Source organism: Henckelia pumila, chromosome 3 (genome assembly GCF_033568475.1).
Source record: "Henckelia pumila isolate YLH828 chromosome 3, ASM3356847v2, whole genome shotgun sequence".
In the NCBI taxonomy this organism is placed as follows: domain Eukaryota; kingdom Viridiplantae; phylum Streptophyta; class Magnoliopsida; order Lamiales; family Gesneriaceae; genus Henckelia; species Henckelia pumila.
Genome location: NC_133122.1, coordinates 56,399,536 through 56,471,195, shown reverse-complemented (window position 1 = coordinate 56,471,195; position 71,660 = coordinate 56,399,536). Strand labels below are relative to the sequence as shown.

General features: G+C 34.5%; 6 protein-coding genes and 2 pseudogenes across 12 annotated transcripts; 4 read left to right on the top strand and 4 right to left on the bottom strand.

The window, feature by feature from the left end:
* Positions 1-22,767: 22,767 nt before the first annotated feature.
* On the bottom strand, positions 22,768-27,748 carry LOC140890941 (uncharacterized). Its single transcript, XM_073299119.1, has 2 exons — positions 26,022-27,748; positions 22,768-25,541 (listed from the first exon to the last, which is right to left on the bottom strand). Exons 1-2 carry the CDS (start codon positions 27,612-27,614, stop codon positions 22,950-22,952), a joined length of 4,185 nt encoding a protein of 1,394 aa, XP_073155220.1. The 5' UTR covers positions 27,615-27,748; the 3' UTR covers positions 22,768-22,949.
* A 6,701-nt stretch (positions 27,749-34,449) lies between these two features.
* Positions 34,450-39,242, top strand: LOC140886887 (ETHYLENE INSENSITIVE 3-like 3 protein). Of its 5 annotated transcripts, none has more exons than XR_012151727.1 (5): positions 34,450-34,686; positions 35,165-37,245; positions 37,349-37,398; positions 38,903-38,967; positions 39,177-39,242. XR_012151727.1 is itself a non-coding variant. In XM_073293794.1 (3 exons), exons 1-2 carry the CDS (start codon positions 34,652-34,654, stop codon positions 37,224-37,226), a joined length of 2,097 nt encoding a protein of 698 aa, XP_073149895.1. In that variant the 5' UTR covers positions 34,450-34,651; the 3' UTR covers positions 37,227-37,245; positions 37,349-37,474. The 5 variants fall into 5 exon arrangements, 2 of the variants coding, with proteins under 2 accessions (XP_073149895.1, XP_073149896.1); XR_012151726.1 differs by having other exon boundaries at positions 37,349-37,437; positions 39,177-39,227; XR_012151725.1 differs by lacking the exon at positions 39,177-39,242 and adding an exon at positions 37,592-37,692 and having other exon boundaries at positions 37,349-37,437; positions 38,903-38,919.
* Positions 39,182-42,678, top strand: LOC140886889 (uncharacterized; annotated as a pseudogene).
* On the bottom strand, positions 40,593-42,883 carry LOC140886888 (IRK-interacting protein-like). Its single transcript, XM_073293797.1, has 2 exons — positions 42,557-42,883; positions 40,593-42,258 (listed from the first exon to the last, which is right to left on the bottom strand). The coding sequence occupies exons 1-2, from the start codon at positions 42,881-42,883 to the stop codon at positions 40,810-40,812; spliced, it is 1,776 nt and encodes a 591-aa protein (XP_073149898.1). The 3' UTR covers positions 40,593-40,809.
* Positions 42,884-44,309: 1,426 nt separating this feature from the next.
* Positions 44,310-52,312, top strand: LOC140886211 (uncharacterized). 3 transcript variants are annotated; one of them, XM_073292719.1, is made up of 18 exons: positions 44,310-44,449; positions 44,511-44,607; positions 44,703-44,756; positions 44,857-44,900; positions 45,181-45,214; positions 46,013-46,085; positions 47,212-47,303; positions 47,726-47,800; positions 48,486-48,577; positions 48,952-49,081; positions 49,193-49,282; positions 49,526-49,591; positions 50,262-50,349; positions 50,582-50,642; positions 50,724-50,790; positions 51,130-51,218; positions 51,561-51,686; positions 52,089-52,312. In XM_073292719.1, exons 1-17 carry the CDS (start codon positions 44,391-44,393, stop codon positions 51,658-51,660), a joined length of 1,311 nt encoding a protein of 436 aa, XP_073148820.1. In that variant the 5' UTR covers positions 44,310-44,390; the 3' UTR covers positions 51,661-51,686; positions 52,089-52,312. The 3 variants fall into 3 exon arrangements, 2 of the variants coding, with proteins under 2 accessions (XP_073148820.1, XP_073148819.1); XM_073292718.1 differs by having other exon boundaries at positions 50,262-50,353; positions 50,577-50,642; XR_012151478.1 differs by lacking the exons at positions 51,561-51,686; positions 52,089-52,312 and having other exon boundaries at positions 50,577-50,642; positions 51,130-51,150.
* A 3,943-nt stretch (positions 52,313-56,255) lies between these two features.
* LOC140886213 (LOB domain-containing protein 4-like) lies at positions 56,256-59,249 on the top strand. The gene is given in 3 exon segments (XM_073292720.1): positions 56,256-56,648; positions 56,650-56,703; positions 58,047-59,249. Coding segments are annotated over 3 exon segments (477 nt in total). The 5' UTR covers positions 56,256-56,522; the 3' UTR covers positions 58,344-59,249.
* On the bottom strand, positions 58,774-61,297 carry LOC140888764 (uncharacterized). Its single transcript, XM_073296459.1, has 4 exons — positions 60,693-61,297; positions 59,812-60,095; positions 59,381-59,608; positions 58,774-59,196 (listed from the first exon to the last, which is right to left on the bottom strand). Exons 1-4 carry the CDS (start codon positions 61,138-61,140, stop codon positions 58,774-58,776), a joined length of 1,383 nt encoding a protein of 460 aa, XP_073152560.1. The 5' UTR covers positions 61,141-61,297.
* An 8,156-nt stretch (positions 61,298-69,453) lies between these two features.
* The window catches only part of LOC140892105 (transcription factor bHLH122-like), a 2,418-nt pseudogene continuing 211 nt past the window's right edge, over positions 69,454-71,660 (bottom strand).

Genomic DNA, 71,660 nt, shown 5'->3' with positions numbered 1-71,660 from the left:
AGTTCCTTCGTCTGCTTTGGCATCGAAGGCTGTCAAATGGTTTTTGCCATTGTTGTGGATAAAGCATTTGCACCCAAAAATTTTGAAATAAGAAATATCAGGTTTTGTGCCATTCCAGATCTCATATGGAGTTTTGTTAAATCGTTTATTAATCATAGATCTGTTTTGAGTATAGCAAGCTGTGTTAACTGCTTCTGCCCAAAGTCTTTGAGAAACATTTGAATCAGCAATCATAGTTCTGGCTGCTTCTTTTAAAGTACGGTTCCTTCTTTCAGCCACCCCATTTTGCTGTGGGGATCTAGCAGCTGACAACTCATGCTTGATTCCCTGATCATCTAGATAAGTCATAAGAGTGGTGTTTAAAAATTCAGTCCCTCTATCACTCCTGATTCTATCTATCACAGTAGATTGTTCATTTTGCAAGCGTTTAAAAAGCTTAATCAGGTGAGGTGCAGTTTGATCTTTTGAAGAGAGAAAGATGACCCAAGTAAATCGAGAAAAGTCATCTATAACAACAAGAGCATATCTCATTCCCCCTATGCTTCTTACTGGTATAGGACCAAATAGGTCCATGTGAAGTAAGTCTAAACATTTGGAAGAAGACATACACCCTTTATTTTTAAAAGTTGCTCTCACCTGCTTTCCTAGTTGACAAGCAGGACAAACTTTGTCTTTTACAAAATCTCCTTCGGGCAGACCAGAAACCAAATCATGCTTCCTCAAGTTAAAAATGGACTTAAAATTTAGATGATTTAACCGCTTATGCCACAACCAATGTTTATCATGATGAGCAGTAAGACAAGTGGGTGAAGAAATATGTGAGCAAGACCAGTTTACCTTGTAGGTGTTTAGGTCTCGTACACCGGTCATAAGAGTCTCACCTTTGTCATTTTTTATGAGGCAAGTGTGTTTGTGAAACTCGACCGAATGATCATTGTCACATAGTTGACTAATACTTATCAAATTATAGCATAGTTTGTCAACAAGTAACACATCTTTAATAATGATGTTACCATGGATGATCTTACCCTTACCCACGGTTTTACCTTTGGAGTTGTCTCCAAAGCTGATCTTTAGTCCTTTGCACAACACCACTTCTGTTAGAAGTTCTGGATTCCCTGTCATGTGTCGTGAGCAACCGCTATCTAAATACCAGGTAGTGTCCTTGATAGAGGTGGTTTTCTCGCCCGTTTGGACTTTTAGTACCTGCAAAGAGTGAAGAACTTTTGGTACCCATATCTAGTAGGGTCCAGGTCGGATTAGCCCTTTCGGGACCCACACCTGGAACACCCTTACAGGTTTGCCCGTGTGTGTGTCCAGAAATCTGTGCGGTCGATAGGCAGTAAATGTGTGTGCTTGTGAGGTTGCTGTGTGCTGCTTGCCTTTTTTATTTTCATCAGTTAGCCTGTACCTCTTTTGAACTGGCCTGCAATTAAAGTACTGGTAAGGCTTCTCCTTTGACCATCTTTTCTTAGAGTAGTTAGACTCATTCCATGGCCTTTTGAAATTAGATTGGTTTCCCTTTCTTCTTTCATTAGGTTTTGGTTTGATCCAAGTTCCTCTTTGATTAGAGGTCTGGGGATCCACATATCCCAGCCCTCTATGCTTAGAGCTTCGTTCGTTCGATACTTTCTGATTTTTGTCAAAGCTGCACTTATCGTGTTCATATATCGTGCTGGACCTGACAAATCTTATTTTGTTAAGATTGCCTTTGTCCAGGCTTGACTGAATACAGGATTCCATAGACTGTTCATTTGTTCCAAACCCTAGACCGGTTTTATCATGTACCGGTCTTTGGATTTCTTGAATCTTGTCAATGGTTACCGAAGATTTATTCCAAGCCTTAATGGTTTCAAGTAGTTTTTTATTTTCAATCAAGGTAGCTTGGAATACTCTTTTCAAGGTGTCGTTCTCAGTAGCCAGCAGACTTAGCTTGACCTTAAGACCATCAAGCTCTTTTTGCTGCATGCAGCTTGATTTGCTTGACTTATCTTTTAGGTCAGCTCTTTCTGCCTTTACTTCCTCGAACTCCTTGGATAATGCTTTGTATTCATTAGCCATTTCGTGTAAAGCAGTAACTAAATCACTGTGAGTAAATTCAGGTGAGCCAAAGTCAAATACCTCCTCAGCTTCTTCTTCGATGTCGGCCATAAGGCATTCCACTTTTTCATCATCGCTGTCATCTGAAGAGCTTCCGGTATTGGAGTTGTCAGAGTCAGACTCAGCCCACTTGCTTTTGCTTTCGTCTGCTACTAGAACCCTTTGGTCTCTTCCTTTTCTAAACGTCCTTTTATCCTCCTTACCCCTTCTTCTTTCGGAGAATTGCTTCTGATCATTGTTCTTAGGCTTGGTGCAGTCTGCAATGAAGTGGCCTGGCTTTCCACAGTTAAAACAAGTAGGACCATCGTTTGTATGGTCCGATTTATGATAATTTTTAAATTTAGAATTGTTTTTACGCATAAATTTACCAAATTTCTTGACAAAGAGTGTCATGGCTTCATTGCTGATTTGCTCAGCTGATCTCTTTGGAGCTTCCTCGACCGGTGGACATATCACGGTTGAGGTTAAGGCCTTGGTTGGTTGAGAAGTAGATGGTTCATCTTCTGTTCTCATGTTGAGCTCGAACTCATAGGCTTTGAGATCTGCAAAGAGATCATGCAGTTCAACCTTGCTCAAGTCTTTTGACTCTCTCATGGCCACTGTCTTGATCTCCCATTCTTTGGGCAGAGCTCTCATAACCTTCACAGCAATTTCACGGTTAGTATAAGTTTTACCTAAAGCAATAAGATCACAGATGATACTACTGAACCGTTCATCAAATTCAGCCATGGTTTCCCCTGGCTTCATTTTGGCGTTGTCATATTTTTGAATGGCCAGAGTGAGCTTGTTTTCCTTTGTCTGGTCATTCCCTTCACACAGCTGAGTGAGCTTCTCCCAAATTTCCTTTGCTGTGGAACATGACTTGATTTTGCTGAACATATTCTTGTCCAGTGTTTTGTATAGGATGTCCCGGGCCACATTGTCAAGATTGGCCTTCTTTTTGTCCTCAGTGGTCCACTCAGCTCTTGGTTTCTCAATCATTTGTCCTGCACCATCGGCTAGAGCTGGGTTGACCTTCATAATTTTGATAGGACCGTCTGTTATGACATATAGCATGTCATCATCCTGTGCTGCAAGATGTGCCTGCATGCGAATTTTCCAATCATCATACTCTTCTTTAGAAAACATAGGAATTCTGTTGAAAGAAGTCATGATTTGAAAACTTCAGATCAGCAGTTGAGAAAGGAACCCGCTCTGATACCACTTGTTGGGATCGGTTCAGAGGGTAGAGGGGGGGTGAATACACTCTGAAACTTTTCTTCTTCTTCTTTAAAATGATCAAGTGAGGTTTAGTTCACTTAATCAGTTTTCTCAACTTCTAAAACGTTTTGAACAACTTAAATAGTGCGGAAATAGTTCAGAGGTTTTAGTGATGCAAAGTTTATAATGCAATGTATGAGCAGGATGTAAGATAAATGGCAGTAAATGCTAAAGCACGATTTTATGGAAGTTCGAAGGCTTAATCCTTCTACGTCTCCCCTTCTTCCACTTAGGAAGGAATTCACTAGAAGACTTTGGTTATTACAACGTCTTGTAATACACCCACTTCAGACTTAGGACTTATCCAATGCCTAATCCGAAACTCCTAGATTTACACAGATAAGATTCTCAGTTCTTATCAGACTGGTGGAAGCTTTCAGAGCAGCTTCAAGTCTCTTCAACACTGAGTATAGTTGAGTTGAGCTTCTCAGACTGCAGAGCGGTCGAGAGGCTTGAAAACCCTAGGATGATCCTTGACGATCAGATATGTGAACTGTAGGCGAGGGTTTATTTGAGCAGCAGATGAATGATCTTGTAAGTGTGCTCAAGTATATCAGATGAGGACTTCTGATATTAGTCAAGTGATTGAAATTTTCTGAGTTGCTTGTCTCTCTTCGTTGTCTCGTATCACTTGTTGTTGTTCTTGTTGTTGTTCTCTTTTTGAGCAATCTTCCCTTATATAGGTCAATCATCAACGTCTTTATTTTGAACGTTCTGATGCTGCATTGAATGCACATTTAATGCTCATAAATGCATTGATGATTCTGCATGAGGATCGTACACTGCAGACAACTTCCAGGGTCCAAAACTGGAATAAACGGTCGAATGCTTTATCTGCAGTCATTCTGTGTTTTTGCCATTTTGGTACAACCTGTTGTCTTGATTTGCAGGAGTCAACAAATCTTCTGAAACGCCGGTTCTGCTTTTAATAAAGGATCCTGCAAAGAACATCTTGTCACAGGTACTTGTCTCGAGATATCTAGATAGGCAGTTGGCATTCTACCGGTAGAGATATTTGTCCTCTGCTGGTTTGAATAACCAGTCGATAAGCTTGTGACTTCAACCGGTCGAGAGATAAAGGCGGTTGACAAGCTTCCGGTAGATAGATTTATCCTCTGCTGGTTTTGATAGCCAGTCGATAGGCTTGTGACTTCAGCCGGTCGAGAGCAAAGGCGGTTGACAAGCTTCCGGTAGATAGATTTATCCTCTGCTGGTTTTGATAGCCAGTCGATAGGCTTGTGACTTCAGCCGGTCGAGAGCAAAGGCGGTTGACAAGCTTCCGGTAGAAGTTGTAGTAGATTCCTGAAATACAATGGTTGGCAGCACATTCCTATACAATGAGTTGTTGTTTGTTATCACCAAAATATCGGATTCAACATATATATATATATAAACAAAAAGTCTCATAAATAGAAATAAAATAATATTTATCGCCCAAAAGACATTTTCAAAAATACTAAAGATATAATAAAATTAAAAAATACAAATAATATATTATTTAATTCAAAATTATAGATAGAGATAATATTGAATATTCAAAAAATAAGATGATATTATAAACGATAAAATATTTGATCTAAAATTTTAAAATAAATAAAAATAATATTTAATTTTTCTCTTTTATCTTTGGTTGTTTTGCCTAATACAACAAAATTTGTAGATCAAATTTTACAAGCCAAAAAATAAATACAAAATTTTAATATATCAAAATATCTTGATAAATTAAATACAAAATATCGCAATAAAATATCAAAATATCAGGAAATTATTGTTGTAGATATCATTGTACGTTGTTGAATCCGACATTTTGGTGATAACAAACAACTCATTGTATAGGAATGTGCTACCAATCTTTTGTATTTCAGGAATCTACTACAACTCCTACCGCAACCGTCTAAACCCTTCAAGTTATCTACCGGAAGCTTGTCAACCGCCTTTGTCTCTCGACCGGTTGCAGTCACAAGCCTATCAACTGGTTATTCAAACCAGCAAAGGATAAATCTATCTACCGGTAGAGTGTCAACTGCTTATCAAGATATCTCAAGACAAGTACTTGTGACAAGACGTTCATTGCAAAATCTTTATCAAAAGCAGAACCGGCGTATCAGAAGATCTGTTGACTCTTGCATCGAGACAACAGGTTGCACTAAAATGGAAAAAACGCAGAATGGCTACAGATAAAGCATTCGACCATTTATACCAGTTTTGGACCCTGGAAGTTGTCTGCATTTAAAGAAGTGTACGATCTTCATGCAGAATCATCAATGCATTTATGAAGCATTAAATGTGCATTCAATGCAGCATCAGAACGTTCAAAATAAAGACGTTGATGATTGACCTATATAAAGGGAAGATTGCTCAAGAAGTGACAAGAAGACAAGAAACACGAAAAATCTCAATCAACTTAATCACTTGAATACTATCAGAAGTCCTCATCTGATATACTGAAGCAATACTTGAGCACACTTACAAGATCATTCACTTGCTGCTCAAATAAACCCTCGCCTATAGTTTACATATCTGATCTTCAAGGATCATCCTAGGGTTTCCAAGCCTCTCGACCGCTCTGCAGTTTGAGAAGCTCAACCGAACTATACTCATTATTGAAGAGACTTGAAGCTACTCTGAAAGCTTCCACCAGTCTGATAAGAACTGAGAATCTTATCTGTGTAAATCTAGGAGTTTCGGATTAGGCATTGGATAAGTCCTAAGTCTGAAGTGGGTGTATTGCAAGACGTTGTAATAACCAAAGTCTTCTAGTGAATTCCTTCCTAAGTGGAAGAAGGGGAGACGTAGAAGGATTAAGCCTTCGAACTTCCAAAAATCGTGCCTTAGTCTTTACTGCTATTTATCTTACATATTGCTCATACATTGTGTTCTAAACTTTGCATCACTAAAACCTCTGAACTATTTCCGCACTATTTAAGTTGTTCAAACCGTTTTAGAAGTTGAGAAAACAGATTAAGTGAACTAAACTTCACTTGATCATTTTGAAAAGAAAGAAGAAAAGTTTCAGAGTGTATTCACCCCCCCCCCTCTACCCTCTGAACCGATCCCAACATACGTTATATTTGTTATACTTTTAGCATTTTTATATATAAAAACATAAAACTCAGCTAAAAATAGTTAACTAAAGTTTTGAAAATATAAATAAAAATATAATTGAATTAAAAACAAAAATCAAAATAATATTTTTACAACACATTTATTTTTTACTTTTTTTATAAAAATAAGATAGAGTTTTTTTTTAAAAAAAATATTCTTCATTATGAAACAAAATTTAATTTAAAGGTGTTTTGTTTCTTATATATATATATATATAACAGTAAATAAATATTTTAAAAAGTAATAATATTATTAGTGATATGCTATTTAATTCAAAAAATTTAAATATATATAAAAATAAGATTGTAAAAAATTTAAATAGTCTTTTTTCATCAAATATGTTTAACATTTACTTTTAATAGGATGATTGGTTTCTCTATATGCATGTATAGATATACGCAACAAATATTCAAAAAACGATGATGTTACGAGCTATATATTATTTAATATAAAAATTTTAGAATGTAGATAAAAATACGATTGAAGTTAAAATATAATAAACAATTATCATTAAATTTAAAAATACAATAATATGCTATCGAATTTAAATTATAAATAGATATACCATTGAATATTCAACAAAAGATAACATTATTTTATCTAAAAATTATATATATATATATATATATATATATATATATTTCAACCGAAAAATAATTTCTGAAAATAGTGAAGATATTATTATCATCAAATTTAAAAATTCAAATAAGATATTATTGAATTCAAAAATATAGATAGAGATAACATAGGATATTCAAGAAAATATAATATATGATTTAAGTGATATAATTGTTGATCTAAATTTTTTTAAAATATAAATAAATATAAAATTTAATTTTTAATTTTTTTTCATAATCATAGTTATAGTTGTTTTTGTTTATTTAATTTTATATACTTTATATATTAATTTTTGTTAGTATAAAGAACATTTTATACAAATTTAACAGAGTTTAATGTAACTTATCTTATTCAAATATTATGTATCTATATTTTATTTTTTCTATTTTGCTATTTCAAATTTAAAATTTTTAAAATTTAAAAAATATATATTTTGTTTTTGTATAGACTACAATATTGCATGCATCAAATTTATAATTGTTCGATAAATAAATTACTTAGGAATTAATAAAATTTTAAATATACAAAGGTAATATGAAGAAGTAAGATATTAAAATAAGACATTTTAAAAAAAAATATGGGTGTAACAACCTTTTTTATATATAAAAACATCTTAAAGGATGTCAAATAACTTATCTCAATGACTCAACTATTTAAAATTATTTTCTAATAGTTTTCCAAATAAATTTATTAAACATATAAACTCCGTCAAACAATGAGTATTAATTAATCTACCTTGAATTAATAAATTGACTAATATATAAAATAAATGCAATAAGTATCAAATAAATTTTATTTTATTTTTAAAAAGTTATCTAAACAATGAAAACACATTTATATTGATAAATTTTAAATCATTTAACCCAATTCAACCTTAATTTATTTCTATTTTAATTATTTATTCAAACAATCATATTTATTAATTTTGCCAAAAATTACATAAAAATAGCACTATGTGCATCGCACAGGTGGAATACTAGTATAAAATAAATGCAAGACTTTAAAAAACCTTGAAAATGACAAAAATATTAATTATTAAATGAAATAAAGAGGAAAAAATTATAAATTTACAATTAAAATCAAATAATTAATGAAATAATGAGGGTATTGAAGGAAATTCACAATTCAAACTTGTATATTTATAGTAATAATAGATAATAGATAATAGATAATAGATAATAGATAATAGTAGTAATAGATAATAGAAAAAATGATATTAATTAAATACTAAAAATTAATATACCTTGAATTAATAAATTGACTAATATATAAAATAAATGCAAGACCTTAAAAAACCTTGAAAATGACAAAAATATTAATTATTAAATGAGGACAAAATTATAAATTTACAATTAAAACCAAATAATTAATGAAATAATGAGGGTATTGAAGAAAATTCACAATTCAAACTTGTATATTTATAGTAGTAATATATAATAGATAATAGATAATAGATAATAGATAATAGTAGTAATAGATAATAGAAAAAATGATATTAATTAAATATTAAAAATTAATCTACCTTGAATTAATAAATTGACTAATATATAAAATAAATGTAAGACCTTAAAAAACCTTAAAAAATGACAAAAATATTAATTATTAAATGAAATAATGAGGACAAAATTATAAATTTACAATTAAAACCAAATAATTAATGAAATAATGAGGGTATTGAAAGAAATTCACAATTCAAACTTGTATATTTATAGTATTGAAGGAAATTCACAATTCAAACTTGAATAATGAGGATAAAATTGTAAATTCATTATCAAAAATGTTAAAATATAGATTTAGGACATGAATTAAATGTTAACAATTAATTTACCTTGGATAAATAAATGGACACAAAAAATGATATTAATTAAATATTAAAAATTAATCTACCTTGAATTAATAAATTGACTAATATATAAAATAAATGCAAGACCTTAAAAAACCTTGAAAATGACAAAAATATTAATTATTAAATGAAATAATGAGGACAAAATTATAAATTTACAATTAAAACCAAATAATTAATTTCATTAAGGGTATTGAAGGAAATTCACAATTCAAACTTGTATATTTATAGTAGTAATAATAATAATAATAGATAATAGTAGTAATAGATAATAGAAAAAATGATATTAATTAAATATTAAAAATTAATCTACCTTGAATTAATAAATGACTAATATATAAAATAAATGTAAGACCTTAAAAAACCTTAAAAATGACAAAAATATTAATTATTAAATGAAATAATGAGGACAAAATTATAAATTTACAATTAAAACTAAATAATTAATGAAATAATGAGGGTATTGAAAGAAATTCACAATTCAAACTTGTATATTTATAGTATTGAAGGAAATTCACAATTCAAACTTGAATAATGAGGATAAAATTGTAAATTCATTATCAAAAATGTTAAAATATAGATTTAGGACATGAATTAAATGTTAACAATTAATTTACCTTGGATAAATAAATGGACACAAAAAATGATATTCATTAAATATTAAAAATTAATCTACCTTTGTTGGGATCGGTTCAGAGGGTAGAGGGGGGGGTGAATACACTCTGAAACTTTTCTTCTACTTCTTTAGAATGATCAAGTGAGGTTTAGTTCACTTAATCAGTTTTCTCAACTTCTAAAACGTTTTGAACAACTTAAATAGTGCGGAAATAGTTCAGAGGTTTTAGTGATGCAAAGTTTATAATGCAATGTATGAGCAGGATGTGAGATAAGTTGCAGTAAATGCTAAAGCACGATTTTATGGAAGTTCGAAGGCTTAATCCTTCTACGTCTCCCCTTCTTCCACTTAGGAAGGAATTCACTAGAAGACTTTGGTTATTACAACGTCTTGTAATACACCCACTTCAGACTTAGGACTTATCCAATGCCTAATCCGAAACTCCTAGATTTACACAGATAAGATTCTCAGTTCTTATCAGACTGGTGGAAGCTTTCAGAGCAGCTTCAAGTCTCTTCAACACTGAGTATAGTTGAGTTGAGCTTCTCAGACTGCAGAGCGGTCGAGAGGCTTGAAAACCCTAGGATGATCCTTGACGATCAGATATGTGAACTGTAGGCGAGGGTTTATTTGAGCAGCAGATGAATGATCTTGTAAGTGTGCTCAAGTATATCAGATGAGGACTTCTGATATTAGTCAAGTGATTGAAATTTTCTGAGTTGCTTGTCTCTCTTCGTTGTCTCGTCTCACTTCTTGTTGTTCTTGTTGTTTGAGCAATCTTCCCTTTATATAGGTCAATCATCAACGTCTTTATTTTGAACGTTCTGATGCTGCATTGAATGCACATTTAATGCTCATAAATGCATTGATGATTCTGCATGAGGATCGTACACTGCAGACAACTTCCAGGATCCAAAACTGGAATAAACGGTCGAATGCTTTATCTGCAGTCATTCTGTGTTTTTGCCATTTTGGTACAACCTGTTGTCTTGATTTGCAGGAGTCAACAAATCTTCTGAAACGCCGGTTCTGCTTTTAATAAAAGATCCTGCAAAGAACATCTTGTCACAGGTACTTGTCTCGAGATATCTAGATAGGCAGTTGGCATTCTACCGGTAAGATATTTGTCCTCTGCTGGTTTGAATAACCAGTCGATAAGCTTGTGACTTCAACCGGTCGAGAGATAAAGGCGGTTGACAAGCTTCCGGTAGATAGATTTATCCTCTGCTGGTTTTGATAGCCAGTTGATAGGCTTGTGACTTCAGCCGGTCGAGAGCAAAGGCGGTTGACAAGCTTTCGGTAGAAGTTGTAGTAGGTTCCTGAAATACAATGGTTGGCAGCACATTCCTATACAATGAGTTGTTGTTTGTTATCACCAAAATATCGGATTCAACAATTTCCCCCTTTTTGGTGATGACAAAACTTAAGTGCTCCAAGAACAATATGAAAGCATTAAAATGAACTTCATTGAGAGAATGAATTTCATTAAGTACAATAAGCATTTTTATTACACCTACAGAAAAAAAATAAGATGCGGCTTGCGATAAGTAAAGAAGAGATAAGTTGTTCATCTTTTGAACCAACTGGCTCCTCCTGACCTATCGCCTTCTCTTCTTCTTCTGTCGGCTTCTTCTTTTCTTCTGGACTCTTCTTCACGTCTTCTTGCCTCTCTGCTGCTCTACGTTGCTCTTCTTCCCCCTTTTTGGCATCACCTTGGTTGAGCCGAAGGATGACCTCAGTGAGTTGAGTGCCAAGGCAGGCTTGCATAGTGTCTATTTTTGCATCGATTTGAGCAAGTAGAGTGGCTTGCATAGTGTCCATCCGATCATTCAACTGCTTATGAAGGCGATTTTCGGATCGGATAACTTGTTCGGAGACGGTAGAGAGCGTGTTGATTTGAGTGCGATGATGATTAGTGATCTCTGTGGACAGACGAGCGAGGTCTCGAGACACGGTCTCGAAATGCCGAATCATCGTCTGGCGTGAATTATCGACCGATAAGGAAGAGTTTGTTATGTCTTGAGAGAAGGACCTAACCGTTTGCATGAGCTCATGAAGCCGATTTATCAAGGTATGATCTAGAGCTGCGGTCATGGCTTCAATTAAAGAATCATCAGTCTGAATCATTTGCCCTTCTGAGTCATTTCTTGGTGAAACAGGGCTAGACTCACGATGATGTGGTGCGGGTGAACTTGCTGGAGAGCTACCCGATGGACCTTCCAATAATGGTACAGTTGGAGATGTAATAGTTTCGACTGCAGCCAATATGGTTGGTGGAGTACCAGGATCAGCACTTGGTTCATCCATAATGAGATCTTCCATAAACTTTTCAGTAGATGGAGACGGTTGAAGTGCTGGATCAGCATCAGTCACTTGCTGTTCTGGAGATGCAGGTGATACAATAGTGCTTGATATCTCCGTTGGGGGCACTGTTGCTTCACTACTGCAAGGAGCCTTTGTCACAGAGGTGACAGGTATCTCTTGTGCAACCACTTCTAAAACATCTTGTGAATGACCGGGAAGTGTGAGCGGTCGTCACGGGAGAGGAGCGAGCAATCACAACTGCTTCCGGTTGAGTAACTGCTTGGACTGCGGTTGAGGAGGGGTCGACCGATGAAGATGCTGCTACACTCGATCTTAGAGCATATGATTGAAAGAGGTCAGCAGTGATGAGATCGGTCAGAATCCCATCTGAAGAAGGAAGAGCATAGACGTCTTCTTCACCCTGATCTTGAGTGAGAAAGGTTTTCATCATCACTTGTGCTTCCAGCACATAAGCTTGCAAACAGGCTGCTGAAGCTGGTGTTTTGACATTGTTGAGAGCTTGGAAGTGCTGAAGTAGTTGAGTGATTTGACGTAGACTATCCTGTAGTCCAGTCAAAATCACAAAGTCATCGGCAGCGGTAGGACTCTTGGATTTGAAATTCTTGACACGCTCATTAATTAGCAGTGATAGCAGGCTTCCTCGAAGCTTCAAGTCTATGAGATGTCTTCTTCCCAGAGCCTCCACGATGTCTTCAGTATCAGCAAATAGAAGCATCTTCTGCTCAATGACGTTTAGAGATTTCCATTTAGGAAATATTTGAGCGAGTGTCAAGTGAGTGCGGGAGTGATGCCATCTGTCAAAACGTTGTAGATGACGCTTGACAGTACGGAGTACGTGAGAGATGATCATATTGAGTTCTATCGTAGCTGCTGGTTGAGCCTTGGGTGTGTAGATCATCACACCTTTCCCTTTGTCTTTGGGATCAGCTAGAGTGACCTCAGGAGCTGATGAGGCACCTTCCCGGATTATCACACCTTTTGTAGGACGAGGAGCAGTAGAAGCAACAACGGTAGTAGTCTCGACCGTTGGCAGGGTAGGAGCAAGTCCAGAAAGAGACTTTAGCTTCTTGTGCTGCCTCTTCTTCTCGCCTGCAGGCGTGGATGACACAGCTGCTTTGGAGACCGAAGGGGATGACCTGCTGAAAGCTTGAATCAGTGGAACATTCTCACGTGATTCATCTTCAGAGTCAGATTCGATGATCAGTTGACGCTTGGCAGACTTTTTGGTATGGACTGGTTTGGCCACGACCGAAACCGTTGAAAGCGGTTGAGGGATAGCAATAGCCTTTGCGGTTGAGGGCAAGGTGTCGACCGCAGTCTCTTTCTTGTTCAGGAATTTGAGAATCGTAGACTTGTTGAGCCATTTGGTGGGATGCAGAGGCTCAGTCTTGGAAAAGTCCACTCCAAGGACGCCCAAGATGTGGCAGATTTGCAAAGCAAATCCCTCGGATTGCCCTTTCCCCCTGATCATTTCACATAGAATATTGAACAGAATGTCTGACCAGTTTATGTTGATCTTGGAGGCAATACAAGCCATGTATTGAAATTTCTCCAGCGTCACCTTGTCGTAAGATCCAGCCTTGGCCAGAAGATTCTTGGCCACGATATTAGTCAGTAGCCTGAATGGAGCTTTGAGAGATGTCTTCTGGGCCGGCAGTTTGATCGGAGCATCAGTAGTTGAGAACTCCTTCAACCAATAAGAGCAGTTACCATCTGGAAGATCCGTGCATTTTGTCAAACCCCTGGAGGGCAGATCAAATGTGCTGGCGAAGAACTTCTGATTGAAGGAGTAGACCTCTGTCTTGATCAAGCATTTGATAGTCCCATGCTCGATTTGAGCGGTTGCGAAGAACTCCTTCAAAACAGGCAAATCGCAGATGGCGCTGCATTCCAGAAATTTCTTCAGTCCAGAGGCTTCAAGCATGGTGAAGACCTCAGTTATTCCTGCGTTGTTTGCCTTAACAACGGAATCAAAGTTGATGGCGAGGCAAGTCTTCTGGATCGACATGATATCTATAGATAAGAACTCGAGCAAAGAGTAAGCAAAAGCTTGAGAGTAATTCGATGGAGCGTTTAATACAATATGAAAGTTTTTAGCAAAGGTGAAAGATTGATATACGAGTGTAAAGAAGTATATAGGAACCTATGGGCCATAGGGTGATGTCATGAAAAGTATTTTTGAAATTCAAAAAGTTTTGAAGAGCATAATCACGGCGCCCAATTAATGTCATTTGGTTCAAAGCACCAAGCTGCTAGTACGAAGCCTGTCAGAGACTAGTTAAAGGCGGATGATATGCCAATATTAATGGCAACGTAACAGCTAATCTATTAATGTCATATTGACAATCATTCCCCCTAAACACATGCATACTAACTTAAATCTACTAAGCCAAGAATATTTCGAAAATATGAAAACTTAGCGTCCGGTAGAGGCTTGGTGAATATGTCTGCTGCTTGCTGATCGGTAGAGATGTATTCCAGCCTAATTTCCTTCTTTAAGACATGATCTCGGATAAAGTGATGCCTGACATCAATGTGCTTTGTCCGAGAGTGCATCACTGGATTGTGAGTGATGGCTATGGCACTTGTATTGTCACAGTAGATTGGAGCTTCACTCGACCGAATCCCATAATCATTAAGCTGCTGTTGAATCCAGAGTATTTGAGCACAACAGCTGCCAGCAGCAAGGTATTCTGCTTCGGCGGTCGAGGTAGCAATTGATGTCTGCTTCTTACTTGACCACGAAATTAGTCTATCTCCAAGGAATTGACATGTGCCACTTGTACTTTTGCGATCAATTCTACAACCTGCATAATCTGCATCTGAATAGCCAATAAGATTAAGATTTGAATCTTTGGGATACCAAAGACCCACATTAGTAGTTCCTTTAATATATTTAAGTATTCGTTTGGTAGCAATGAAATGAGATTGCTTAGGTGCGGCTTGAAATCTAGCACATAAACACACTGAATACATGATATCCGGTCGACTGGCAGTCAAATAGAGCAGTGAACCAATAAGGCCTCGATACATGGTTACCTCAACCGGAATTCCCCCTTCATCTTTATCAAGCTTAATTGATGTACTCATGGGGGTAGATACAGTTGAGCATTGTTCCATTCCAAACTTCTTTACCAATTCCTTGGCATACTTGGACTGATTGATGAATATTCCAGTTTCAAGTTGCTTTACTTGAAGTCCAAGAAAGAAGTTTAGCTCGCCCATCATGCTCATTTCAAACTTCTCCTTCATCAGTTTAGAGAACTTTGAGCACAACTTGGGGTTAGTTGACCCAAATATAATGTCATCAACATAAATTTGTACTAGTAACACATGATCACCTTTTACAAATTTAAACAGGGTCTTATCGACCGTTCCAATTTGGAAATCATGTTCCAGTAAAAATTTTAGCAAAGTGTCATACCAAGCACGCGGTGCTTGTTTTAATCCATAGAGAGCTTTGTCAAGTTTATAGAATATTGAGGATGAGTAGGATTGACAAAACCTGGTGGTTGTTCAACGTACACCTCTTCTTGAAGTAGACCATTGAGGAATGCAGACTTCACATCCATTTGATAAACTTTAAAATTCTTGAAGGCTGCATAAGCAAGAAAGATGCGGATTGCTTCTAGTCTTGCAACTGGCGCGAAAGATTCCTCAAAGTCTATGCCTTCTTCTTGTCTGAATCCTTGAGCAACAAGTCGAGCTTTGTTACGCACAACAGTGCCATGTTCATCGAGCTTGTTACGAAACACCCATCTAGTTCCAATCACATTTTGATTTTTCGGTCGAGGAACTAGATGCCAAACATTGTTGCGGGTGAATTGATTCAACTCTTCTTGCATAGCTTCAATCCAGCTGGCATCTGATAGAGCTTCATCTATTTTCTTGGGCTCTACCTGAGATATGAAAGCGGCATGCAAGAATTCATTAATCATTTGACCACGTGTTTTTCGAGGAGCAGAAGGGTCACCTATGACCAACCCAGGTGGATGATCTTTGTTCCACCTAAAATAATTCCCTAAAGGGTTGTCATCAATTGGTTGATGAACGTCCTCGTTTACTGGATCATCATTGGCTGGAGGATTGTTATCAACCGGTGGATCCACTTCTGGCCTTGTTTGATCACACCCGGTAGAGGGAACTGGATCATCCTTCTTTGGAGGATATAGATCACTGTCACTCTCTTCCTGTAGATTTGTGTTTTCCAGTCTGTGACTCAGATCATTTATGCTCCCTTGAGTTTGTTCTGTACATAGAGTAGATTCATCAAAAACAACATGAATGGTTTCCTCGACCGTTAGTGATCTTTGATTGAACACTCGATAAGCTCTGCTAACGGCTGAGTAACCAATAAAAGTTCCTTCGTCTGCTTTGGCATCGAAGGCTGTCAAATGGTTTTTGCCATTGTTGTGGATAAAGCATTTGCACCCAAAAATTTTGAAATAAGAAATGTCAGGTTTTGTGCCATTCCAGATCTCATATGGAGTTTTGTTAAATCGTTTATTAATCATAGATCTGTTTTGAGTATAGCAAGCTGTGTTAACTGCTTCTGCCCAAAGTCTTTGAGAAACATTTGAATCAGCAATCATAGTTCTGGCTGCTTCTTTTAAAGTACGGTTCCTTCTTTCAGCCACCCCATTTTGCTGTGGGGATCTAGCAGCTGACAACTCATGCTTGATTCCCTGATCATCTAGATAAGTCATAAGAGTGATGTTTAAAAATTCAGTCCCTCTATCACTCCTGATTCTATCTATTACAGTAGATTGTTCATTTTGCAAGCGTTTAAAAAGCTTAATCAGGTGAGGTGCAGTTTGATCTTTTGAAGAGAGAAAGATGACCCAAGTAAATCGAGAAAAGTCATCTATAACAACAAGAGCATATCTCATTCCCCCTATGCTTCTTACTGGTATAGGACCAAATAGGTCCATGTGAAGTAAGTCTAAACATTTGGAAGAAGACATACACCCTTTATTTTTAAAAGTTGCTCTCACCTGCTTTCCTAGTTGACAAGCAGGACAAACTTTGTCTTTTACAAAATCTCCTTCGGGCAGACCAGAAACCAAATCATGCTTCCTCAAGTTAAAAATGGACTTAAAATTTAGATGATTTAACCGCTTATGCCACAACCAATGTTTATCATGATGAGCAGTAAGACAAGTGGGTGAAGAAATATGTGAGCAAGACCAGTTTACCTTGTAGGTGTTTAGGTCTCGTACACCGGTCATAAGAGTCTCACCTTTGTCATTTTTTATGAGGCAAGTGTGTTTGTGAAACTCGACCGAATGATCATTGTCACATAGTTGACTAACACTTATCAAATTATAGCATAGTTTGTCAACAAGTAACACATCTTTAATAATGATGTTACCATGGATGATCTTACCCTTACCCACGGTTTTACCTTTGGAGTTGTCTCCAAAGCTGATCTTTGGTCCTTTGCACAACACCACTTCTGTTAGAAGTTCTGGATTCCCTGTCATGTGTCGTGAGCAACCGCTATCTAAATACCAGGTAGTGTCCTTGATAGAAGTGGTTTTCGCCCGTTTGGACTTTTAGTACCTGCAAAGAGTGAAGAACTTTTGGTACCCATATCTAGTAGGGTCCAGGTCGGATTAGCCCTTTCGGGACCCACACCTGGAACACCCTTACAGGTTTGCCCGTGTGTGTGTCCAGAAATCTGTGCGGTCGATAGGCAGTAAATGTGTGTGCTTGTGAGGTTGCTGTGTGCTGCTTGCCTTTTTTATTTTCATCAGTTAGCATGTACCTCTTTTGAACTGGCCTGCAATTAAAGTACTGGTAAGGCTTCTCCTTTGACCATATTTTCTTAGAGTAGTTAGACTCATTCCATGGCCTTTTGAAATTAGATTGGTTTCCCTTTCTTCTTTCATTAGGTTTTGGTTTGATCCAAGTTCCTCTTTGATTAGAGGTCTGGGGATCCACATATCCCAGCCCTCTATGCTTAGAGCTTCGTTCGTTCGATACTTTCTGATTTTTGTCAAAGCTGCACTTATCGTGTTCATATATCGTGCTGGACCTGACAAATCTTATTTTGTTAAGATTGCCTTTGTCCAGGCTTGACTGAATACAGGATTCCATAGACTGTTCATTTGTTCCAAACCCTAGACCGGTTTTATCATGCACCGGTCTTTGGATTTCTTGAATCTTGTCAATGGTTACCGAAGATTTATTCCAAGCCTTAATGGTTTCAAGTAGTTTTTTATTTTCAATCAAGGTAGCTTGGAATACTCTTTTCAAGGTGTCGTTCTCAGTAGCCAGCAGACTTAGCTTGACCTTAAGACCATCAAGCTCTTTTTGCTGCATGCAGCTTGATTTGCTTGACTTATCTTTTAGGTTAGCTCTTTCTGCCTTTACTTCCTCGAACTCCTTGGATAATGCTTTGTATTCATTAGCCATTTCGTGTAAAGCAGTAACTAAATCACTGTGAGTAAATTCAGGTGAGCCAAAGTCAAATACCTCCTCAGCTTCTTCTTCGATGTCGGCCATAAGGCATTTCACTTTTTCATCATCGCTGTCATCTGAAGAGCTTCCGGTATTGGAGTTGTCAGAGTCAGACTCAGCCCACTTGCTTTTGCTTTCATCTGCTACTAGAACCCTTTGGTCTTTTCCTTTTCTAAACGTCCTTTTATCCTCCTTACCCCTTCTTCTTTCGGAGAATTGCTTCTGATCATTGTTCTTAGGCTTGGTGCAGTCTGCAATGAAATGGCCTGGCTTTCCACAGTTAAAACAAGTAGGACCATCGTTTGTATGGTCCGATTTATGATAATTTTTAAATTTAGAATTGTTTTTACGCATAAATTTACCAAATTTCTTGACAAAGAGTGTCATGGCTTCATTGCTGATTTGCTCAGCTGATCTCTTTGGAGGTTCCTCGACCGGTGGACGTATCACGGTTGAGGTTAAGGCCTTGGTTGGTTGAGATGTGGATGGTTCATCTTCTGTTCTCATGTTGAGCTCGAACTCGTAGGCTTTGAGATCAGCAAAGAGATCATGCAGTTCAACCTTGCTCAAGTCTTTTGACTCTCTCATGGCCACTGTCTTGATCTCCCATTCTTTGGGCAGAGCTCTCATAACCTTCACAGCAATTTCACGGTTAGTATAAGTTTTACCTAAAGCAGTAAGATCACAGATGATACTACTGAACCGTTCATCAAATTCAGCCATGGTTTCCCCTGGCTTCATTTTGGCGTTGTCATATTTTTGAATGGCCAGAGTGAGCTTGTTTTCCTTTGTCTGGTCATTCCCTTCACACAGCTGAGTGAGCTTCTCCCAAATCTCCTTTGCTGTGGAACATGACTTGATTTTGCTGAACATATTCTTGTCCAGTGTTTTGTATAGGATGTCCCGGGCCACATTGTCAAGATTGGCCTTCTTTTTGTCCTCAGTGGTCCACTCAGCTCTTGGTTTCTCAATCATTTGTCCTGCACCATCGGCTAGAGCTGGGTTGACCTTCATAATTTTGATAGGACCGTCTGTTATGACATATAGCATGTCATCATCCTGTGCTGCAAGATGTGCCTGCATGCGAATTTTCCAATCATCATACTCTTCTTTAGAAAACATAGGAATTCTGTTGAAAGAAGTCATGATTTGAAAACTTCAGATCAGCAGTTGAGAAAGGAACCCGCTTTGATACCACTTGTTGGGATCGGTTCAGAGGGTAGAGGGGGGGGTGAATACACTCTGAAACTTTTCTTCTACTTCTTTAGAATGATCAAGTGAGGTTTAGTTCACTTAATCAGTTTTCTCAACTTCTAAAACGTTTTGAACAACTTAAATAGTGCGGAAATAGTTCAGAGGTTTTAGTGATGCAAAGTTTATAATGCAATGTATGAGCAGGATGTGAGATAAGTTGCAGTAAATGCTAAAGCACGATTTTATGGAAGTTCGAAGGCTTAATCCTTCTACGTCTCCCCTTCTTCCACTTAGGAAGGAATTCACTAGAAGACTTTGGTTATTACAACGTCTTGTAATACACCCACTTCAGACTTAGGACTTATCCAATGCCTAATCCGAAACTCCTAGATTTACACAGATAAGATTCTCAGTTCTTATCAGACTGGTGGAAGCTTTCAGAGCAGCTTCAAGTCTCTTCAACACTGAGTATAGTTGAGTTGAGCTTCTCAGACTGCAGAGCGGTCGAGAGGCTTGAAAACCCTAGGATGATCCTTGACGATCAGATATGTGAACTGTAGGCGAGGGTTTATTTGAGCAGCAGATGAATGATCTTGTAAGTGTGCTCAAGTATATCAGATGAGGACTTCTGATATTAGTCAAGTGATTGAAATTTTTCTGAGTTGCTTGTCTCTCTTCGTTGTCTCGTCTCACTTCTTGTTGTTCTTGTTGTTTGAGCAATCTTCTCTTTATATAGGTCAATCATCAACGTCTTTATTTTGAACGTTCTGATGCTGCATTGAATGCACATTTAATGCTCATAAATGCATTGATGATTCTGCATGAGGATCGTACACTGCAGACAACTTCCAGGATCCAAAACTGGAATAAACGGTCGAATGCTTTATCTGCAGTCATTCTGTGTTTTTGCCATTTTGGTACAACCTGTTGTCTTGATTTGCAGGAGTCAACAAATCTTCTGAAACGCCGGTTCTGCTTTTAATAAAAGATCCTGCAAAGAACATCTTGTCACAGGTACTTGTCTCGAGATATCTAGATAGGCAGTTGGCATTCTACCGGTAGAGATATTTGTCCTCTGCTGGTTTGAATAACCAGTCGATAAGCTTGTGACTTCAACCGGTCGAGAGATAAAGGCGGTTGACAAGCTTCCGGTAGATAGATTTATCCTCTGCTGGTTTTGATAGCCAGTTGATAGGCTTGTGACTTCAGCCGGTCGAGAGCAAAGGCGGTTGACAAGCTTTCGGTAGAAGTTGTAGTAGGTTCCTGAAATACAATGGTTGGCAGCACATTCCTATACAATGAGTTGTTGTTTGTTATCACCAAAATATCGGATTCAACAACCTTGAATTAATAAATTGACTAATATATAAAATAAATGCAAGACCTTAAAAAACCTTGAAAATGACAAAAATATTAATTATTAAATGAAATAATGAGGACAAAATTATAAATTTACAATTAAAACCAAATAATTAATTTCATTAAGGGTATTGAAGGAAATTCACAATTCAAACTTGTATATTTATAGTAGTAATAATAGATAATAGATAATAGATAATAGTAGTAATAGATAATAGAAAAAATGATATTAATTAAATATTAAAAATTAATCTACCTTGAATTAATAAATTGACTAATATATAAAATAAATGCAAGACCTTAAAAAACCTTGAAAATGACAAAAATATTAATTATTAAATTAAATAATGAGGACAAAATTATAAATTTACAATTAAAACCAAATAATTAATGAAATAATGTGGGTATTGAAGAAAATTTACAATTCAAACTTGTAGATTTATAGTAGTAATAGATAATAGTAGTAATAGATAATAGAAAAAATGATATTAATTAAATATTAAAAATTAATCTACCTTGAATTAATAAATTGACTAATATATAAAATAAATGCAAGACCTTAAAAAACCTTGAAAATGACAAAAATATTAATTATTAAATGAAATAATGAGGACAAAATTATAAATTTACAATTAAAACCAAATAATTAATGAAATAATGAGGGTATTGAAGGAAATTCACAATTCAAACTTATATATTTATAGTATTGAAGGAAATTCACAATTCAAACTTGAATAATGAGGATAAAATTGTAAATTCATTATCAAAAATGTTAAAATATAGATTTAGGACATGAATTAAATGTTAACAATTAATTTACCTTGGATAAATAAATGAACACAAAAAATGATATTAATTAAATATTAAAAATTAATCTACCTTGAATTAATAAATTGACTAATATATAAAATAAATGCAAGACCTTAAAAAACTTTGAAAATGACAAAAATATTAATTATTAAATGAAATAATGAGGACAAAATTATAAATTTACAATTAAAACCAAATAATTAAAATAATTGCAAGACCTTAAAAAACCTTGAAAATAACAAAAATATTAATTATTAAATGAAATAATGAGGACAAAATTATAAATTTATAATTAAAACCAAATAATTAATGAAATAATGAGGGTATTGAAGGAAATTCACAATTCAAACTTGTATATTTATAGTAGTAATAGATAATAGATTTATAGTAGTAATAGATAATAGAAAAAATGATATTAATTAAATATTAAAAATTATCTACCTTGAATTAATAAATTGACTAATATATAAAATAAATGCAAGACCTTAAAAAACCTTGAAAATGACAAAAATGTTAATTATTAAATGAAATAATGAGGACAAAATTTTAAATTTACAATTAAAACCAAATAATTAATAAAATAATGAGGGTATTGAAGGAAATTTACAATTCAAACTTGTATATTTATAGTAGTAATAGATAGATAATAGATAGATAATAGAGTGATAGATAGATAATGTGGGAAAGGTCGATGCTGCACATTGGGTTGCAGCGTGGAGGCTTGTCATTGGCCATATCATGTGGGCCCCACATAAATTCATGTGGGAACAACATGATTTTTTCTAATGAAAAGCCTCCACATAGGCCATGGGGTACTATCCCACGGCCAGCATCAAATTTTCCGATAATGTGGTGGCAAGACCGCTTGGTGAGCAATGCATCAAACATCTGGCCGCATATAATTTTCGAGGAAAACGACGTAGCAACCGTACAACTAACTGTACTTGATGCTGTATTCATATTGTGTTTATATGGTACCGTACAACTAACTGTACTTGATGCTGTATTCATATTGTGTTTATATGGTCCTGGATGAAAGAAATTACGTATCTTGTGATGGGAAATTAGTCGCACATTGCTACAAGCTACATATTGTGGAAATTTCTCTTTATCTGATTTTCAGCAGTTCAGAGGTTAACAAGAGAAAATAAGTGATGTAAATACTTTCATAATCTATCCATAACTAAAAGAGACCTGAAAGTCTGCAATCACATATCATGAATGCTTCAAATTTTAAAGAAGCAAAACTGACCAAGCTTAGTTGATAAACTCTTCCTTCATTGCAAGGGAGAGAGCTCCTAGGCTACCTCTTGTTCCCACCGTCACTCCTGGCATGGCCACTGCTCTGCTTCCCACAAATCCGCCTTGCCCGACGACAATCTTTCCATACTTGACTTTACCCCCTTCGCCCTCGTATATGTGCCCAAACAACAAAGCTTCTCTTTCCACACAACCATGTTCCTGAACTTCAACCAGTTCAGGATTTAACACAGCACCAAGACTGTCCACATAAACACCTCTGTCCCAGGCTACTTTTGAACCCAATAGCTTCATCCATATTCCAAAGAAAAATGATCCACTTGTCATTTCCATGTAATATTCCCCTACCAGTGTCCTTATTGCTTGCCAAGTAGTATCCATGAATATCCCTATGCTCCAAATTGGCTCCGTTTCGCCTTCTTTCTTATGCCCGACCAGAATCCATTTGGTCACTGCACAAACAAGTCCTGCTAGGAAGCCTGAACATATCCAGAAGATTGGCAGCAACCATTGCATTTGTATTTTGCTGATCTTATTAAGGTACAACATGTAGTTCAGTGGAGCAAAGATTACCAATCCTATCAGAAAATAAGGCAGGAAGGTCTGTATAAATGGCTGACCAGACATCAGCCACAAGGTCACATACCAGGGCCTTGCCAGTGTCACTTCTTTGCCAGCCTTTGTTTGCAGTGACGCTGCCATCGGACAGCCTGTGAGGTCAACTTTAACATCAGATTGATTCAAGAAAATCCTCCAAGCCTCAGGAAGAGGCTTTTTGTTTCTCAGATGTTGGCATATGGCGTAAACTACTGAACGTCCATGATCCATTGATGCACTTTGATTGCATGACGAAGCATGTATTACATCCACTTCATTACATCTGAGATAAGGGTTAAACTCCAGCTCCTCTGACTGCTCTTTGGTGAGTTCTTGATCAATGGTAATCTCTCCCACGTCAAAGTGTGGATACTCAGTTTCATCCCATGGCTTGGTACAGTCCAGTGCTATCTCACGTGTCATTTCATCGTCTGGGACTGGCCTGATCTGCAATTGAAGAACATAGCTTACTCTCTCTGGAGAATTTAAACGCCTTTTGAAGTCATCAGCCAGGAAAAGTAGAGGACGATTGTCATTCTCATCTCTTGGGATTGCTCCTGTTTCTGGTGGAAGTATACCCATTGGCTCCACCTTTCCGGTGTCTTCACCAAACTTTTTATCCAAGGGCCTCAACTTGAATTTCACATACATTTCTTGTCCATTGTTGAATCTGAACAGCCTGCAGATGTTTGAATAATAATGAAGCATGGTATATGACTCTGCTTGCCTTAAGGAGCTCCACATTGCATCTCGAATATGAGGAGCATGCTTCACATGTTCTTCTCGTGCTGCTGCTCCACAGACAAGCCATGCAACAAAGTCGCCAATAGTTCGTGTGTGAAATGCATTCCCCGTCTTCAGGGTCAAATCGAGTAGCGGTGACTTTTCTTTTGGATCATTTGAAAGGATTCTTATTGCCGCGCCACGAGGGTCAAGTCGTGCATCATCGTCTGAGCTTAAACAATTGCTGTGGCGCATGATAATGGAGTAGTGCTTTCCTGGGGAGAAGATTAAATGATCTGGCAGATTTGGTATTTGATCGTAGAACTTTAGAAACCCCTTCCCAGCAGCACCAATCCGGTGGAAATATCTTGAGCCTACTTTGAGGGTTGATCCAGCAAAATTTGCAGCAAGATTTCCCAGCACTTTTTTATATTTCATGTCCATCTCCTCTATCCTATCATCGAATGAGTGTACGATGTTCTTAACCATGACTGGAGTTGTAGAACCAACAAAAACACCACCTCTCTGGAGGACTGAATCTATTGGAGCCAATGAAAGTGCCCCAAGAATGACATCTTTCTCAAGGACAGAACCAGGTAGGATTAGGCCATGACTCCCTACAACTGAATTATCTTGTATGTTTATTTTCCCTGAAATGTACCCATTTGAGGCGTAATATCCGGGAATAATGCGGCTGAAATCCCCTAGATGCACACCATCTGCAAGTGAAATGAGTTCTGGGTCTGACACAGGATTGATGGCCCTGACTGAACAATGTTTCCCAACTTTAGAACCCATAGAGCGCAAGTAGGAACAGAAAGCTTCTGTTCCAGAAAGAAACTTTGCAAATCTCAGGTGGCAAGCAGTCACAATCCGATGGAGAAACCACCTTTTGATGGGTGATATGCGCAAATCTTGATGTCCTGATATGTAGGATTTTAGAAAGCAGGTCAAGAAACTGAGGATGAGGCCATGAGTTGTGTAAGCCATGGCTATGGAGATGGCAAAAATGGTTGCGCTTGAGTAGACCCCATCAAATGTCACTGTATAAGCGACGATGGTATAAGGAAACCAGTGATACGATCCAGATAAGCAGAAAAATGAAAAGTGATGAGGTGTTGGAGGCCTTTGTACTATCCAGAGGTAGATGAAATAAGATATGGCAGCTGATAAACTGCTCAGAAAGCCAATTGCATAGATGCCAAATAAGTGAAAGATGGGTGCATAATTTTCTGGCCTTTTGCTGGTGAGTTGCTGTACCATTTCACCCTGTTGTCAATGTGGAAGATAAATAGAGCAGAAGTCAGTTTTCTCTATGTCTAAAACACATCAATCCACTAATAATTCAAGTAGAGTTTAGATTTTAAGTTTTGAGTACATAACTGTTATCTGCTATTACAAGTTGGAGCAAAAGACTGAAACTGATAGAACAACGAGTGTGCCAAAGAAGTGCACCAGCTGTTCTGTTATTGTGTATACTTTCTAAGACATTCTCTGGTACTTGGCATACTAGTGAATAAACGCGCGAGTTTTTTTTCCAAGTTAACATCTCATCAAATTTATTTTTAGACTAATATATGAGAATGCATTTCGATGTTTGGCAGAACTTTAATAATTTTGAACTGCTGTTCTATAAATGGTTATTTATTCAAGTGAAAAATAGATGAAAATGCAACCAGCATTCTACAGCAAATAAACTTAGAAAAAAATGTTCTAAAGACCTAGTCATAGGGGTTTTTTGAGACTAACCTTTTTGGTATGATCTCCATCGCGGTTTCCTCCTGCGGAACTCAATGCAGGTACTTCATCTCCATCTTCCACCACCCTGCCTTTCTGAAGACAAGCATATGGGCCCACTGAAGATCTTGAACCAATTTTGATTGGATTTAAACTCAACATTCCATTTTTCACTTCATGACTCTGAAGCAACGCGCCTTCTGCAAGTATGGCTGCTTCTCCTATTGAAACTAAAAATGGGTCAGTGATGTCTGTGGTGTCGATTAATGCAGAGGATGAAACTTTGGCTCCCAGCATCCTAAACCAATAGTTCATGAACACGGTGCCTCTCAGATGAACTGCTAGAACTTTTGAAGAGACCTCTTGAACCTTATATAGTGTCCACCACTTGACGAATGTAACTGACCAGATTGAAATCTCTGGATCTAATGCATAGTTTGGCTGCAAAAATGGAGTGCCAAGAAATGCTATGCAGATGCATGTGGAGAAAATGCATAGCATCCAAGAAAGAGGAGCGCATACCAAAGGAAGGAAGTAACTGAAGATAATATTTAGTTGCATCTGTGTGTGGCTACTAGACATCCAGTGTGTAAATTTGGAAATGGATATGTATGCAGGAAATAGCATCAAGAAGGAAACATATGCAAGCCCTACAAGTTGCATCAACCAAATTGCCAGCTTACGAGACAAAGAAGGCTCGATGACTGTTGTGGTTGCTTTTGACTTTATATTTGTAGAATGCAGCAGTGTAGGGGCTGATTGAGAATGGGACTTCTTTAAAAGATTTTCCGCAAAATCTGCCAAGTCGTTAATGCAGGTGGCTGTGAAAATGTCAATGGCACCAACAGGCACTCCCAGAAAATCTGAAAGTTTTTGAGCTGCACGAACAACGCCAATGGAATCAACCCCATATGATACAAGGCTTTCAGATGTGGAGATGTTGGAAATAGAAACTCCAGTCATTTGAGAGAGCAGCTCCATCAAAAAATTTATTATGTCTGTCTTGGTGATACTTGAATGTGTTGAAGGGTGGGCATTCATGCGTTGAGGAGCTGCTGCGCTGATCCCAATCTGGGGCTGTGACTTTTCTCCAGTAACTAGTTCACCAACAATATCCAGAGTTTCATCAACATACCTTTTGAGACATTCAAATCGCTTGATTTTTCCTGATGTTGTCTTACTAATGGTCTTTGGTTTTATCAAAACAACAGATGCAACCACCATCCCATGTTCCTCTGCAACACAGGTCTGAATCTGTTTAATAACTTCATTAGGAAAAGACTTAACATCTCGAACCTCTGCGATTACCACCAATCCGACTTGATCAGAAATTTCAGTGATTGATATTCCTTTTGACAAAAGAATATCCTTTGGAACAGCAATTGCAGCGCAACAGCCTGGGCGTAGAAGTTCACACGAGGTTTCTACTGTTTTCTCGACATCTGAGCAATATATATTCCTCCCAGTAATTATCACAAGATCTTTGATTCGACCTGTGATGAATAATTTTCCATCTATAATTCGCCCCAAATCTCCAGTCCTTGTGTATTTCTTGCCAGGATCATTCAACTCGTTTCTGAATGTCTTTTTGCTCAACTCCTCCATTCCCCAGTACCCAACTCCAGCACTAGGACTGCTAATCCAGACCTCTCCTTCTTTTTCAAAATTTTCTTGTTCTTGCCTGTTTCTGGATCAACAATTTTAATATGGACATCGGCATCGGCATCGGCATCGGCATCGGCATTTGGATTAACGTAGCCGCAACACACTCTATCTTGCCAATCAACCAAAATCTCATTACCTTCTCCATAGGCACTACATACATATACACAGTTCTCTGCTAATCCATAACCTGGAGCCATTACTTCTTGAGACAATCCAAAAGGTTGAGTAAATTCAAGGAATTTTCTCATGGTTGTTGCTCTGATTGGTTCGGCAGCTACCATGAGAAAAACCATGGAAGACAAATCAAATTGTTGTGTTTTGTTGGCCTCTAACCTACGAACAAGGAGTTCAAAGGAGAAATTGGGGCCGGCACTATGAGTAGCATGATAGGTGCTTATAGTTTGCAACCACAAGAGAGGATTCCTTATGAATGTATGAGGAGAAAACAGAACTGCCGATCCACCACTTACCATACTTGTAAAAAGTCCCCCAATCAGTCCCATATCATGATACTGAGGCAGCCAACTTACTAGAACTGTATTTGATGTGCTCTTGTATCTTCTTCGCATCATCTTTACATTGTGAATTACCCCACCATGAGTTATCATGACTCCTTTGGCCTCACCTGTTGAACCTGATGTATATTGCAGGAAGCACAAATCATGTGCTGAAGGTTCATATTGCTCAACTGTATGACCGCAAGGATCGGAAATTTTGGATTTTTTCACCCAAGAATCTGTATGCAACCAGGGAAGATCAGGCCAGCGTGGATGTGATTTACTCTTCCCTTTTAGCAATAGAAAATTTCGAGCAGAAGCGGCCTTGACAGTGATGTGATAATTGACTGTTGATAGAATGGCAACTGCATTGCATGCTTTTGCGATGTTAGAAACATGAAGAAGTGCTTGTCCTCCCTTTTGAGATGGATCGGGAGGAATTGCAGGCACTGGTATGACTCCTGCTCTCAGACACCCGAAGAAGGCGTCAATGAAGTCTAGACCTGGGAGATAAACCAAGAGAACTCTATCACCAGTCTTGATCAATGGGTTACGGCTCATCAACAGTTTGCTGGAGATTTCCGTAGCGTTAGAATAAAGTTCTTTATATGTTCTCTGAGCTACAACCAGTCCCTTTTCATTGATCCAAGTATATAGCACCTTGCTCTGAGTGACACTGTGAGTTCCCCAATATTGCAGGTACGCATCAAGCGAGGAAAGAGATGGAAACCTGACACCAGGTGATTCATCCAGTTGCTTGGGAACTAGCCCCCCATCTTTTGGTTTCAATGTCAATAATCTCTGTAGCAACATAACATGGAGTTAGCAAAATGATAACTATTTTTGGAACAAATAACTTTATGAAAGTCGATGCTGAAACTATTATATTCAAATAAATATGCTTCAAGGATCATTACCTTTACGTAGGGGTAGCTTGGTTCCAGATTGTTATCGGAGGAGAAATGCTTGCGAACTAGCTCGAAGGCATAAGTGGAGTTCCTCTCCGTCAGCTCAAATGCCATGAGGCCGCCAATGTAATAAGTATTTTGCTGGCCTTGCAGTAGAAACTCTAACTTATCATAGAACCCGTCCTTCATCTCTGTTTTCATAAAATTAAAAACCAATCATTACAACTGTTCTGGGAATGCCTATTAAAGTTCGATCTTTGATAAGTCTAGCATACCTTCACTGCTGACATGAGGAAAGTAGTTGAATTTCCTTTGTAAAATCATTTCCTCTAGTTCACCTCCAATTCTTTTAGCTGCATCAATAGCTAGCTCCGCAACCCTTGTTCCCTGGATATCTGCCGAGTTCCCGTAGGACCAGAACAGGAAAATATTCGTGTCCCCGTGAAATCTCTGCATTGCCACAGGGTTTCCTATTGATGCAGGATCTTCAATAAACTTGTCGAAGTAATAAAAACCCTTTGGAATGTGCTCCAATCCCTTTAACTTCAAGACAGTGATGTAGAAGTCAACAGTTTGGACTTTACTAAACAACTCTTTTTCTAGCTCGCTGAAATCCATATGATCTTTGGTAGTTTCTGCGCACAGAAAATAGTCAGATAGATGAACCGGAGGAAACTTATTCAAATGTGTTTTTGTGTGTGTGTTTTTTTTTTTGATCATACAAACCTGATTTATTCTGGGAAGGTGATCTGTATGTTCTTCCATTGTTGAAGGGAAAAGAACCAGATATAATGATTTTATCAAAATCCATAGCTTGTACTTGTTTATTTTCAGTCAAAATCTCAACTTTGATGCCAGATGAACCCCGGTTAACAGATTGTACTAATGTGTTGCAGTAGAATTTTATGGGCAGGCGTTCACTCAGCTCTTGCCAAAGACTCGTGTAACCTCCCTTGAACCGCCGGATTTTTCCAGCCATTGAAGTCCTAGTGAACTCGTGAATGTATGCATAAGGCATGTCTTCGACAAATCCGTATCCAGATGCAGTGTATCCGTATATCACTGATTTGGGAACGGATTCAAAGCCTTGAGTTTTTAGATATTCGGGAGCCAAATCTGGAGCAATGTCACTCACTGCGTGGACTCCAATTCTACAGGATGCCTTAGCTTTATCCTGCAGAAACAAAACTTCTATATATCAAAAAATTGTCCTATATTTCAGTGTATATTATGTTTCTTGATTTGCCAACCTGGAGTTTCAGGGTAAGGGAGATTACAGAGACGTAATCCTCCACTAAGTTCATTTCTTTGAGAGCTCCAGTTGCATCATCAAGAAGAGCAAACTTATGAGTGTTCATTTCCTCTGTTTCAGCCCCAACCTCTCCAGCTAAGTGGAAGATTGAAGGAGCACTATTTGCAGCAAGGACCTGACCTCCCAAATCATATATTCTTCCTGTAATAAGACATGAACATTCACACATGCATCTTCAAATTATCAACATATTCACTTGCAAACACATAAAATTTTCTTCACCTTCGATTTCAACTGATTCACACATGCCACCTGGTGACTGATGTTTCTCTATTACTGTTACATCGGAGTATCCCAATTTACAGAGTGCATAAGCAGCAGAGAGTCCGCTCGGTCCAGCTCCAACTATGGCAATCCTTGTACGTGGATGAAAGCTTGGGTGAAGCTTTGAGAATTGGTCATCAATCACTGATCCTCCGACGTTCATCATCTCCAATGGCCGCTCTTCTTTAAGTCGTCAAATCAATCTTGTCAGTTTAGCTCAAAAGCATGTAAAAACATGAACACATGCATGTCAAGATTAATATACAATTGCCTACAGGGACACATCAAATGGAAGTAAGAGGCCAAAACTTGAAGTTTTCAAGATATTATGCATAAATTTTCGATCTTTTTCTCACTTTGGTGGCCTCCCGTTGTTTGGAGTGGGAAAAAGGAATGATATTTTAAGAATTTGAATCTGAAAAAAGTTGGGTTTGGTTAAAAAGATGAAAAGCCTTTCGTTGAGGGAACAATTGGTCACGGGTTCCAATTGCCTACAGGGACACATCAAATGGAAGTAAGAGGCCAAAACTTGAAGTTTTCAAGATATTATGCATAAATTTTCGATCTTTTTCTCACTTTGGTGGCCTCCCGTTGTTTGGAGTGGGAAAAAGGTATGATATTTTAAGAATTTGAATCTGAAAAAAGTTGGGTTTGGTTAAAAAGATGAAAAGCCTTTCGTTGAGGGAACAATTGGTCACGGGTCTTGGGAGAAACATGCAGAAATGTATCGTGTTTATAACTTTATATAGTAATGCTACTTAATAGACTTTCGCCGGGTGGGCAGATGCCAAGTACTTGTCTCTGAATTTGACGAATTCAATTATTATTGTTAAAATTAAACTATTTAATTATCTTCTTTTTTAAAAAAAAAAAAACCAAATAAAAATATTTATCAAGACCTAAAACTATGGACTATTTTTTATTGATAAATCATGATTACGATGAATTTTTAAGTTGTGTGTGTTGTTGCAAATATCAAAAAAGAATTTTATGTACGTAAATAATAGATTTATGGAGCATGGAAATAAATAAATAAAATGGGCTTTCTTCCAATTTCCATAAAGCTTTTTGCATGGGTTTGTTGTTTATCATTTGAAAAGATCAAATCTTTTATGCACTCTAAGGTTGTGTACACTACACGCATAGAAAAACAAGTGTAACAGATATTTCAAAGTGTAGCACATCCGACTTGACTTAATTGGTAAGCGCGTGAGGTTATCAAAATATGTTATCATTAATAAGGTAGCTTAAAGCACTTAATCATAGATTGCATTTATTTCTCACCGTAATTAAGGATTTTACAATATCAATTATTACACAAAATTTATCTATCTACGTTTGATGATAATAATAAACTTTCTCGAATGATGATTGAGTTACCATATGGTACCGGTATAATAGTTGGGAATAAGCTCTTGGAATATTTGTTATGGATATTCCCTAGTTCTGCCGTTTGATGACTGATGTTACTCCTAAGTTTTTATCTGAAATTAAGTTCAAAAATAGTTTGAATTGATTTTTACGAGGCATATACGGTATTAGATTCAGCATTTTGATGAAACCAATCTGGTGATTTTAAATATTAGGAGTCTTGTGGTTGTTACTTCGTGTCGTTGTCCCTTCGATTCCAACAAATTTTTTTTTTAAATAAAAATAGATAAAAAGAATAATAATACTCAAGATACAACAAATATAATGTACATTTATATTTACAACAAATTATATAGTGAGATTTTGTATTCCATTTATCGTGAGATTTTGACATGTTTAATTTTTGTATTGAATTGTTAAAAAGAAATTGTAAAAAAAAAATGGCAAGATGAAGTTTCGGAACTCAAATAATAAGTGACCATAAGATGTGTCAAATGTCAATATATAATATTATATATAATTTCTAAAGACCTCTTCAAATGTACATAAACAGAAATATAATATCGATCACAGTCAAAAATAAAGAAAAGAACGATGTCGTGTCCATCATATATCTTCTTCACAAATATATTACTTGATTGCATTTGCTGGTCAAACAAAAACTTTCTCCATTCACTGATTACAGCATCGTCGTTTACGGTTTACTTACTCGGTCTTTCTTGGTTTGTGCAAAACATTTCAAAGTTACATCCTTTTATATATTTTATTTGATCGATAATTGCTTTTTTTTTAAAGATATGTATTAGACTATCAATTTTATGCTATTCCAAGAATAATTTTTATTAAAGATTAGAAGAATGTTATATATATGCACTAAAGAAACACAGCCGAATTGCGATTGTTTTGAACAGTCGCAATATATGTTCTTACATTTTACATGTTTCCAACTCAAATTGGTTTGAAATAAACATATATTTTTAAATATTAAGCACACACGATTCATATTATTTAAATATTGAGCACACACATCACAATTACGTGTATTCATAATTTTAAAACACATAAAAGTTAACGGTCATATAAGTTTTCAGTAATTCCACGGGAGTTAGCGTAATTGGACTTGTTTTTTTATTCAATATACAAGGAACCAGACGTCGTCTGACTTGTTCAATTAAAGATTGAATCTGCTAGTTGGTTAAATAATGGGTTAATATTTCGTAGGACCTGTAATTGGACTTAGAGCTGCATTTTGGGCTTCACTAATTTTAATGAATATTGTTGGGCTTCACCAATTTTAATGGACGTAGAGATGATCTTCATTGGGCTTAAAATGATCTTTGAGTCATTTTGCTCTTTATTTAACCTTGTTGATAACATGTTGGTTCAAAAAAAAGGGCAAAAAAATCCGTTTAAAAAAAAAACACACACACACCTTGGTGATTGTATGCATGATGCATCATCATTATTACTTGAATAGAATTGAATGCATTATTTTGTCGAACATATAACACTTTAATGCTCATTATTATTTAATATGCCCTATAATTCGATTCGGAAGGTTGTTCATTAATCAATATCTTCTTTACACACTAAAATTAGTTTAATGCTGGGAGTTTCGGACTTGATAAACAGAAATTTGAAACTAAACAAAAATATTTTTTAAAAAAATCAATCAATCAATAAATAAATAAAATACGACAAACATCAAATTTTTATTCTATTGCCACGTGGCATCCATGGAGATTCCATCATCCTTGCAGTTCATTGAATCTGGACGTATTCAAGATTCGAGGGCACTTCCGTCATTAATTAAGTAATCCTTTAGTACATTGAAAATTTAGAAGCTCCCGTATTACTTTTTTTTCCTATTTTTTTTTAAGAATATAATATAATAAATAGTATTGTAGAGGTTTTTTTTTAATAATATGGGAGGAGATTGTTATCATCGAGTTTTAATTTTTGATATTTTCGATAATAAAAAGAAGTAATGTAGTTGTGAATGTATTAGACATATTAAAATTTTGTTTTAAACAACAATACATCGAATAAGTGATTTTCGTAGTCTATTTCATTGCATAAGAAGACATTGTACTTTTATACATTTTCAATAAAATACCTAAGCTAGTGGTAAAAAATGAGACAGCGATTGAGTGGTTTGAGATTGTTTCACTCGTGAGTTTAAGTTCTTGGTTGATTAGATGAGGATTTGACTTCAGATCCATACGATTAATTATCAAAATTATCTTTTTCAAGAGTTAAAAAAAATGTATAAATGTTGAATTATCTGAAAATATTACACAGGTTTGCTCGATAAATTCATTTGAAAAATAAAATAAGATTTGACTTTTAATCGTTTCGACCACTCTTTTAGTTTGACTAATCTGCAGCCGTCACCTCTTCTTCATTCATTCATGAACCTTCACACGTGCGAGTCCGCTTCTTCGATTTTGGGTTTTGTTTGGGAAAAAGTCCCATCCGCGAAACTTTCATTCAATCATTTCCCTAATGTTTATTTATTTCATTTGTAATCATTTTCATGTAGTTAAAGAAACCCTTTGATTTGATTTCCAAGACCCCCAATTCCCGATTGGCTTTCCCGGAAGATATTAGAGATCGTTTTTTCTTATGGATGCTATGGAGTACATTGGCGTGGATATCAGGTCCGATTGATTGATTGATTGATTGATTGATTGATTGATTTCATTCGAAGATTGTTCTGTCTGTTTAATTCCGTATCTTTTTTCTCTATTGATTTTTTCAAGTGGATTTAGTATGAGCTTATAAAACTAATGATCTGGGTTTGCATCAATTCTATGAGGTGTTAACATTACTGGTGTAAGGAGATGATTCAGTTCATTGATTGCTTTGACTGATTAATTTATCATTTTTACTGATTTCTGGAGATTTTTTTCTGTTCGTTTTTTTTTATTTCTTGAAAATTCATGATCAAATTTGTTAATCTAATTTGTATCGAATTGTAGGTATTTATATCTGTTATCCTCTTTTTTTCATTTTTATTGATGGTTGATTTGTTTATTAGTGAATTAATAATCGAAGGGAGGTTTGTGCTGAAGTGTAATATGAACTTATGTTATCGACCGTTCTTATTGAATTTCATTGGGATACATTGTGAAATAGCTCGGATATCGAGGTTGATGACATACCAGCCGCTGGTAACATGGAGGAGAAAGATGTCAGTGATGAAGAGATTGAGGAAGAAGAATTGGAGAAGCGGATGTGGAAGGACAGAGTCAGGCTCAAAAGGATTAAGGAAAGGCAGAAACTTGCGTTACAGCAAGCTGCAGAGAGGCAGAAGGCTAAGTCCTCCACGGATCAGGCACGCAGAAAGAAGATGGCTCGTGCTCAAGATGGCATTTTGAAATACATGTTGAAGCTCACAGAAGTCTGCAATGCTCGTGGATTTGTGTATGGCATTATTCCGGATAAGGGCAAACCAGTTAGTGGTGCGTCAGAAAATGTTCGAGCTTGGTGGAAAGAAAAGGTGAAGTTTGACAAGAACGGCCCCGCGGCCATTGCTAAGTATGAGGCCGACTGCCTTTCCAGAGAAGATGGAGGTGGTGGCCAAAACGGTAATTCACAAAGAGTCCTTCAAGATTTGCAAGATGCCACACTTGGATCTCTTTTATCTTCCTTGATGCAACATTGCAATCCGCCGCAGCGTAAATACCCACTCGATAAGGGTGTCCCTCCACCTTGGTGGCCAACGGGGAATGAGGAATGGTGGATTAGATTGGGATTACCCAAGGGTCAGACTCCTCTGTATAAGAAGCCTCATGATCTGAAAAAGGTATGGAAAGTTGGGGTGCTAACTGCTGTTATAAAGCATATGTCACCCAATATCGCAAAAATAAGAAGGCTAGTTAGGCAGTCCAAGTGTTTACAGGATAAGATGACTGCTAAAGAGAGCTCGATATGGCTAGGTGTTTTGAGCAGGGAGGAGTCTTTTATCCAGCAGCCAAGTAGTGATAATGGATCATCCAGCATAAGTGAGGCACCTTCCAAAAACCGTGGAAGTAAGAAGAAACCTTCTGTTGACAGCGACAGTGATTACGATGTCGATGGTGTTGATGGCATGGGATCTGTCTCATCTAAAGATGATAGGAGAGATGAATCTACAGATAGAGCACCTTTCGAGCCTCCTGTTCATGTCACACCTCAACCTGGCAGTAAACAGCATGCAGGGGAACGATCCCGGAAGCGAAATTACCCAAAATCCAGCCCTGTTAACCAACTGGGAGTACCATCTGTTAACGAAAATCCACGGAAAAGAAAAAAGAAAGAATCAGGCCTTGCTGACCAACTGACAGTGCCATCTCCCAATCAGCATCAACATGAGGATCTTGATGGCATGGTGATGAACAGAAACCATAATGAATCATTATCTGGATTATTGATCAGTGAAAGGCAGCCAGAAACTGATGGAATAATGACCACAAGGCCTCATGAGGAAAATGCCTGCTTAGAAGCATCCGATATTAACTTATTTTACTCATTTTCTTCTTCGAACGGTGTCCCCATAAGGAGTGTGCCATCGGATAATGAACCCTTACCTTATCCAATGGCTCAGAGTGCTGACCTTGTAACTCATGCAGCTCATATCTTTCCGGCATCTCAAAATTCTCAGTTACAAAGCAGGCCTCAACTTGCTGAGTTACGCGAAGAAACACAAAAGTCTGTGTCGAATCCGGAATCCCAAGATGCAGGATTGAATCATGGTCTCCAAAATTCTATTTGGCATCCAGGACCGCAAGATTCAACTCTCCCTCAAAGGTTTCAAAATTCTCAGCTGCATAATGAATCAACTGGTTACTTGCATCATCCATCAATAACAGTTGGATCAAGCCATCGAGGCCAGCTGTCTGACCCAGCATTCAGTGACGTGCGATACAGAGCAGAGGATGCCGGCTTCCCTTTACCAGTATTGCCTAGGAACGGAAATGAAATTTCCAGAGAAGGATTCCCACGATTGATGCAAGATGCATTTCCAAACGGTAGAAATGTGGACACACAGTTTACTTCTCTCAATAACTTGTCAACTGAGTTAGCAGCGTACAGCCCATTTAGTCTTCCCTTTGATGGCACAAGTTCGTTAGATACTGGTGATTTCGACTTTGTTGTTGATGATAATTCATCAGATGACAGTAACTTTGCTGAATTGATGAAGTACTTTGCTTCATAAATGGCAACATGATTCACACGTGAGTCATCTAATCTAATAGAATGAATTTGAATAGTTCCTCTCATGTATGTACTGACTACTGTGTATGTATGATCATATAAATCTGTCATTGTGGTTTTTAGGTGCAGGAAAGAGTTGCTAAAAGTGAGGCATACTTCTTTCTCCTCTGCCGGTGCGTTCTCGGTTCACTATTTTGTGGAATTTTCTGACTGTAAGTTATGAAATAATGTGTCTTCTTCACTTGGCCATTCAGCTGTTAGAATTAGCATTTTAATCATTCTTTGGGTTGTAGTTGGCCATAATACATGTTGGAGACTACTGATTGTTACTTGTAAATGAGTGTAACTTTCCTCTATTGTCAAAAGCCAAAGGGGTGGTGTTCTGATTGTATAGACACAAAATCGAGTGAAAAAGCTGCCTGCCTGCAGCATGCGCTATTAACTTTTCAATCATTTCTTGGCAATGGGTAAGAAATTTGCACCCCTTTTTCACTTCAAGCCAATCACAATAAAACGTAAATCACTTGCTCAGTTAGAACTTACTCACATGACCATATCAACTCTTACAAAATATAGCTATCAACTCTTATAAAAATATTATAGCAAATAGAATTCAGTATTTACAATGTAATTTGTATTATGTTTATTGTTATATAAGCACTCTAAAATTGTATTCCCTCAGTCCCATATATATTGTTCTTTTTGGATTTTCACACAGATTAAAAAAAATATATTGGGAAAGCAAATTTTATATAAACTTCCTATTTTATCTCTATTCAATGTATTAAAAAATGATTGCACAATTTTCAAGGTGTAGTTAATAGGGGTATATTAGTAAAGAAGTATAAAAAATATTACTAAATATAATATATGATTATATATTTGGGAAAAACAAAAAAGGAAATATGAACAATATAATTGGGACGGAGGGAGTAATAATTTTTTTGTGAATATTTCACATCTGGAAAATCGTGTAACATGATGAAAAATGATTAAATATTATAATTATAAATTTATATAACAAATATTTTTCGAAGGATTAAATTTTATAAAAAATTATTTGACAAATATTAATTTCGTTAATTGAAATATTAATGTTATCGGTTTTTACATATGGTAAAATGTATTTTTTCTTAAATATTAACAAATATATTAAAATTTCCAAACTCAATTACATTTTTTTAAAGAAATTCATGCTAGAGTTTAAATATTTTAAAATTAAGTAATCACATTTGAAATAAAAAAATATTTTTTTATAACTTGGCTTTTATATTAAATTTGGAAGAAATGGATTTTTGACATAAAATAAGTTATATATATTTACTAGTTATTATATATTATATATATTCAATATGAATGCATATTTAATACATTAACAAAAATTTCTCGTTGTAAACCGCAAATTAAAAGACAAATATTAATTTCATATTTTGAAATCCATTTGTTTATACATAATTGTATTAAATAAAAATAATATTTATATTTTTAAAATTATGTAGTATATATTTTTAATTATAAAATGGATAATTTCAGAAACACTATAAGTTTTTTTATTTATAAATATATAATTATAAAAATATAACCAAAAAATTATTAACATTTGTTATCATGGTGCCCTAAAAAAAAAACATTTGTTATCATGGTAAATAATTTTTAATTATCTTTTGCATTATTTAGGAAAAATAAAAAAACCCCTCTCCGATTCTGTGGATCAGCGAATTTCAATTCACCGAGTTTACAAGGTCAGTGGAAAACTTCCTGTTTCTATCTTTTTAGCATTGAACAAGCTGATTTGAGTTGAATAAGGTTGTACAAATCTTTACCGAAAATTCTGAAAGATGTTCTTTTTATTTTTTGGTTTGTTTGTTTAAAAAAAAAAAGATGTACTGAAATCGGTAATATTTACTCAAAAATCCTAAGATCTTCCGTAAATTTGCTGCAATTTCTACAGTATTCTGCTGATGTTACGTGCCTTTAATATGGATCGAGTTAAAGAATCGCGGAAAGAATAAAAAAGAAAAGAGAAGCAGAAGCAGAAGCAGAAGAGATCGTAAAAAAAGGATCAATCCGCAGTCAATCAGAAAACTTATCAACAGGTTCAAGCAAGCAACTTTCAGCAATTTCATTTACTTACTTCCAGTTTAATTGTTTTAATTTCAAATCCTTCAGCTTCTATTTCAGTTCCTAGTTGTGTAAATGTTTAAATCAGTTCATGATGGCATAATTAATTTACTATTTTGCAAGGAGATTATAACCGACTATCAAATGATCAGGAACTATTTTGTTTGTTTTAGGATTTAGATTTCACATTTCACATCATTTTGGCATGTGTTTGTGTCTTGGATGCTTGATGCAATTTTATGTGCAAACAGACTCTAACTGTGTTTGGAGTAGATTAGCTTGTTGTAGCAGCTGAAGTAGTTTCTGGTAGAATAACCTACGCTCGTCTCTTCACACTCCTCTGATATCGAACTACTCGATACTCAAACGGAATCATCATTGCGTCTCTCTTTGTACAACGTTTTTCATCCACCTGTTTTAGGACAAAAGAATATGTTATTACCTTAACAAAAAGCATGTAGAATTAAGAGAACTTATGATTGGGGTTATCTGCCGCAGGAAATGGGGTTGTGGACGCTGTTGGAGGGCTGCCTGCTTCTTGCAAATGCACTGGCCATATTAAATGAAGACCGATTCCTTGCCCCCAGAGGATGGAGCTTCCAAGAGTATTCAGGGGTTAAGAGAAACTCATTCAAGGGGCAGATTCTGGGTCTCATATATGCAACCCAATACTTGAGAGTTCCCCTAATACTTCTCAATTTGCTCGCCATCGTCGTAAAACTGGTATCCGGCTGATTTCCTCATGCAGCAAGGTTCACATCGTTTCTGTCCTTTCATTTCTTGGTCTTCTTGGTTCAGAACTTCTACATGGACATTAAGGTTTATGACATAAACATCAATAATGCTTAATATATAGTTTCAAGGTTGGTTTAGTTGAGTTTATGAGATGATAGGATGATTGATATTCTGAGATGAATAATGGAATTTGGGTTGTCAAAGAATGACAGTATGTTTTCTGTTTCATCAGAAACTAGGAAATAGAAACAAGTCTCTTCTCGGTTTCTTAAAATTTTGCCATTTATTTCAGTTTTTTGGTTTTTGTTAATCGTTAAAGAGTGGATGAAACCAGCTTCATTACTTCCCGCCATTCAAGTGAAAGAGTGGATTGAACCAGCCTCACATAAATATAACGAAATGCCAAATAGCATTTTTCATCTCATTCGGAATCAATTACAGAATCATCTATTACATAAAAACAAGAGTTTTTTTTCCAAGAAAGGTAAAAAGACTGAGTTGGTTGCTACTACCTCTTGTTTACTAATATAATATGACGAGAACATGTTAATATAATATAGTGCATGCCATCCAATATGACTAAGTTTTGAAATGATATATAAATTAACTAAACAATCAGTAAATTCATGGGAACAATAAAGGAAAGCCTAAAATAAAGATTACAAGTTAGTTTTTCTCGCGAGCATTAGCTATACTAAGCCAATTAGGAGAACTGAGTTAACTTCAATTCAGGCGAAAGATTTGTATCTGCAAAGAACTTTACACCTCAGTACCCTATCATGCACATAAAAACCAGGCATAACCATGATTTTAACCCGACTTGGACCCTGTGATCTTTGCCTGTCCGCAAAGATATCCTCCATGTAATGAGGTTCAAACGGCATATTTTCGTAGACCCTGAGAATACCCAATGGAGGATTGAATGAAAACGCGAGCAAATGGAGCAACCAAACACACTTAGCAGCAACGAAAAAAGCTTGTAGAAGCTGCTCGGGCCACGGTGTAGTCCACCCTAGAGTTGCAATTATGCCACTCATTTTATCGTCGCAGAACTTGCTAAATTCATCGCTGTAATACTTCGTTCCTTTTCTCAATACCTCATTCCAACTTAGATTTCGTAGTGCAACAAAAGATTGGAACTGAGCTTCGCGATCTTGATGAGGGTCCAAGATCTTAGGCACACCGTTTTTTTGGAAAATGCAGTTTTCAAAATCTTGGTAGAGTGATTGATTTATCATAGCCTCGATATGGTATAACACGGTTTTAGAGTACTTGGATTTGAGTGAGAGTTTGTGTTGTTGAAGGTGAATGTTCATGCTGTCAATCAACGAGTGATCTGTTTCTTCGATTTGTGCAACTAGAATCTTGCAGAATTGCTTCATTGACAATCTTGTTTCTGATACAATCTGTAAGAATCCCTCTACCATCACCTCTTCACTAACTGGCATGAAATTTTCTGCATTTTCATCACCAGGTTTCCCTCTTTTCGGAAGATTTGTGAGCTTCTCTTGCCTCAAGGCCTTCTTCAGTTCTTCACAGTATGTCTCCAAATACTCCATTTTCTGGCTTAAATCCACGAGAGATTCCTTCATTTCTGCAGCTTCAATTAAGGCTGAATCTCGGGTTTCTTTAGCTTCCTCCAGTTCTTTCTTCAACATCTCAATAGAAATAATCTCCGAGTCTTTACCACTCTCAGAAACTTCCACCGGCTTTGATCGAGCAGGTGAATTTTCATTCTTGTTGTTCTTCTTCTTTGTACTAGAAAAAAGCCAAGGAAACTTCAGAACCCTGTTTCTTGGAGGTGAACAAAGAGAAGTTCTTGAAACTGATTCACTACTTATCAAACCAGGGTTGCATCTGTTGCAAGATGATACTGATTTAAGCTCTCCTATACTATTTCTTCTAGATTTGCTGGAATCCAGCCCGGGTGATTCTTCAAGAACAGTAAAATTATTCGCACAAGAACCTATTCCTGAATTCTGATCTTCTGCAGGGAATTTGTGTCCCTCCAAGCTTATGAATTCGGAGAGCAACCCTTTTCTTGGTTTCAGGTAATTCGGTAAAAGGCTTTGATTGACATTTTCTAAATCTACGATATGCTCACCCCAACTTTCGGGATGATTTCGATTTTCCAGTAGATGATATGGATATCCTGGTAAAGGTTCGTCCTCATAACTCTGTCAAGATTGTATATTGCAAATGAAGCAAGTTGTAAGTACATTTTTGTGGATAAATAACAGAAATAGTAACAAAAAAAAGTGCCTAAAGTCGACATATTTCCAAAACTGAACTTTCGCCGCAAGAACCATCCATCCAAGTTGGCTAAAGAACTAGAAACAAAGCGGAAAAAATGAACATGCGCAAAACAGGAGCAATATTTCAAGGCTATAAAATCCAACAATCTTCAGTTTTGAAGCTCAATATTCACAGCCAACAAACTTGCAAAAAGAAAAAGGAAACAAAACAAAAACTTACTGGAGTAAAAACAGGGTAATCTTGTGCGGAGAGCGGCGGAGCAAGGCAAGAGACAGGAGAAGAAGCAGCGCTGAATCTCATGTTAGCTGGGCTATTTCCCAGTGTCAGGGCTGCGTGAAGCGCCCGAAGCTCCACAGCTTTGGCAAGCGCCGCCTGAATATCTTCTCTGCTCACATCATTCCCACTCCCAATTTTACTGTGCTCTGTACGAATATCAGCCATTAAGAGAGGAAAGAACACGGAAGAATATAAATAGTGAATATTGCAGGCGAAATCCAACGATTGGATTTGGGTTGCAGCACAGAGAAGTAGATCATGTGATATCATATCCAGCAAATGACTCTGGATATATAGCCAACAAAAATCTGGAAGAAGATGGATTTTGTCTCGAGTAAATTTGGAACCAGTGAGAGTGAGTGCATGTGAACCTGATAACGAGTGAAGAAGAAAGAATATTTGTATTGTATGTTTTCTAGTGAATGAGAGAATATTATAATATAATCATGATTCGCTTTTTTTATTCTATTAAAAAAAATGTTTTACTTTTTAAAAATAACAGATTCAAATTCCATTTTTCTCAAAATACAAATATTCATTTCATGATCCCTCGAAACATTATATTTTAAAATTCTAGTCAAATATGTTTTAATGGGGACATAAAAGTACCATCTCGTCCGAGCCTTTCATTGTCTTGGCTTTTTCAACGTAGAGCAAAATGACATTTAAATGGGGACAAATATAAAATATTAAATTTAAAAAAAAAAGGTTAATTTCTGTTATTCTTTCCCCATAATTTTATCTTTAATAATAATAAATTAATAAGCCAAAAGTTTCAGCCAATTATTTTAAATAATAATTAAATTTAGGTATCTTATTCGTTTGAGTTAAATTTGTTCTTGAAATAGTGCTAATTTTCAAGACATAAAGCATATATATTCTTGAAAAATATTTTGAAGGTTGGCAGATGGGTGTTAAAAAATCTTGATCGTTTCAATGCTGAAAAAGTGCTGCTTCTTTCTAATTTTGTAGATATTAACTTTTTACGTAGAGGTATGCATTACACATATTCTTCTGTTTTTTGCCTTATACCTTTCACGGTTCTTCAATTCCAAGAAGAATATTCCCAATCACCAAATTTAGCTAGGTAGACAATTCAATCATGTACAAATATTCATCATGTTGATCCAAATTAACTCGATTCTCGCACATTCTTTGATTATATTTTATTTAGATGATTAATAAGTGGAAAAAAAATAGAGAAATTGAAGTCGAAGTTGTAGGTTTTTTTTTCCCCTAAATAACCAAAACCACTTTTGCGGAAGCATATATATAATCAACATCCCAACGTTTGAATCTTAGAAGGCATATACATTTTTTTTAACAAAAAATTTGTAAATAACATTTTTATAAAAACATTGTATAATTACTTATCCTAGCATAGCCTAAATTTTTTTTGTCACAATATGTCAATTTTTTTCCCTCACTATATTATTATTGGAAAAAAACCCAAATACACAATTAAATTAAAAACCTAAAAAAATATGCATAATTTTTTTTAATTTTAAAATGTAATGTAAAATATATTTAATTTGTCTTATTATATTTCATTTGTTTGATGAATGCATTGATAGGATAAAATAATAAAAAAAGAATTTTGAAATTAGGATAAGATAATTATTGAAAATAGTTATTTATTTATTTACCAAGCTTGCTTAGGTGATGGCGTGTTTATTTATGGCGGGACGTTCAAAGTCATCGATAGCGTTTGGCCCAGCCCTGTTTACTCAAGTCAGTCAACAAGGAGAGCAGAGGATAAATCATCGGAAGGAATTGCATGGAACAATACCTAGCCCCATTGAATTCGTTGAATCAGAGGCCCAGACCCTCCCACAGGTAATTCTTTCATTTCCCCACTTTCAGATTTCTTCACTTGTTGAAATCCAATGCATTTCAGGCATCGCTGGAAGAGGAGTCTCATCGAATTAAACGGCAGATTCGACCCTAATTATCGTCGTTGTATTTCTGGCCTCATAATTCAATCCTACTCTGAGGTCAGTTGAGGTTTATTTACTGTTTGATTACTCAATTAGCTAACCAATTGAGTGTGTGGATGATGACTTGATTATTTTCTTTCTTTTGCTCCAAGATTGGAGCTTTTCCTCATACATATCACGTGGATGGAGAACCATGCCAGACCCATGTATGGAACTTTTTAAGGAATTTATGTTAGATAGAAAATTTGTATTTCGTTACCAAATTTTGGCTTCAGCTGGTTTTTTAATTAGCGGCACTTTTGACAGATTGATTGGTTTACATGGAACAATAATCCCGGCACAACCAGCAGGTTGAATTTCGGCTTTCTTTTTGTTTTTAGATTAGTGTTTCTTCAATATGCTGATGTTTTTTGTGCGGGAAACACATTCATGTGGTGGCTACGTTTAGAAACCACTTGTATCAAAACGCCCAGTTCATGAAAAACTGTACAATCAGTAGTTTATTTATCATAATGGATTTTCATTGAGTGGTGTACAGAGAACATATTGCTTTACCTATGTGTTTATTGTATTCCAATAGTTTTTATTTCAAGTGCTAATGGTTGCCACTCTTTTGCACTTCAATTTCAGGTGGGGCATTTCAGCAGTTGAATTTGACTCCAAGGTGACTTTGCTGCATTACTAGATCCTCAAGTTGCATGTCGTAATGGTCCCTTGTGTAGTTGCATGCTGCATTCAGATAGTTTTAGACTTGAGTTAAATATGAAAAATTCTTCTCATTGTTAATTCTATTCTCAGGACAACCATTAAAGAGCTCAGGATATAAATTTTGTCATGTCATCTTAGAAACTTGATGCAAAAAATAGTTCATGTAATGAATAGCTCATAATGAACGCCTGACGGATTCTCAAATTTTCCATTTTTATGCGTTGGCACTGACATTCTTTGGTCCAGCAATGATAAATCATATTATCCTTTGAGAACCAAGGTTTAGTGGTATTTCCAAAATTTACACCCCTATATTTGGGTGACATATGCTTTAATCTTGCAGAATGCAGCTAAATTATTCGCCTCAATAGTCTCAAAACTGAGAGAATAGTCAGTCAGTTCACATGGGTAATTTTGTAGTCATCTACTACTGTCTGGACCAAGTTTTTGTACGATTATATTTTTTTTAATACAGTATCATTGGCCCTTGACTATTGACCTTGTAAAGAAGGGAAAACCAGAATTCGGAGAGCATAATCACCCTTACAATGTCATGACTAGTATGTTTAAGGCGTGCAAGGTAGTGAGTTTGATATACCAGAATCATAATAAGACTCACTGAAACTGTTCTACTTTCATGCCAAGTTGTCGATTTTGTATCAGCGAACTCGTACATTGGAGATTATTTTAGCTTTTAGCTGGTTTAAGAGACAATGTTATGTTTATCTTATCAATGTCTGATTTGTTTTTGTAGGGAGTATATCTAGCATCAGTGACAAGATCAGGCTGCTTAACTGTGCATGACTTTGATAATATCTGTAGTCCTGGTAACCAATCATTAATACTTAGATTTCTTGTCTGTTTTTATACAATGAAATGGCCGATCATTTGGTACCAATAATTTGGCTATGAGATACAAATTCTAAAATTTCTTGTCTGTTTTTATAAAATGAAGTGGCCGATCATTTGGTACCAATAATTTGGCTATGAGATACAAATTCTAAATATTTTAAGCACATTCTCTTTAGAACTTTGACTTGCACTTCCTTGTTTCAGTAACATTTTATAAAATAAGCCCACTACAAATTCACACCTAACGATTGGCCAGAATGGATTTAACCCCCTTTGTTTTATCGATGAGTCGGTAAAAATCCTCTGAGAAAAATAATTAAATGCAGAATTCCCTGTTTTCAAATTATAGCAGCCATGAATTAAAAACTCACCGTTATAAATTTATAGCTAAAACCTACTTTATAAAATTTGTTGGCAAAACTGCCATGCCAACAATTTTTTGGTAGTATACTTGCTTCTTAAGCACCTATACATGAAATTATAATGATAATTAAATTACTCAAATTTGAAAATGACATTTTGAATATAATAAAAATACGTTTATCTTTCTTTTGTTTCTCAAGTTTAGAATATTATTTTTTAAAACATGACTTTGAAATTTTAATATGCTATAAAACAAGGAAAAACACATGTAATTTTGCTGTTATATTTAAAATATCATTTTCGACTGTGGGCTTTTTTATTTTTTATGTAATTTAATGTATGAGCAGCAGCGCATACCATAAATTCAACAGGGGGAAGTTTAAGATAAATTCAATAACACAAGATGTTCTTATCTCATTAAAAATTTTCACATGAGATCTTAGGCATTAGATCGATAAAATTTTTGTTTTGGAGTTTTGGTTACTAATTTGAAAATAAAGGGGATTTTTCCTACTTTTACTTTTTGCATCAGAGTTTCAACTACTTAATAAAACGAAGGGGTGGTTTTGCAATATACTTTCAAGATTAGATATTTATCTCTGTTGAAGTAATGGAAACGTGTATCAGTGTCTTCATTGTTTTTTGTCTAAAATTTTTCTGATTCGATTATCTTTCTGCCTGGTATCCCTAGAACTCAAAATGTCCTCATGTAGTTCTTTTGATGCATAAAATCTTTAGATGTGAAAGAGGATGAAGCAAAACAAGTGCTGCATGTATCTACTTCTCAACAACTTGATGTCATCCGTTGGAATGTTGCTAACCAAGATGAGGTTTGCATCCTAAGGGCCTTGACTAAAATTTAGTTGGCATAGACAAGAAGCATGCATTCGAAGAAACACAAAATGCCACAAATTTGGGCTAATTGCACCAGACCCCCCTATGAAAAGTCTAAAAGGCATGCAGCCCCCTAATATTAATAGGCTAATGTATCATCCAATTTAAAAATCAAGCACGTGTAATCCCTTCGTTAAAAAAATTCAAGCATATTTACCCCATTTGTAAGGGGTTTTATCCTTGAATTTTAAAAGCATGGGGTTTCAATTGCAATTAATATTACACAAGTGGTTTCGTTTTTTTGAATTTTTACAGGAGGTACTGATAAAATTTGTCCCCGCAAGTTTCTTGATACCTTATTTGCTAGTAACAAGTTTTTTGTAACTTGCCTCTCCACACTTCTTTTCTTACCGCGCAGATAGCCTGCACATCAATAAAAAGCAGTGAAGTTCATGTTTATGACATTGGGTATGTCTCCTCTGAACCGGTCGAGGTAAGCCTTGTTTCACCTTTCTTCAATGAAGTTCCTGCATTCTTAGTCTTAACTAAAAACCTACCTTACTTTTTATCCTGGGAATCTCATCGATGATGCACAAAGACTTGTCAAGTTAACACTTAACAAGCAGACCTAAAATTAAAAAAAAACTAATGAACGTGATGATATCGAAGGTTGAGCCACTTTATATGATATCCTCTGAATAGTGATGATAAAGAAAGGGAAACCATGGATTCAACTAAAAAAACAGCTAATCCGTTAGATCTCTTCTGGGCTGATAATGACAGACCTCATGCAATTCATTCAGTTCTGATTCCTCCTTGTTTTCTTTCGGTAACTGGTATGATATACAAAGAAGCAGTTTTGTTGGTAAGCTTGTCGTATATGGGCAATCTATGATAGCATCCTTACCAAAATTTGCATTTTCATCGAAGTCTGATCCATTAGTCTTTTGATGAAATTTCTGATGAATGCATCAGTTGGACTGAGAGAAAATAACATGAATGAAAAGCTTGAATAGGCACCAATTACTCTTATGCCTGATACTTTTAAGACAAAGAACAAGCATTTAATTTGTTTGGAGGTGGTGTCGGTCTACTGAAATCGTAGATCAGTATTTTTTGTTGTAGCTGTTATAAGTTTGCATTTGTGTTTCATCTTTTCTGTGTACTTTTATATGCAGGTGCTAAGAAAGAGGCCCAATATCACTGTTCATGGGATTAATGCTCATAAAGGTTTCTCAGACATAGCTTTTTCTTCTGATGACAACTCAAGGTTTAAAACTATAGGACTCTTGCTTTGAAATTTTTTAGTTTCTAAAGAGCGAGAGGCATCGTCTTCTCCATGATTTTCAATCCATGGTATATTGCAAGAGAAATTATATAAGTGTTTATGATGTTAGGGAAGCCAAGAATTCATTTAAAAAGATGGAAGAATAGGGACAAGTGATCTTTGGAGGATAGAAAGTAGGTTATTGAGGTAACATTGTTTTGATTAGACCGACCTCAGAGAAAAACGATAATTTAGAGCAAAAAATTTAAGGTGCTGTGCTTCGTGATGCTTACTTTCTTACTGTTATTTTATTTTAGTTATATGCTGACAAGTCTTTCATTTCTTGTGGGCTGCTTTGTGATAATATGCCTCAATAGGTTGCTTGCTTCTGATGCTAATGGATCAATTAATGTGTGGGATAGAAGAGCTAGCGATCTTCCCTGTTTGGAACTCTCAACCAATTCCTCTGGCTCACTTAACAGTATTAAGTTAAGTAGGGATAATGAGGTATGATTTTTATTGAAGTTGACTAATGAGGCAAAAAAAAAAAACCCTTTATTTCACCACTCACTTTCAATGACAGGCTATAGCCATCACTTTATTTTGTTGAGCCTGTAGATTATATTTGGAGCTAGCAAGCAGGGAATTATATATATGTGGGATCTCCGTGGAGGACGATCATCTACAGCTTTCAGTAATCATAAAGAGGTATGGGCATTTCTAGTTTATGCCACTGATTTGGCTCAGAGGACCTTTTATTCTAACATTGTTGGGCATAAAGTCTGCGTCATATAATCAAAAAGAAAAAAAAAACAAACAAACAGCAAAGATAGAAAGACGTGTAAGATTGAGATTGTGCTGGATGAATAGCTCAAACCCATTATCTTAAGAAGAAATTTTTCTTGACTGATCGATAGCCAGTTAGCCATAACAGTAGCTTTGCTTATTTAGGGATATTGTTCTCCTCTTATTGCGGTGAAGTTATCACATGAGCTGGAGAAGATATGGTCCTTAAAGGTATGCAAGATAATCCACATCAGTTTTCTAATTCTATACTGCATCAATTGTTGTGCTGAAATTTTCTGACCCATTTTTCATCGTTTACGTAAAATATCTGGGCTGGTTTCATTGAATCCAACTGTTTTTTTTGGGAACCATTTCTGAAGAGGAAAATATTACTTTACTCAACTATATTGTTGTCTGCAAGATAATTTCTGTAGATACTATTTGTTTGTTGTCTCAATAATGCCTTGTGGAAGAATTTTATTTGGTATGTAGATGTTGGGACTACTGATTCACATGCTCCACTATGTTATCAATCAAATTCCGCTCAAGCACATGTTGGGTTATGTTATGAAGGGCAATTCAAGTTTCATTAGTCATATGTTAGTATGTTACTGTACTATTGCAACTTTAAAAGAGTTAGCAAGACCACCATTTTTTGTGCTATTCTTGTAAGGAATCTCACATCAGGCATTTGTTTCCCCCCCCCCCCCCCCCCCCCCCCCTCTTAAGTTCAGAAAATGCTTTCCATATTTTAAATTTACAATCTATCATAGTTCTCTAATGATTTGTATTCTTGAAATCATCAACTCCTTTTCTGCTCGATGACTTACCATTTGTTTGACCCTTTGATTCTTTTATGTGCATTGGCTGTATATGACTACATATTATCAATTATCTGCAGGCTCAATCAAATATTGTTTCAAAGGAAATACACTCAATTGATATTGATCCATCGTGCCCTTACCAATTGGCATTTCATCTTGATGATGGTTGGTATGTTTACAAGCAAATGCATGCTGTTTTTTTTTATGTTTTGGAATGGGCTTAAGTCTAGTGGCAGCTGTAATTAATTGCATTTGTTACCATGTGTCAAGAGCTGAATTTACCACCTGACAATCTTCAAATGCCATCCTACCTTATTTTCGGAATCTTCCATCCTATATATCTGGCTTGTCCAGTTTGGATTTTATGCTTATTTTGTTATTGTTTCTTCCAGGTCAGGTGTTCTAGACACTAACAAGCTTCAAGTGACACATATTCATTGTCCTCCACCTCCTTGGCTGTATGTACAAAATGAACTTGCTACTTTCTTTTGAATAAGGATCGCTGAATGTTGTTCCCTCTTGCTGATGTCAACTTACAGGGATGAATTCGATGGTTTGACCAATGTCTCATTCTTGAGAAGACCATGTTGGCTTCTAACAAACTCAGTAAGTCATTTAAGCAATCTATCTTAAGTTTGTTCGACTGCAGTATGACTTTGTATTGTTGATTTTCTAGAAAGGTTGTAATTCCATGGAGAAAAGGAAAAAGTGGAATAAAGTAAAATTTATAAAAATGTTTTGGACTTGTCTATCTATTGCATTTCTATGTTCTAGCTTATATCATGGTATGAAAATGCGAGCTGAGTTTTTCTCTGATTGATATATTCTCATCTCATCCAGGGAATTTAGTCTTATGATCTAGAGTGACTTCTACTAATGTTAGTGTGCAGTTGTATCTTGACTATGTTCTCATTTTTGCAACTTTTCTTCTTGACGTATTTGCAGATTTACATTGTGGGATCGTCGACCAGTAATGGCCTTTACCTTTTGGATTTCTATCCAGACAGTGTCTCTCCTTGTTATGTGGATTACAAGTAAGGGACTAACTACCACACACTTCAAATTTCAGCCGTTCTTTAGAATTACGGTATCAGTTGCTTGTTCAAGCAGTGTGTCTGATCACTTGATACATGAGGCTAATAAGCTCTCCATTTATTATGTAACGTATTAAACCGGCTAAAAATCCATTTCCAGATTTGATATTATTTATCCATTCATTTGATCCTTCTTCTCTTTCGAGAAAGATTTGTTGATGTTGTGTGGCTGGTAGGTGTGTGTTTCAGTGTGATTCCCCAGTTCTTTAGCTAGCAATGTAAAAACGAATAACAAATAACAGTTTTTTGGGTTTGGGCTGCTAATTTGAAGTTTGTTGCTAGTTGTGATGATAAAACAATGATGGAACAAGTGGCCAGCGTATACAGAACAGATTTTTGTCACTCTCTGAAGGTATTACTGCATGTGCTTCTCATCCCTTGAATGGCACCATTGTGGCTGGAACTAAGGTACATTCCAACTTATTGATCCATATGCATGCTTTAACTTGGTTCATAATCAAATATTATAAATTCACATTGTCTTCATCTAGTTTTAAAACTCACATTGGAAGCAGATTTTATTCTACTTCAACCCAAATTTACAATTTATTTGATGGACATGATTGCGGTTGTGGGGACGATCCTCATTTTTGTATTTACCACATGTCGATATTGCGTACCAACATGCTACATCTGATGAATATACTGCATTTATTTTTAATTACAAGTTTATCGATTGGCAGATTCATCATATTGATGTTTGCATTTTCCCATAGTGCTTACCAGCAGATCTATAGAATAAATCTGCTTTGCCCGAAATATTTTCATTCATGATTGTTAATTCTAGTTTTTTTTTTGTGGCTGTTTTAGCTCTCGTCATTGCTGGTTATTTCTGATTCAAAAGTGTCACACTGAGCAGCAGTTGGCCATCCATTCAGTAAAATAATAATCTGGACTTGAGGAAACTCCACGTCATCTTTGATTATGCAAAGAGATACATGAGGAATGCGCAAGATGTTGGGTGCTTTTTTGGTCTTCAGGTAAGGTAATTTACGTTTTTCTAGTTTTCTCAATGAATGTCATTTAAAAACGTGAGAGGGACATTGATCTAATGTGTGAAGTGTATCTGAAGTGTGCATTGTAGTGATAGACTGACTACCTTTACCAAAACTGATTATTTGCCACCAAATCTGACTTTGGTATATATTGACATGAATTTTCTTTTCATCATGTGGAGAAGCGTGACATAAAAGATTAAACAAAACTTTCATTTTTATTCCTGGCTGTGAATTATTTAGGTCAAAAAGTCATTAATCACACTTAAAGAAGCCGTGGGTATTGAAATGATTATGAGGGAAAAAAACGTAGCTTCTTCCTTTTTTTAATTTTGGCTCCATTTTGCAAGTTATGCTTTCTCTTCTTTTTAGGGATCAAACACCTTCAGTCTCTGCTCTTTTTTAAACATCCATTAATTCTTTAATTAATGCACAGAACATGTAGGTCAAATCAACAAGCTTTATTCTCATTAATGATATTATACACGCCTCTATTTGGTTTTTCAAACTTTATATCTAAAAATCTTTGATATACTTCTCACTTTGTGTTTTTTCCCCTACAGTCCCAAATTCTTTCATTAGATTTCACAGTCAAATTCTTGCATCACTTCAATCCTCCTTCATAAATGTCTATTTTTGTCCCAGGCATAATCTTTTTCAGAATCATGGTGATAACAATGTTTTGAATGGTAGGCTATTTCTGAAAATGGTTGATGTTCCAATTCTTGTCCCCACACGATTTCACGGTGGCTTTTCTCATCTGTACCTAACAATTTGTTAATTATGGCCCATTTTCTAATTTTCTAAACTGTCTTTTTCCATTGTTTTCTACAAATTCGGAATTCTTTAATTATTTTTTCACTGTTAGTTCTCATAAGATCAACCCTTACTTACAAAAATGACTTTCTTTTCGGCCACCCGAGATCTAGAGATTTTGTTCTCAATCTCAGTGATAACAATGTATGATATGGTTTAAAATCATATCATATAATCATATTACATATATCATACTATATATATTGAAAGTCTGTGCTTCTAGGCTCTAAGCACAGCGAGGGCCGGCATTAGATTCGTGGGTAATAAATCCAGAACTTCTACCGCGCAAAGTTCATATGTTTTTATCAAACTGGTATTTGATAAGCGGTTGAGTTCAACCCATCCTTAGGATATTGTCTCACGTGTATGTTCAATTTTTATTCTTACTTATATATAAGCGGGTCTGTGATCTTAGGACTTGGATACTTTAGGGTATTGATAAGCATGCACATACATGTTTTGGATATTAATTTCAGAAAATATTACTCGATCTATGGTATATACGTGAGAAATCAGTTAAATATTATTAATTAGGTAATCTTATTCATGTTATTAACTGCATAAAAAGAGACGGTAGTACGAATTATTTTGGTGACTAATGACATCAAACTCATGCTTTCGGTGGATTGAGACAACGGAATTGCCTGCGCAAACCACCAAATTAAGTGCTTTGAATTTTTCTTTTAATGGCAATTGAATCGAGTCTCTTTTTGAAATTTTCGATATTAGAGATTGCATTTTTAAAAATACTGTCCGAGTCTCTCCTTTCTGTTTTCAGATGAAATATATACTTCACACATATATATATGTCATCCTTCGATGAATGTTTGGGGAAAAAAATTGCATTTAAATTATTAGATTTAAAGCAAGGTATGAACCCACTTTTACTTTTTTTTTTCTTTGGTTAGTTTTGTTGGTTGGTATGGTTAGGTGATTTGTGATGGAATCACATAGCATTACATTTCAAGATTTTAAATACACGGATAGATTAATCTATTTTTTTTATTAAATTTTAAAAAATGAATGTTTGGAATTTTAATTATCTGATCATTTAGCTTTCGAATAAAATCTATTATCTTAACCTTTAATTTCCTTGAAGCAAAATCTTATCCTAATCTTTGTGATGTCAAACTCACGATTTTTTAAAGAAAAAGGCGAGGAAGACAAAGTTTAGGATTAGTGGACTTTAATAAATTGTGTGTGTCGTGACCAAGACCCAAAATTGGGAGTGACCCACATACAATTTTTAGCTATACATTAAAAAATCTTGTTTCGAATATTTTTTGTATATCTTTGAACAATGACATTGTTTTTAGAAATATTATTTAGAACGATGAATCAATCAAACTAAAGTTGATGAAGCACAAAGCTATTCCTAATTGTCACCTTCCCACAAAATTATTTAGAACGACTAAAGTTGTTTATTTATTTATTTTTAGTACATTGTCAATGGATTTGTCTGTCCTTTGAATCTAAAGAAATCAATTTTCGTGTTTTTTTAAATTCAAATATTTGGAAATTCCAATTTAATGCTTGTAATCCTTCAATCTCCGAAGCACAAAATTATATGGTAGACGAAAATTTGTGAAGATATCTATATCTAGTGGCTACATATCAATTGAAGAAGAATAACTCAGTTTTGATTTTGGTAATTGAAATATTCATATATATATATATATATATATATATATATATATATATATTGTTGCATATGAAAGCAAGCAACAATGACCCCCATGTCTTTTTTAAAATTTGAGGAAAGAAATGATGAACAAGTTTTGAGCATGCCAATGGATAAATGTGATTCTTTTAATCGGTGATGTTCGCTACTTCACATACAAATAACATTAAACCTACTTGGTAACTTAGGACAAGAAGGCCCACGAAATGTAGAATTTGATGAAAACTCCAAATTATGCTGGACCAACTTTATGTTTTATATTTATCCTAGAAGACTAGATTATCGAACGACTTAATCAAAACAAACCTAGACAGATACATTCTTAATTGGTGTACATAGATTAATGGTCAAATACTCTTTCAAAAAGCTTGGGAAATGGTTTGGTTAAATTCAACCCAAATGCATCCACATTCAGTAAATCAAAAAGGGGCTAAAATTAGATCGAGCAACGACGAGAAATTAGATATTTTACACACTAGATACCCAACATAGTATCATCTATATAACCTTCATAATTTAATGTTATTATTCAATAACATATTTTGATCGTTCTCCCAACAAAAAAAAATTACGAAAAACATGAAATAGTGAAATACTGTGTCGCTGAGATCCTCTTTAATTAAATGCTCTAAAGCAAACAGTCATGAAGCGTTAAGGACAACATAACGGCTACAACTACCGGGGGAAAAGCCATGGCCCCCAAAAGCTCTTTTTATTTATCTGTTTATTTTAATCTTTTTTTTTTTTAAACCTTTAATTCAAGTGAAAATAGTTCATATTAACCATTAATTCAAATATTTGAATATGGAAAAAGAAATTACAAAAAAAAAAAACTGAATTATTATAGTGGAACATGTGCATTAAAATTATTGCCTCATGACCTGTTGAAGATCAATTAATAGTCATTTTCATTCCTTGTTTAATGTTCGATGGATTTGATCCATTTTTATTTTTCATGTGTCACACTCGAGTATGAGTATCCATTGAATATCGCCGATATGAAATCACGTCAGCCCAATCTTTTGATTTGATATAATATTATAAAATAAAACAACATAAGAATAAATTAATTAATACATGTTAGAAGTCATTATTCCATATCGTATTACGAATTTAGAACCATCGATAAAAAAAAATAATAAAATAATAAAAAAAACACACGCGACACCAATATATTTTACTGGGACAAAAAGTCACTACTAACACTACTTTTCCCCACCAAAATCCAAAGCTCCTTCTATGGTAGGGACCTGTATATCAAATATTTTACATAGCATGCATCTCTATTTCGCAGCATATATAGTCACGAACACAAATTTTTTATTTTTTTATTTATATATATATATCTTAATTTATTCATAAAAACAAATAAATTGCTCACCCTTGATCAAATTCTTGAATCCCATGATATATTTTTTTTTTTTTCTATTTATATCACCCCAATTAGACCCTTCGTCTCTTACTCTCAAATATTCGATCCCAACCCTTTAAATTTCCTCCCTTAGCTTCCAATGATTCCCTCCACATTTTAGAGGACAAAGAATCATGGTGATCGAGTTGCATGTTGAAGTTGAAATTATGATCTAGTAGCCCACAAAGCAGACACCAAATTCAAGTGCCAAGTTCGTGAATTAAGTTTTTGTATAAAGATCAAGAAACCGGCCAGATGTGTACATGATACACATGTAAACATATATATAATCATAAGTAGAATATATATATAAGACACATATATAGTCTAATTAATTAACGATGAAAGAAAGTAGTGGTAGAAAGCAAGGGGCGACGTCTCCGTGCGCCGCGTGCAAGCTTCTTCGGCGGAGATGTACGCAGGATTGCGTGTTTTCGCCGTATTTTCCTGCCGACGAGCCCCACAAATTTTGCTAGCGTTCACAAAGTGTTTGGTGCCAGCAATGTCAACAAAATGCTCCAGGTTGGTTTTTTGTTAATTTAATTCCCATAAATCGATATTTTTTTTCAAGTTTTATTGAAAATTATGTTTTTATAAGCAAATATATATGTTATATTCGTCGAGTGATACAGGTGGTTATTTTGGGATCATTTGGGTCCTTGTAAATTTTTGGTTTTTATTTATATTTCTATTAACTTTTATTATTCATGATATATTAATTTTAAAGAAAAAGGCATAGTATTATGAATAATATTAAAATCTTTGTGAAATAAAACTGAATTGTCTAAATTCTCCGGATAATAAATATGGTGGAAGCAAAATTTTACTTTCAACAATTAATTTCCACGCAGCCACATTGCTTTCTTACAATTTTTCTGATCATTTTAATTTTCTCATAAAATCAACCTTGATAGTGGCAACTAATTAGCAAATGCACTTAATTATAGGTTATTTTTTAAAAAGAATAATGAGTCCATATTTATTTTATGAGTAACATTTAATTTTCAGGTAATTAATCATTTATTTTGATACATGCAATCCTTTTTCTGTAACCTTTTATTGAGGTACACATACATTTAATTTATTTTCACACTCCTTTTTCTATTTATGTACACTAATATAATTTTTGGTCAAAGAATGACAAATTGTGTGGATGGATGGACCACTTGAGATTACTTTTTCTTTTTTTTCTTCTTCTATCTTTTTCTAGAAAATGTGCTTACATGAATAAAGCAACAAATCCTCCCTCATTCTAAAACCTTTTTGGTACATTTGCATATTTGATTGGTCTATTTAAGATTTTAAGTTGGTCTTCGTCAAATTTAAGTCCTCAAATATGCTAAACTCTCAATGAAAAATGATAAAAAAAAAAAAAAAAAAAAATTGGAGATGGACATAGAATGAGTAAGATTGAAATTTAATTTGATAATATAGATGATAAAAATGGTTATTGTGGTTTATAATATAAAACATATTATATATATATATATATATATATATATATTAGAATCTAAAATTTCCGTGAATAAAATAAAATTTATTTCCGAATTTTTTCATTTACTTTGTGACACAACAATTAAAATTTTATGGGCCAGCATCGTATAGAATTTTAAAATATTATTAATGAATGTTCATTAAAAAAATTTCCGGAATGAGTGTCATGCATGAGAGAATAAGAGACGATCGAGTTTAACCAAAGTGTACTATTTTTCCACCATAAATATAAAATTTCTGTACATTAAAAAAAAATAAGTATTGAATCCCAAAACTTGAAATTTAGCTTTTGGGTGTTCACCCTACTCTTAGAAATGAAATATAAAATAATCTGTGGGATCCAAGATGAGGAAAAAAACTGGAATTTGCAGGAGCTTCCGGAGCATCAGAGAGGCGACGCCGTGAGTTCCATGGTATACGAAGCGAACGCAAGGGTGAGAGACCCTGTCTACGGGTGCGTGGGCGCCATATCTTCTCTGCAGCAGCAGATTGATGTGCTGCAGACTCAGCTAGCATTCGCGCAGGCGGAGGTGGTTCACATGCGCTTGCGTCAATTGGAGAACGCGTCTCCCTCGTCAAGGGACTCGCAATCCCACAAGGCCAAGTCCCATTTTAACATGGACATGGTCGTGGATCAAGATACTATGGACACTTCCCTTTGGCATTGATATATATAACATATATATATTCACACACACACTATAGTGCATGGTACTATTATATGTCTGCTTATTTTCTTCTTTCCGGGTTTTTTTTGTATAATATAGAATATATCTTGCGCTAGAGATGATGATGGTGATGGTGATCACTATCTTTAACTATATTCTGTAAATTCTGGGACATGATTATTTAGTCGAATATAACTATGTATGCTTGTGATCAAGATGTGTCTATATATACATATATTGTGTTTTAGCTAGTTTCTTCATAGATGATGTTTTTTTCATGTGTAAAGTTCATTATCATCATATGGAATTAAAGTTGTCACAATGAATAAGAATGATACAAGAAAACACAACCAGCACTCTCATATATGCGCATGGATCAAGATGAATCAGAATGATATAATACAGAGGCCAAACCAACAAAAGATTTTTGTCAGACCCAATTATCCGTAAGGGTAAATTCATGTGACCTGAATGAAAACTCTCCTGCAGTGTCCCTTTCCCGCAGTAGATCCGACCCTTCAATGGCTACGCTATCTTCTAAATCGTCGTCTTCTGTTAACGATGGGAGAAACGGAGGATGTGGCAAATTAACCTTGGCTGGTGCGGTAGGCGGGCACGTGGACATGGCTCGGGCCCTGATACTACCCACATTTGAAACATTTGCATTTCTGTCCCATAAGAAAACGTGCATCAGAATCGGCAACCGTGTGTGCCGGTGTAGAGAGAGCTTCTGGCTCAGTGAAACGGTGTCGAAACAGCGAATTGCCCCTGTTGTTGAAACCATCCATGGGAGGACTTTCTGGTTTGATATTCTGGATACGATCAAGAGGCGGGATGGGGAGGAACTGTTAGCCTGTTTGTAAAGATGGCAAAGCCCAGACCGAGCTGCCGGGACATCGTCTTCTCCTTCGGTTTACTGTTGATATGTAAATGAATCCCTGTTGAGATGCAAAAAGTGGCCGAGTCAAGTTAAAATTCTGCGAGCTTTCTTACAAAAATGTAGAGAAGTTTCAGGGTTATATTTTCAAGGAAAGTACCTCCTCTGTTCTGCTGATGGCGAAAACCAAGTTTTGCATCTGCTTCCCGATTCTTATCTCGATTGGGATCTCCCCTACGAGAGGGGAGAACCACATACGAACCGCTCTTACCACACCTATATCCACACCATGGTAATCCTCGAAACCGTACAGACTTGTGTTTGCAAGATTTGATAAATCCGAGAGCGAGCCTGCGTTCACAGTTGCAGAGGCAGTTTCACCAGATACCTAAACAAGAATTGAAACCAAATTCTTTACATCATAATCCCAGACAGTTATTGTAATACTCCATTCTATCAAAATTCTATGAAATGTGATCACAAGAAGACTATACTATGCAATTGATTCTTGTGATAGCTTGAGTTAAACATTTTCATCAAGTAGACAAGTCCTGCAATCACGCTTGTAAGCATGAGCTGTGAGTCTAGTACCTTGGTGAGGAGGGATTCAGTCTGGATGTTCATGAAGACAATGGGAGCACCGGAGGCTTGGGACGCGTTGATCCAGGCGTGAGCTCGTGCTAGAGTGTCCTCTAAATCGTTGTAACGAGAATTTACTATATCTGAGGCTTTGGGGAGGAATAGGATGGAGTAGAAGCTGCTTGAATAAGGAATCGACAGCATGTCGCGCATCCTCCTGTCCCATGGATATGAGACGTATCCGTCTTGAAGGGGCGTTTCTTGGAGGGCAATCACCATTCTCGCCATTCTTGAAGCTGCACGACATTGATGTTACTTAGTTCAGAAAATATAATCCAAAATCATCCCAAATTAAAGCACGAGCACGCGGGAGTCAAAATCAGGTGACTGACTCCACAATCCAACTTCTTGTCCAGCATTACTTGGCCAATATTAGTCCTTGCTTACTGACTTTTCCCACTCGTTTCAAGGACCATATATAGAATATGCACAAAATACATTTTCATTAAAATTTTGTTTAGTTCATGAGCACCACTATTCTGACCATGGAATGACGACAATGAAACTAGAGCCGAATTGTTTGCCCCAATCAACCCATTTTTATATATGATGGTGTAATAACGCCAAATGACATTAAAAAAAACAAAAATAAAAGTTAGAAAATTATCCTTTATTATTAATTTTTATTTTCAACCAAAGAGAGAATAGAATGTAACTAAATTGACACTTTGGAACATTCCAAAGTAAAATGAGATACGTGACTTAAAAAAAAAAAATACCACCAAACATAACAAGTCGAAAAACGTTTCTAAAATCGCACGTCGTGGATCACATTTCATAGAAATTAATCTGCTTAAAAAATAATCCAATCGAAAAGTCAACCTGAATATTACCTTGCAATTCGAAGCAGTCGCTCTCTTTCCGATCAAGGAATCCGACGGCGTAATTCGGGTCGTCGATGGCCCGCAACACGTACTGTCTCCTCCCCACGAACTGATCTCCGGGCACAATACACGCCTGCAGCTCGGCGTACTCGTCGGCGCCGCGGCGGACACGGACGTGGATCGAAGTCTCCTTCTGCCTGAAAGAGTTGTGAAGGATTTTTTGCACCTCGGATTTCCCCTTCTTGAACGGCGAGCTGATGAACATGTTGCCGATTCTCAGCTCCTCCACTATGTCGCCGGTCTGAAGCATGTCCCCGGTCCACTCGTCGGCTTTGGAGCTTCCTTTCAAGCACTCGATGGAAAGAACCACCGTGGAAGACCCTTTGGCCGGAGAGGAATTGGTGGAGGAGAACTGGGAACTGTCCGATGAAGAAGAGGAATACGGTGATGGATCCATGTGAGAGGTTTCAGTTACAGTACTACTTGTGTTTTTGTATGGAAATGAGCATTTAGTTTTCCTTTTCTTTTTTCTTTTTTTTTGCAGAGAGATTGGGATCTTTGTTTCGAATGGGAATCTGCGTTTGCAGAAGAAAAACTTTTGATAATTGGGAAGGGAATTGTGTTGTTGTATTATTGCTTTTGTAGAGATAATAATTATCATTAATATAATAATATATATTTTATAGAAATTAGAGATGCTTGTAAAAGTCAAAGATCCAGAAGGAAGTTGAATTGCGTGTGCCTGTGTTCAAACAACACACACTGCAATTTCATTGGTGCTTTTTCTTGGAAATTTAGATATAAAAAAAATATTTATTTGGCTTCATTTCGTTTTTTTTAAATAATATTTCCAATTTTATATGAAAGGTCAACCATCGAGTCTTTACGATTTCAAGCCCGACGGATGACAATTTCGACGACATGATATAAAAACACGACTACTTTATATACATTAATTTTATGGAAAGGAATTTTACATATATCGATCTCTTCATAATTTTTAAGGTTTAAGACATAGATCCCGCAACTTTAAAGAGTAGTTTCGTGATATTTATAGACATATATTTGATTGAGAGATAGACGCTCGTACTTTATAATTAATCTGATTTCAAGCTTTAAATTTTGGTTTTTAAACAAAAAAACAAAGAATCAAAGGATGTACGGTTGATTAAGACCAAAATGATATAGTGAAGGTATCTAATATGTTTTAATACTCAAAAAAAAAATTCTTATAGGACTTTAATAGGATACAATTACCAAAGTATCAAACTTAGTTCACAAAAGATAGATTTTTTCGCTCGGAAAAAAACAATAGTGAACCAAAATAAATATTTGAAGGTGACTTAAGCCTTCGTTTGAACCCAACAACAATGAATCTTGAAAAGTTTTTTATTTCTTTGCAATTTTAGAAAGAAAGAAAAAAAAGTGCGTAAATGAGCCTCCGTTGATTTGCTTATTATTTTAACCTGTGGATCATTTCAATTGTATTTAATTTTAAGCATGTTTTGATGGGACTTTAATTAAATAACTTGTGAGACAAGTAAAACTCAAAGAAAAATTTGATTTAATGCTTGAATTTGATCAACCATGTCGCCAACTTTTCAAGACTTGTATATATACATCAAATTATTCTCTCAAATTTCTAAGGAATATAATGGACATTAATTGCACTTAAATTATGGTGAAAGCTCTTGCTGGAGGAGCAGCCCGGCAGTAAATTAATATCGAGACGTATCAACAACAAAATTTGTATTTTATGTATAATTACTATGTTTAATTATGACTAATATTGATTAATGAGTAATCAATATGTATAATATTCATATACAGTAATGTTTATACATAAATTAAGAATATATATATTAGTACTTCAAGAATATTAATAAATAAATAAAACCTTGAAATCCATCCCTTTAATATATTCATATTCATATATGCGTGGGTATCACATGGCTCGAATTGAATTTGGATCGTGGTAGATGAATGACGTATTGTAATTAATTATATATGTAATAAGATTCTTGAGGGCCATATATATAGTTTGAAAAGAAAAGAAAATTTGTTTTCATTTTCAACTTTAATTTTAAGTATCTAAATAGATTTCATATGTGAATATGATCGAAAAATATCTTAGAAACGGTAATGATTTAGACATGAATCAATTTGTCACCTTCAATATTGGTCAATGATCAAACAATGTTGGTGATCATTACCTTAGTTGATAATGTTTGACTCTTAATTAATCAGGGGAAATTATACAAACCTCCAAAACCTTATTTTCATCGGAGGTGAGATTTTTAATTCAGATATAACATATTCTTTTAATCGGATCAGTACTCATATATCGTTACGACTCCATGGAAAGTTCTTAAAATATACAAAATGGGTCGGGGATTGTCCTAACAATGGAGTTTTATAGGTAGCTAAACATATGTAAGCTTTATCCTTTGAATTTATTAAGAAGAAAATTTTCGCATAAAAACGAAAAGTTCTTCTTTTTTTTTTTTTTCTTTTTTTCCCTTTTTATTTTTCCCTCGTAAATGTGTGTGTTGATTTCTTTAATGCTCTTCAACAAACAATGTACGTCCCGGTTTTAGATATAAATTTCCATGAAAAGTTTACGAACTTATATTTTCTTTTAAATATTTAATTTTACTAGAAAAATGTACGTGTGTTGCATGTAATTATAATTTTATTCGATTGAGACTGAAGTTATCGAATTTCAAATGTTTATGTTTGTTTATGTTTATTAAAATCACGTGTTATACTTTTTACTGACAAGTTTAAAATTCAGTCACTATGATTCAATATCCAATTAGCAGGTGAAGAGAGAATATTACGTCTTTAATTTTTTTTTTTGTGATATTTGTCGGTTCTTGATCAACGTTTTTTTTGTAGAGATATTATATGTTTATACCTTGAGTTTAATTTATTTTTTAACCGACAACTTTAAAGCAATAACATATATTGTATATTTATTAAAAAACGTAATATATATATATAGTTCTTTTATGGTGCCCAACAACTATGCCCAACGTGTACAATAGGTGAGTTGACCAGCACAATTGGTGAGTTGACTTATACATGGTGGGCACGAAGTTGAGCATAGTTGTTGGGCACCATAAAAGAACTCATGTATATATATATATATATATATATATATATTTGTTACAAACTGTAGAATCAAGTGATGTCTGTTATTAAAAGATGTAGTTGATGGTAACAGTACAAACAAACACATGTTTCAATTGTTCAATCCAGGAGAAGGACAATTATTGCCCCCAAACAATCACCTTATCCATTATTGTGCTTTCAATCAATGTGAATCGAAATCATGACATTGACTCCGATATTAATTGTATGACCGAACGCTTCTCGCTTTAAAAAAATTTATAATTGATGGCAACAATACGACTCATGAATTAATATTTTAAACAATACGTACAAAATCTCAAGCGTCATGAATAATTTATGTTAAATGATAATTTTACTTATATTGATTTTAAGAAAAAAAAATAGTAATTTGTTTTAGAGAAATGATTTTTTGATTCATTCACTTGTCCAAATTTGAGTTTTAGTACATTGAGTTGTCAAATTTGGTTTTGATGCACTAACATTTAATTTTTTTACTATTTTTAGTCCAATTGTTGACGTGATATTTGATAATTCAACAATTTTCGATCTCAACATTTTTACGTCATGTCAGTAGTTTTTTTTATTACAAAATCATTATTTTACAGTGTCACGTTACCAATTAGATAATTAATTGCTGAGAATTAAAATTTAGCGTACCAAAAACAAACTTTAAAAACTTAGTGGACCAGATCCTAAAAGTAAATAAGTTAGTGAACAAAAAAAAACTATTTTTCCTTTATTTAAAAGTTTTATTTGGAAATAAATGTTGATCTTCTATTAATAAAGTAAATATAAATAATGTATTTTTTTCTCTTATAAACCATGATAATCATAAACAATTATTGTAGCTTGACTTGTTTTGATTCTCAATCATCTTGGTCATACATAATAACATATTCAAAATTTTTTACGTATATTTTTTCCAGTTTATTGAATAAATTTGTTTGTTTGATTTCGATAATCAAATTTAAATATAAATTAGATAATAATATAGTATAAAAAATAATCGATATTCTAACAAAAAATATAGAAATAAAAATAATATTTTTATAATATAAACTCTGTGTGTTATAGTATATACAAATATATACAAAGAGTATTTAATTCAATTATACAAATAATTATTTAATTAATGATATATATATATATATACATATTTTTCATAAGTTCATCAAACTCTTGTTTTAAAAAATCTAACATATTAATATGTGGTAAATATCTTTTTTCAAAAATCAAATTCATATAATTTGCAACAATCAATCCAAACTTTTCTTTATACTTTTATTTGTTCAAATCTTGTAAAATTTTGTTCAAAAAACTCTAGAAAATTAATTTTAGTGGAACTGGTGACATTATTTTAAATTATCTTTTTTTCTTCCTATTCGAGATTATAAGTATATAAATAAATTTTTTTAATTTTTTTATTGTTATCGCTAATAACATAGTTTCTAGTCTAGATATATTATATTAATATTTCTTGAACCTTTAATCAAGTATATGAAGAGAATAATTTTATGTCGTCTAATCTCATTACCTTTAGTTTTTCAACCATTATTTTATACAACAATGCTTTGATAAAACATTAATATGTTTTCTGCTTAATTTCTTCAATAGTAATCTAATCGAGTTGTTTTAAATTTGATATACATATAAATTACATGTTGTTTTACATGTCATAAAAAATATTTATATATGGAGTAGTGTAATAATTAATTTATAATTTTTAAGAATAGTATGTTAAATATATTATTTGAAAAAAATATGAGCAGATAAAAAAATGCGAAGAAAAATATTTTTTAGAGGATGAACAATCATATGTTAAACAAGTTAGAATTTTTTATACTCAATATTTCAAGGATTTAAGTAAATTAGATATAAGAGTAATTTGTCTGACATAAAAATCGATTTGAGTGTAGTGTTTTTCTACTTTTTGTCACGCAAATATTTACGATTTCATAAGTATAAAATTAATTGATTATATTAGTCAACTATTATATACTGTAGTACAAACATCAACATGAAACTTAGTAATAATCATTATATCTATATCTCGTTTATTTAAACTACAATTATTTTTTTATCTTTCTCAATTATATAGTATAGTTTTCATATTAAATATCATTTGTATTATTCTTTTAACAATTTACCCCTATTAAATTCATAAAATGTGTAATTATTTTATTTTATTAAAATTTCACTAAATAAGGGCAAAATGAGAAATTTATTTTTTCAAATACTTTCTTAATATATATGTGAAAATACACACAAGCCTAAATTAGTACGTAGGACAAAATGAGTATATATATATTTTTTACCTTGGACAAGAAAATATTGATGTTGTTGATTACATTTGTAGTCCCTAAAATTTCAAAAATATTATACAATTAGTCATTACCATTTGTTTTATAATATCTCTTCCTAAAAACTGAAATTTCAGAAAGTCTAGTTAGATGATCAAATCTAAAAAAAATAAATGAATGATTGAATAAAGGATGTGGGTACATTTTCTATATAAATAAAATATTAGAACCTCGACTTATGACATGATTTCACTCGTCATGAATACAATGGTGAAAGTTAATGGTTTGATTTAATTTTTTTTATTTTTCTTAAAATTTTAATAATCAAAATATTACGTTAAAATAGTATAGTAAATTAAAAACGTAACTATGACAATAAAACTGAAATAAGTCGAAAAAATTAATTTTTTTTTTAAAATTTATAGAGCAAAAATTAAGGTAGTTTTCAATAATTACTTTTTATTTTCATGAGTGTCACAATATAGATTTAGGACATGAATTAAATATTAACAATTAATTTACCTTTAATAAATAAATGAACACACAAAATGATATGAATTAAATATTAACAATTAATCTAACTTGAATAAATAAATTAATAATCTATAAAATGACATGAAAAACCTTAAAAACCCTTGAAAATGACAAAAATATTAATTATTAAAAGAAATAATGAGGACAAAATTGTAAATTCATTACCAAAAATGTCAAAATATGGATTTAGGACATGAATTAAATATTAACAATTAATTTACCTTAGATAAATAAATTGACACAAAAATTGATATGAATTAAATATTAAAAATTAATCTACCTTGAATAAATAAATTGATTAATGTATAAAATAAATGCAAGACCTTAAAAACCTTGAAAATGACAAAATATTAATTATTAAATGAAATAATGATGACAAAATTATAAATTGACAATTAAAACCAAATAACTAATGAAATAATGAGGGTATTGAAAAAAATTCACAATTCAAACTTGTATATTTATATAGAATAATAGATAAATATATTATTTGAAAAAAATATGAGCAGATAAAAAAAATGCGAAGAAAAATATTTTTTAGAGGATGAACAATCATATGTTAAACAAGTTAGAATTTTTTATACTCAATATTTCAAGGATTTAAGTAAATTAGATATAAGAGTAATTTGTCTGACATAAAAATCGATTTGAGTGTAGTGTTTTTCTATTTTTTGTCACGCAAATATTTACGATTTCATAAGTATAAATTAATTGATGATATTAGTCAACTATTATACTGTAGTACAAACATCAATATGAAACTTAGTAATAATCATACTATCTATATCTCGTTTATTTAAACTACAATTATTTTTTATTTTTCTCAATTATATAGTATAGTTTTCATATTAAATATCATTTGTATTATTTTTTTAACAATTTATCCCTATTAAATTCATAAAATGTGTAATTATTTTATTTTATTAAAATTTCACTAAATAAGGGCAAAATGAGAAATTTATTTTTTCAAATACTTTCTTAATATATATATGTGAAAATATACACAAGCCTAAATTAGTACGTAGGACAAAATGAGTATATATTTTTTTTTACCTTGGACAAGAAAATATTGATGTTGTTGATTACATTTGTAGTCCCTAAAATTTTCAAAAATATTATACAATTAGTCATCACCATTTGTTTTATAATATCTCTTCCTAAAAACTGAAATTTCAGAAAGTCTAGTTAAATGATCAAATCTAAAAAAAATAAATGAATGATTGAATAAAGGATGTGGATACATTTTCTATATAAATAAAATATTAGAACCTCGACTTATGACATGATTTCACTCGTCTTGAATACAATGGTGAAAGTTAATGGTTTGATTTAATTTTTTTATTTTTCTTAAAATTTTTAATAATCAAAATATTACGTTAAAATAGTATAGTAAATTAAAAACGTAACTATGACAATAAAATTGAAATAAGTCCAAAAAAATTAATTTTTTTAAAATTTATAAAGAAAAAATTAAGGTAGTTTTCAATAATTACTTTTTATTTTCATGAGTGTCACAATATAGATTTAGAACATGAATTAAATATTAACAATTAATTTACCTTCAATAAATAAATGAACACACAAAATGATATGAATTAAATATTAACAATTAATCTAACTTGAATAAATAAATTTAATAATCTATAAAAATGACATGAAAAACCTTAAAAACCCTTGAAAATGACAAAAATATTAATTATTAAAAGAAATAATGAGGACAAAATTGTAAATTCATTACCAAAAATGGTCAAATTATGGATTTAGGACATGAATTAAATATTAACAATTAATTTACCTTGGATAAATAAATTAGACACAAAAATTGAAATGAATTAAATATTAAAAATTAATCTACCTTAAATAAATAAATTTAATAATGTATAAAATAAATGCAAGACCTTAAAAAATCTTGAAAATGACAAATTATAATTATTAAATGAAATAATGAGGACAAAATTATAAATTGATAATTAAAACCAAATAACTAATGAAATAATGAGCAAAAATTGAAATGAATTAAATATTAAAAATTAATCTACCTTAAATAAATAAATTTAATAATGTATAAAATAAATGCAAGACCTTAAAAAATCTTGAAAATGACAAATTTTAATTATTAAATGAAATAATGAGGACAAAATTATAAATTGATAATTAAAACCAAATAACTAATGAAATAATGAGGGTATTGAAGGAAATTCACAATTCAAACTTGTATATTTATATAGGTAATAATAATAATAATAATAATAATAATAGCCTAATAGATAATAGATATATATGTGAAAAACCCAAGATTCCAATAAATAAAAATTTAAAAATTGGCCGTTTTGAAAACAAAAGAAATATAATCCAATATCAGACAGATTCAGACCAGTCAAAGCAAATCATGTTCTCCTTTTGGCATTAAGATTCCTCACTGTGCTATATAAGTTACTGTACGTTCAACTTCAAAGTCAACAAATACACTTGGCAACACCAAAATTCAAACTTGTCACATTTTTTCTTAGTCTTAGCCATATGAATTCCATTCCAAACAACTAAAGATTCAGAATATATGTGCACTGGCTGGCCATGGACTTTACATTCAATCAAGATAGGAAAAGGTATCATACGTATCTTTATATTTTTCATCCCTCTTGTTTTGGAACGTATCTTTATTTTCCCACCTACCATGGTTTTTTTTACCCGAAACAATTCGACAGACGATGTAATTATAAAAGGATTATTAAGATAATCCAAAATTTTTTATGCAGCCTAGATTAGAACAGGGTCGAGCATTTCTAAAAGTATAGAGACCGTGACAAGAAGTAAATCAAGTTTAATGCTCGTGACCTTTAAAAAATCTGACAAGAAGTGGGAGGAATTCATGAACTACAAGTACAAAAAGAGGCCATATGAATCTTTACAAAAACAGCTAAATCTTTGATTCACACTATCACCAGAACAGAGCTTGAGTTCCTATCCTTGATATCCACGAAATAATACATCGAACCCTTCTCGGTTGGGAGCCTGAGGGGGCGATTTCTTGATCCTGAACAGAGCTCCTAATGCTGAATATGAAAAGGCGTTTGCTCTATGGTTTCTGTCTAGCCGAACATGTGCACTTCGAGCGATTATCAGAGAGCGTCTGAGGGGTTCAAAAAACAAATGGCATTGACAGATTCAAAAAATAATATTAGTGATTTGGCCAATTTGGTATACACACCTTTACTTGTCGTCGAAGATCTTTAATGTAATCAACAGCTAAATCCAACATGTCTGATGTATTTGTTTGCTGCAAATTGAAGTGAATGCAGAAATTGATCGTCCATTAAAGAGAATACATAAGAGGTCATAATCCGGAGCACACTGTAATTTTAGAAACCATTTTCATACAGTATGAGCAACAGACATGAAATATAAACCAGAAACCGATTTTTCTAGGTTCACATGCGCAGGATGGTCAATATTAGATGATGAAAAAGGTTGCTAAATAAGTAACGCAGACAACAAAGATCTCTTAACTTGTCACCTGCTTACTCTATTATCATGATGGAAATCAATTTTTCCAAAAGAAGAATTGGGTTTGTGGAAAATGAACCAACAATAGGTCCTTACACTTGGAATGAATATCTAAACCGAGTATAATCTAAACCCAAAAGACTACCTTGGGATAGTATATCATCAAACCTAACACTGCACAATCGTTTGTAAAGCCGATGCAGGATTAACACTGCTAACCTCGTGAGAAACCGGCATCCACCATACCACACTACGGATGGCTTTCAATAACCTACTAAATAGCATCCTTCGCATACAATTTAATACATTTAAAGATGTGCCTCCATTTGTGAATCGGTATTTAATCAAAATATATGCAAGAAAGAGGTTTACCTTTTCCATGTTAGGCACGAGATCTTGCAGCCTCCTCATCCGTTCACTGATTTTCGTCCTTCTAACCTGAAATCATGGCATAAAATCCTGAAATGCACTTCATTCTTCAAAAATCCATATCGTTTTTCTTTTTTTTATTGCATGAAACTAGTAAAGAATGGGAAGTTTACTCTCTCAGCTATGCTTCGCGGGTGCGTGGCGAAACCCCTTTTCGCTCTGATTTTACAGGGCACCGAGTCTTGCATCAGTTTCTCCATCGCAAACATTTCGGCTGAACTTTTAGGCAGACTCAGGTGATGAGACAACTTGGAGATTGTGTGCTTACTTCCGCCATCAATACTCTGCTAAACATATCAGTATCTTACATCATTAATCTCAAAATGATCCGGAAAAAAAACGAATGATTAGAATTCTAAGGCAAGACCTGATGAGTATCTGTTAATCCTTTGAAGAAACTGTCAGGCAGGATAACTGAATCATCCCAAGAATTTACTGGGAAACCCGAGCTGTATCCACCATTTTTATCACGATTTTCGCTGAATCGTCCCTCTCCATGACTGTTTTGCTGCAGTTTTATAATCCACTTCGCTTAAATTAGCTGCACCGAGCTCTATACAGAGAGCTAAAACATGTCAGCATCCTGTGAAACTAAAAATTACTGGAAAATCAGCTGTAAAAGGCGAATAGTAAAAACCACCATTCTTGATGTTTATGCTTTCGAATAATCCAGCAGGAGAACTTCTGTGTCGAATGAGACTGCCTCCACCACCACCCTCTTCCGTCTTCATCTGCACGGCGGCGGAGTTCGAATTCATAGAATCCATCAATCCATAATTCGAATCTTCTTGCATATCAGAATTTGTGTCACCGGAATTGATTATCTGATACATCATATGAGAAACCGAAGAAAAGTCATTGCTCTGCTGTTTTTGCAATTGCTGCCGAGGTTTGTTGGCTGAAGATTCGATCTTTCTCGGCGGCGGATACTGTGGATCTAATTGTGATTGTGGATTCAAATTGGAAGAGCAGTTTTTCTTGAATGGTTTCGGAAGTATTCATGAAGAAAAATTTCTGGGTCTCGGGACTTGAAGCTCGAGGGTTCAAAAGATGCTCAAATTCATCTTCCCCAAAT

Excerpts from the sequence above, each read along its gene's own strand:
- LOC140890941 (XM_073299119.1), bottom strand. The coding sequence starts at position 27,614 with ATGGAGGAGTTGAGCAAAAAGACATTCAGAAACGAGTTGAATGATCCT. Across the intron at positions 25,542-26,021 it reads ATGGAGATCATACCAAAAAG|GGTGAAATGGTACAGCAACT; the intron begins GTTAGTCTCAAA and ends CATTGACAACAG.
- LOC140886887 (XM_073293794.1), top strand. The coding sequence starts at position 34,652 with ATGGATGCTATGGAGTACATTGGCGTGGATATCAG. Across the intron at positions 34,687-35,164 it reads TACATTGGCGTGGATATCAG|CTCGGATATCGAGGTTGATG; the intron begins GTCCGATTGATT and ends ATTGTGAAATAG.
- LOC140886888 (XM_073293797.1), bottom strand. The coding sequence starts at position 42,883 with ATGATATCACATGATCTACTTCTCTGTGCTGCAACCCAAATCCAATCG. Across the intron at positions 42,259-42,556 it reads ATTACCCTGTTTTTACTCCA|AGTTATGAGGACGAACCTTT; the intron begins GTAAGTTTTTGT and ends CAATCTTGACAG.
- LOC140886211 (XM_073292718.1), top strand. The coding sequence starts at position 44,391 with ATGGAACAATACCTAGCCCCATTGAATTCGTTGAATCAGAGGCCCAGA. Across the intron at positions 45,215-46,012 it reads CAGTTGAATTTGACTCCAAG|GGAGTATATCTAGCATCAGT; the intron begins GTGACTTTGCTG and ends TTGTTTTTGTAG. Across the intron at positions 49,082-49,192 it reads AGTTAAGTAGGGATAATGAG|ATTATATTTGGAGCTAGCAA; the intron begins GTATGATTTTTA and ends TTGAGCCTGTAG.
- LOC140888764 (XM_073296459.1), bottom strand. The coding sequence starts at position 61,140 with ATGGATCCATCACCGTATTCCTCTTCTTCATCGGACAGTTCCCAGTTC. Across the intron at positions 60,096-60,692 it reads CGACTGCTTCGAATTGCAAG|CTTCAAGAATGGCGAGAATG; the intron begins GTAATATTCAGG and ends AATGTCGTGCAG. Across the intron at positions 59,609-59,811 it reads CTGAATCCCTCCTCACCAAG|GTATCTGGTGAAACTGCCTC; the intron begins GTACTAGACTCA and ends ATTCTTGTTTAG.